Source organism: Desmodus rotundus, chromosome 11, assembly GCF_022682495.2.
Source record: "Desmodus rotundus isolate HL8 chromosome 11, HLdesRot8A.1, whole genome shotgun sequence".
Taxonomy (NCBI): domain Eukaryota; kingdom Metazoa; phylum Chordata; class Mammalia; order Chiroptera; family Phyllostomidae; genus Desmodus; species Desmodus rotundus.
The window spans coordinates 102,316,060-102,384,456 of NC_071397.1; the positions used below are offsets into that span (position 1 = coordinate 102,316,060).

Here is a 68,397-nt window from a genome sequence, read left to right on the forward strand (position 1 = left end):
TTGTGGGGGCCCCGCCGTCACCCACCCCAGGTCCTGCTTCTTCCAGCGATGGCGGCAGAACCCGTGCTGTCCCCCTCCCCAACACGCCCCTTCCAATGGGGGGGGCTGCCTCTTTGTTACCCCAGAGACCCCTCGGGGACCCGGCTGACATCTCTGACTTACAGTGCCGATGGCGTTAATGAACACACAGATTTGTCTGAAATGCATTCACTTGAAAACCACACTTGATTCAGCCTTCCCCCAAAGGAGTAAATCCCCTAGAGTCTGCCCTGTGGCCTGCCACGAGATCCCCATGCTAGACCCCCACGGTCTGCCAACCCCAAAGCTTCCTGCTCGCTGTAGGTCTTATCAGTGGCAGGGTGGGAGGTTGCAAGGAATGCTTTGTACTCCTTCGGCCCCTGTAACTTTGTCCCCTCGCTTCCTTATCTTGGGGTCCTCCCTTATCCCGCCCAAGCTGCGCTCTTCTCTCAGGGCTGAGCTCAAGTCCCACCTGCATTAATAGAATGTAGCTCCATACTTGACCCTGAGGGTCATTGCCCAGCCCTCCGTCAGCCCTGTAGTGTGAACCAACAATTTGCCTCTTTGTGATGGTGACTGTCGTTTTTCTTCAAGACGTTTATTTTGCCTGAGAAGTGCTCACCGTCCACAGTGGACGAGCAGGCCCAACTTAGTGGCCCACGTACAGCAGCGTGATGCCGCCGTCAGCATGTGCTTGCCCAGGGCACCTCCATGCTGCTCTTGGCACGTTACTGATCTGTTTCGCTGCCATGGGAGGTCACGTGACTTTAAATGAATGAACTTTAAATGAATGAATGTTACATGAGATTAGAAACATAGTTTCCCAGTAGCACCCGCCCCCCGCCCATTGTGCAGACTGACGGTTGGCCCACAGAGGCATCTCCACCCTCACGGCTCCACAGAGGCTTCATGGAGTCTTGTTCAGGCTCTTCCGTCACTTGCATTCACTAGGTTTTTGTTTTGAAATGTCATTTTTAAAAAATTTTTTATTCACGATAGCTTTTCTTCCATGGGTCAGCCCCCGCCCCAACCCACGGCTGTGGTGCAGGAGGCACTTAAACACACGCGTATGCAGCACCCCAGGCACACGGGGCGTGGGTATGGGAAGCAGAGGTGCGAGAAAAACAGTTCAAGAGAGAGGAGGAGGGAAGGGGGGCGATGGAAAGAAGAAAAGGAGAGAAAATAGAGACGTGGACACAGGAGAGGCCAGGGGACAGAAGGCAGGGCGTGAGAAGTGACCCTGAGGCTGGGAGACAGGGGGCAGCGGGGAGGACAGAGACAAGCAGGAGCGAGGTGTCCGGCTAGGGAGGGAATTGGTGAAGACGCGTGGTTTAAACGCTGTTTTTCCCCCTCAGCGCCGTGTCTGGAGAAGTGGCCCGTGCCATGGACGATGTGATTGGCGTTTTCTGGCTACTGGTGTTAGGAGGAGTGTTCTGTGGGCTGAACACAGTCCCCCAGAGACCCGCCCGGGAGGGAGCCCCTGAGCAGGAGCGCGTGCACTTGATTCCCACTCTCTCAGTTCCAGGGGCCGCCGCCTTTCTCCACTCCCATTGCCCTTTCCTCCTGTGGGACCACCGGGCTCCTGGGCTGTCGCCCTGCGCGGGGCGAGTCACTCCAGCCTGTGGGTTCCGCCCCGATGTGATCTGTCAGTGCGCTCGGGAAAGGGGTGGGGGGACAGATGGAACGCAGTGCAGCGAAGGGAAGCGCAGACTGCGGAGTGCGGTGTCTGAAACAGGCGTGTCCGCCATCAGTAGGTAAAGCGAGGCCTGTCGCCCACTGTCCGAGCTGGCCTGGGCCACGCCGGGCAGCCTGGACCGGGATTGGTTAGAGGGCTGCACACGAGGGGCTGCAAGAAACACGGACACAGGGCAGTGGTAGAGAACGGAGCTCACTGATTGGCTGCCGCTGAAGACGCAGAATGGAGCTCTCTGATTGGCTGCGGTGGGCTCTCTGTGATGGACTATCCTCAGAGTTCCCAAGTGCTGACCCAGAGGTTTTGCCAACCTGGGCCCCCAGGGCAGTGAGGCCGCCTCGGTCCCATGGCCTCCTCGTTTAATCAATTTAACACCAGGATGATCTCCAGTCTTGTTTTCTCTTTACAACTCGTATATTTCTTAGTTTTGTCCACCAAAAGGTCCCAGAAGAGGCAGTGAGGGGGCCCGCACCCAGACCGTGGCCTCTGAGCACCAGGCAGTGCGCCCCTTGCGTCTCCACAGGTGGACGTTTACGACGCACTGGCGCAGTTTCACTCCAGCTCACTCCGCCCCCACGGAGTGAACTAAGAACGCACCTGAAAGGCGACGCTTTCCGGTCGTACTGACCGTTTGAATTTAACCGGAAGCCCAGGCCACTGCGGCCACAGCGCCTGCGTTGATGTTCATGTGGTCGCGATGGCCCCGAGTCTCCCTCCCCTGCCCCTGTCCCCTGAGTGCGGCCACGCTCTGAAGCTTTCAAGTCGTTGCAGTGAGTGGGTGGGTGGCTTTGTTTTTCACAAGGAAGCCAAGGGGATTATTAGCGCTGTTTGAAAAATCCCTTTGACAAAGTCTCTGGAAATGAGCACTTTAAAAATTCCTTTTTTGAGTATTTTCCTTCTGTCATTTGATGTGTTTCACGCTGTCTGAAGCACCAGTGGGACTTGAGTCAAGCGAAGGGAAACCAACTAAATCATCGTGATTAGGAATTCGTTGAAAGGAGCCTCACAGCCACCTTGGTAACCTGAGCGTTTGCTGAGTAACTGCCTTTCCGCACTTCCCAGGGGCTGGGGGCCCACTGGCCAACCCTGGGTTTCTGCAGGAGGATAGCAGGAGCCGAGGCCTGGCCGGGCCCAGCTGAAGGTGCACCGTCCTCACTGTCCCTGCTCTCGGTCACTGTGGGCAGCTCTCCAGCCCTGCTCCAAATTCCACTGGTGCTGCATATTCAGAAGTTTGTTTAAAAAACAGTTTCCTCATCAAGATAGGATATGCATTTTTTTGACTGGGACATTTTGGATTATGTTTTCAAAAGTCAGCAGAATTCAAGTTGTTTCGTAATGTAACAGACCCGCTTGTGGAAGGGCCCGGGTCAGTGAGCCGGCCGGGCACGGGGGGGCCGGAGTCGGGGCGCTGCCTCTCTGGGTGCCCACAGCCCGTTCTCGTGTCCAGCTGCAGCGAGCGGGAGTTTGTGGTGGGTGCGCTGCCCGGCACAGCGGGCAAGCTGCAGCCTGAGTCACCGTTTCACCGTCTTCGGATTCAACCTGCCGGTGAAACCAGCCTCGGAGAGTTGGCTGCCGCCACGTGCGGGTGCCTCCGTGGTTATTTACTCGTGTTCTTCTCTGACTCACCTCTGCGTGTTTGATGCCAGCTCTCGGCCGCACCGGCCTGGCCGGGCTCCGGGTTCTCCCTGACTTTTCGTTCTTACGAAGCCGTCCGGTCTGATGGTGTCCGACCCGAGTTTCTGATGTGGCTCACAAAGCCAAGGTGGGCGATTCTTTTACAAGTCAAGTCCAGGTCAGAGCTATTTCTAGGGACGTGCTTGACGACGATGGAAAGGTTTGGCACACCTGAGGAAATTTTCAGTGATCAGTTTTGTAGGATCTCTAACACGTGGCTTGTTTTTTTTTAACTCAGGTTCACGGCCGAGCTGGGTCAAGGCCGCTGGCGTCCACGGGGAGCACTCAGCTCACCCCGAGGCAGGCTGCAGCTTGCTCACGAGGGGTCCCCGCCATATGGGGCAGGGGCAGCTGTCACACAGACCAGGAGCGAGTGACACGCTCGCTTTTCAGGTCCTAACGTCCAGCCATCTGCTCAGTTGTGGTTGGCGGACTGAGTTTTCTCACTCTCCGGGGTTTGGCTAAGCTCTCTTCACGGGTGCTGGCAGCTCCTCAGAAGCAGCAGTGAGGTCCCACGGCCACACTGATGGCGGCCGCAGCCGTGTGCGCAGGCGGCCTTGCTCCTCCGCCCTGGAGCTCATGCACTGCCTCCCCCGAGGCCTCGGTCACTCCAGAAACCTGAGCTCGAGGCCTGGCCTGCGGCAGGTTTTCAGAAACAGGAGGCGCCTCCCCCAAAACGAAGGTGGAGCGCTGCCTCCCACAGGAAACGAGGACCCTGCTGCGTGCACGTCAGAGCGCACCCCCACCCCCACCTGGTCAGGGTGTGGTGACTGGCCTTCCCCCGTGAGGTGGACTTTGGGCTCCATGGACGGACTGCTGACCTCCGTGAGGGAGGGTCCAGGGCTCAGGAGGAGAAAGGCTGGGCGGCACAGTGGACGAGGAGGCATTGCCTGCGGGGCGGGGAGAACGCTCAAGCTGTGTTTGCAAAGAGTAGCCATGGCTCCTGGAGTCATCTCAAGGCTGTGGTGGCTTTCTGAAGGGCCCTGGGGGTCTGTCGGATTCTGGCTCATTTTTGTGGCTTTTTATGCTCCTTATACTGTGTCCCTTGAGCTTTGGGGTGAGACGTTGCGAACCTTAGCATTTTTCGTTTGTCTTTATGGTTAAAACCCCGGCCTCAGGAGGCATCTGTGAAACACTCAGGGGTGTGCCCCTGCGCGTCTCCTCCTGGGGCACTGGGGTCATGTTCTGGCACAACATCGGAGGGACGTGAAGCCCTGCCACCGGGAGGGGCAAGCAAGGCCCTGAGGCTAGCAGTCAGACCACAGACCGGTCTGTGCGGATGGCGCTGTTGCATGTGGCACAGGAACTGTCTGAACTGCGACTCTCTCAGCTGCCACTGAGTCGGCCGTGTTCCCGGTCCCTGGGTGCCGACTGGCCGGCCCCAGCCCGGGGCTGCCCAGTAGCTCTCTTCCTCAGCAAACAATGGCCGGATGGATGTGGAGCAGCAGGCGGGAGACAGTGGGGGTGTGGGCAGGCGGGCCTTGTCCCCTGCTCACGCCGGCGGGGGAGACTGAGTGCTTCTTACTCAGGTGTTTATTTACAAAGCCTAGGAGTCTCACTCTTCAGGAAAGGGGGCTGCCCCACCCTGGGTTCAGAGCCGCAGGAGATGTCCAAATGTCCAGGCAGCTGACTGCATGCGCCTGGCTGGGTCGTGATTTTCAATGACCGATGGGTGAGTCGGTTGTTTGAGAACGGGAGGGGCACGGACACCAGCCTTTGGGGGGACGATGTTAAGGAATTCCCATGCACTTTAAAGTGGGACAATAGTGATGCAGTTGTATTTAAAAAGCCACCCTCAGAGGGGCCACCGAACGGGATGGTGACACGCACGTGAGCTGTGTCACCAGGCTGTGGCCACAGGGCAGGGCTGGGCCAGGCAGGCTCCTCACTCTTGTTCCTGCTTCGTGTTTTGATTGGTCGTGGTGCAAAGTTAAAACAACACAGGAGACCTGGTCCTTGCCTCACTCTTCTCCAGGGCCCCTCAGGGTACACAAAGCAGCCTCGTGAGGGGTGGGGATCCGGGAGGTCACAGGTCCTCCTGCTCCTCCAGGTGACACGGGTCAGCTTGTTGCGCCTACCCAGCAACCTGTATTTCAGGAACAGTCTAAAATCGAAGCACATTCGATTCCTGTACAACTAACCCCGAGTGTTTATTTTGTGCGCTCGGTCGTCCAGCCCCAATCCTCAGTCGCCTGAGGTTGGGGGCTGGAGGGACAGCTGTGCCCGGGGTGGGGCCCTGCTGCCTCGGCTTGATCCCCGAGTGTCTGCCCAGTCGGCCACCCTGGCCCTCTCGGAGCCGCCGCCCAGTCCCTCTGGGGTTCCGCTCCGCGGAGCTAGCCTGGGCCTGGGGAGGCGGCGCTGTGCAGAGCCTGAGCGGGAAATGACACGCTGCCCTTTGCGGCTACCGGGAGTGCAGGTCAGACGGTGTTGATGTTGGACCCGCTGCAGCAGAGCTGAGGGACTCAGGGCGTAATTACGTGGCGTCCTTTCTTTTCTCTTGCTTGCTGGCTTTCCTCTCTGCTTTGCAAGCACTTATAACTTGGCTTCAGCTTCTTAATGTTTTTATAGCAGAGGAAATGAATCCTCACTCTTATCCTCTGCTAACTCGAAAAGTAACAAAATTCACCTTTTATCGATGAAAACCACGACCCTGATGGTGTCGGAGGTTCACGTGGGACGGATGGACATACAGGAGGATGCTGTTTGCGCCCCCGTGTTGTGCTTGGGCGCGGAAGTCCACCTCTTTGTCTCCTCTGACGGCGCCTTGTTCTCCCCTTGCCTCCCAGAGTTTACGGCCCAGCAGAGTCCCAGCGAGCCCTGTTCAGAGATGTGTGCCCCCTGCTGCAGTCCCTCCTTGACGGGTGAGTCCCATGGGCTGAGGCCGCTCCTCACAGACCCATGGGAATGTGCGTCGGTCTCGCTCATGGAGAGTGAGAAGGGACACTGGGCTGTGAGCATTTCCCCCCGTGCAAACCCGGAGCCCAGTGCCATCGCGTGGACGGAGCTGCCCCACCTCGGGGGAGAGGGCTGAGCGGGCCGGGGGACGAGCCAGATGATGCCTCTGTTGCGTGTGCACTGCCTGAAGATGGGGGAGTGGCTGCTTTTCTTCTCTCTGGGGTTCTTTTTACATTCCAGAATTTTCTAAGCATCTGTTGAGGACATGAGCATTGCACAGAGGGACGTGTCCCTTCGGGAACGGGAGTGCCCTGCTGGTGTCCTGGTTGTGGGCACAGCTCAGCTCCCTCAGCGGCAGCGTGACCCAGGTCTGCACCCGGACACCCGGCTCTGGGTGCTTTGGACACTCGGTGTGGTGGGAGTGGACGGGCCTGTGTGCCCGCCACGGCTCCTGCCCAGCCCGGTCCAACAAGGTGACGGTGCAATCAGTGCGTGGAAGGCCATCTTGGCACAGTGGGCAGGGCGTGGGGGGTCGATGAGCAGGGCCCCCATCTGTACCGGCGCCAGCTCAGTGACCGCCACCACTGGGAGCTTCTGCCTCAGTCCTGCCTAGATTCCCAGACCTTGGTATCCTTCTGGAAAAGCCCATCATTGGAGATGCAACGGCAGGAGGGGCTCGTTTTTAAAGTGGGCATCGCCTTGGCACACAGATTCCAGCAGTAGAAAAGGCCCAGTGGTTAAAATGGTGTTGCCATCCCAATGCAGACCAGATGGCATCCCTGCCCCACACTCCTGGGGCCTGAGGGACCCTTTCAAGAGCTTGTTTATCCATCGCAGCCAGGGGTTCGCCCCCCACAGACACACAGGCAGCTCCTGGGGAGGGGCAGGGGGTGCAGAGTTTCTTCCCACTTGGCGTCCCCAGGTGCGGCCAAGTGGGCGGGGCTTAGCAGTGGCACTGTGGGACCGGCCAGCCCACACCTCCAGGGCCAAGAGTGTTTCAAATATTCTCTCAAACGTTTGGATCTTCCAGCCGACATTTTGGGCTAGCAACCCAACTGGGAGAAAGTGTGGGTTTGTCAACGGTCCCCGTCTTCTGTGAACTAAGCCATAGAAGAACCCCAAGCTGTAGGGCTGGGGGAGAGAACGGGCCACCCGTTACAGGGTGGCATCGCCCCTCCTGATTCACAAGAAGCAGAAACACCCGCATCCCTGGGGTTACCAGGCTAAGTGTGGGGTGTGACCGCCAGTGTGACTCTCGTCGGCCTGGCCTGGTGAGTGTCACGTCTGCAATGGGGAACTCGGTTTAGGACGTCCGGAGAAAACGTGCAGGCGTCCGCACCCCTGTTTGTGTGTGGACGTGCGCCTGAGCTTATGAAGCCTGGCCCGCACCAGGCAGCTGCGGTGCCGCCTGGGCGCTGGGGTGCGCGGGCCTTGGCGGGTGCGCACTAGCCCTGGTACCCAAGGGAGGTGTTGACGCCGAGGAGAAGCCGGTGTCGGGGAGACGTGTGTGCGTAACTGCAAACGTGGCCCTCCCACACCACGGTCCCGCACACCGCAGCCGGGACAGACGAGCCCAAAGGGGCAGCAGCACACAAGGGTGAGAGCGTGGCTCACGAGGACGCCGTCCCAGCAGGCCCCGCAGGGAAGTTAGGCCGAGCCTTTCACCCCGCCGAGCGAGTGCGTTTCTGGGACTCCAGTGACCCACCCCTGTGTCGGCTTCCAGGTGCATCGTCTGCGTCGTGGCTACGGACAGGCAGGCAGGCAGCGGGAAGACCCACACCATGCGGGGCCGCGTCTCGGGGTGACTCCGGAATTATCCCCAGAGCCTTGGAGGAACTCTTCCGGTGCCCGCGTGGCCGTGGGGGGGCAAGGAGACCCACTGTACGGGGCGTGGGGGTGGGGGCGTGAGGAGCCCACCTGCCCTGCGAGACTGGCCTCCCTGCCTGCTTGTCCTCTGTGGCCCAGCGGACTGTGACGCCAAGCGCCTTGCTTTCGTCCCCAGCCCTCTGCCCCTTGGAGCTGGAGGCTGTGGGCTGGCACAGGAGAGGGAAGCGGATGCCCTGGTTGGCATGCTCAGCGTTCACTTCCAGGGTATCACCATCCTTGGGGAGCTCCCAGCAGACCCCGATGCCGAGAATCATGGAACGCGAGCTCCTTGCCGACAGTTATTTTTACCGGAGATTTAACTTATTTTTCCTTCCGTCTTAGTCGTTTATCATGAGAGGACGTTAATCGCAGTTTTTGTTCTTAGCTCTGGGGTGGCCCTGGTGAGAAGCTTGACCTCGATCCACACTTGGGGGGGCACACCAGGCTGCTTCCCTCAGGTGCAGATAACCCTGCAGCCTCGGGGCTTCCAGCTGGTTCTGGGATCCTCTGTGGGGCACGCTGGGGGCCGGTGACAGGGGAGGAAGAAGGAGGGCGAGGCCGGTTGTGGTCACCCCGCCCTTGGCCTGGGCTCTGGGGTTCGCCCTAAGGGTGCAGTCTCTCTATTTTTAGGCTCTCCACAGTCAGCATGTAGCTGTTTCAGGGACAAACCAAAATGAGACGTGGCTGGTTTAGGAGCCAGGGGCTGAGTCAAGAGCTGGGGACCAGTCTTCCCGAAAGGGAGCCAGCTTTCAAATGCAGAGGCTGTGTGGCTGGCAGAGTGCCGCTGTCCTGCCACCTCTGCTCTGGCTTCCGTGCAGCGCCCGGGTCACGGGAGGGCGGCTGAGTCACGCCAGGTCATCCTGCTTCCCCAGCCTCTGGGTCAGGACCCGGAGGGCACTAGGGGGTGGGAGGGGATAGGGGGAGCTAGAGGAGCCGGCTTAGGGACAACTCAGGTGCAGTGACTCCGGTCTGAGACAGGCCCGGGGCCTGTGGGCCGGGAGAGCTTCCTGGGGGCGTGAGCAAGCCTGCCGGATGGGGGCCGACCGTTCACCACCTTGTGAAAAGGGGTGTCTGCAGCCCTCTGGGGGCTTGGCCTCAGGTGTCCCCCCCGCCCCCCAGGCTGACTTCGGAAGACCCCCCAGAGCGCCCAGAGCTGGGTGTTCCCGTGGTGGAAATTTACAACAATGACATTTTTGACCTTCTGGCCAAAGACAGTGGCGCAGCGACGTCTGGGGTCAGGCTCGAGGTGCTGACCACCGAGGAGGGGAGGAAGGAGGTGTCCCTGCTCACCCGCATGTGAGTCCTTCGCGAGCCCCTGTGCTCCCAGGCCCAGCCCTTCCCTTGGCGACATGCACGGCCGCGCCGTTTTCAACGTGCTTTGGAATTGTCTCTTCCAGTCACGGTGAAAACACGCAGCCAGTGGACCCGTCATTCAGAGTGGGCAGCACAGCAGGGCCCCCACCCACGGATGAGGCCGCGGAGAGGTCACCGTGTCTGGCCGTGTACACCGCACACCCGTGTTTCTGGCCCAAACTTCCAGGAAAAAAGTCTCTCGTTTCAGTTTTAATTCGATTATTTATTTATTTATATTTAGAAACAAAACCAGCGATCACATTCCAGGGAATTCTTTTGTCCATTTTGCATACGGACATCACTGTTGCTTTCTAGAGTTACACTTTTAACGCGGAAGCATAAATAAAAGAATTAAAAACGTGGCCTCAGCTGGTGTAGCTCAGTGGACTGAGCACCGGCCTGAGAACCAAAGTGTTGCTGGTTCGATTCCCACTCAGGGCACGTGCCTGGGTTGCGGGCTGGGCGCCCACTTGTGGGTGTGAGAGACACCGACTGGTGTACCTCTCACACGTCAGTGTTTTTCTTCCTCCCTTCCTTCCCCTCTCTCTAAAAATAAATAAAATCTTTAAAAAATAAAAACATTTATATAGATATGGAATTAGTACCACCCATGTATATGATATGTATCCTTATTTTTCCCTCAAAAATTTGGGTGAAAAAGTGCACATTATATACGGCAAGACACAGGTGAGTCACACACCTGAGGTCAGTGGGTGAGCCCTGCCGGGAGGCCTGCTTCCCACTGTGTCTGTCTGTCTGTCTGTCCGTGTTGTCCCGCGCTCCGCAGTGAGGCTCTGTGGGAGGGAGCAGGCTCCTTGTGCCGGGTAAACACGCTCCTGAAGCCCACGTCCCCATGTCCAGTTCGCTTGCCGTCGGCTCACCGGGACGAAGGTCCACGTGGTGGCCTCTCCCTCGTTGACGTCCGACAGCCCGGAGGGGACCAGGCCTGTGCCCGTGACACCAGGCCACCGGCGACAGCCCGGAGGGGACCAGGCCTGTGCCCGTGACACCAGGCCACCGGCCGCCGGCTGTGGGCCGCCAGCTGTGGGCCACCGGCTGTGCACAAAGTCTCCTGCAGAGCAGAAGCTCTGGTCTGCTGGCCTAGCTCACTCATTAAAGTGGGGACATAAATCAAACTTTTATTTTATAAACTTGATTTCACAGACAAAATCTTTTAAAATCTTGGCCATTGAGTGTGTGACAAACGAAAGCGCTGGCTGCTGAAAAGGGGAGGGACCTCTGGCCGGTCCCACGCAGCCGATTGGCTCGGGGAAGGCAGCTGGGCGCTGTGTTGATGGGAGGGAGAAGTTCGCTTGTTGGAAGTTTTCTTCTGTGTAAGATTCGCAGCTTTCTTGCAACAGGTGCAGTTTGTTTAGGTAAGAGCTCTGTTACCTGAAGCGTGTTGGAGGTTGACTAGGACATACATACGCCCAGGGTCCCCGCGCTCGCCTACCACCGTCCCGTCTGCAGGTCTGTCCGGAGCGCAGGGGAGCTGCTGGGGCTCCTGGGTGCCGGGCAGCAGCGCAGGGTGAGGTGCACATGGGTGCACGCAGATCCCTCGCGCTCCCACCTGATCGTCACCGTGACCCTGGTGACAGCCGCGTCCCAGGACAGCCCACGTGAGTGGCCATGAGCGCCTGGTTAGGTGCATGTTGCAGAAGTCACCTGAGAAGAGAACTTGGTGCCCGCAGGCTCTGCGCCCCTCCCCCACCCCGCCCCGAGGGTGGGAACAGCATCTGTGGGGGGTCTGGAGCCCACCCCAGTTGCCACTGGGCTGGGAGGACAAGAAGAAGGGGTGCTGGGGGATGGGAAGGGGGGAAGGCTTTGTTAAGTGAGACCCCACATAGGAAGAGGGGGCCCTAGGAGCAGGCTGCACTCACTGCGCTGGAACGGGCAGATGGGATTTCAGGTTGGAAAGGAACCAGCCAGTGCCCAGGACGGTGCCAGTCACCCAAGAAAGCCATGTGCATGCCGGCGGGGTCTGTACGCCCGCGCCAGGCAGTGTGCTCAGGCTCCCCTGCAGACCTGGGCCCCTGACAGATGGCAGGACACCCCCCCCAACCAGCCCACGGGCAGGGCAGGGCCGGCTTCCTGTGTGGTGAGGGTGAAGCCGGTCTGAGGGGTGACGCCCAATTTCTCACTGGGGTCCCAGGCCAGGGAAGGTCCGTGCTCCTGACCCGTCCCGTCAGATTGCCTCCAGGGTGCCCGGCGAGGGAGGGAGAGGTGAGGGGCGCCCCAGGGGCTGGGCAGTGCAGGGTGCAGGCGGGGTACGGGCTCCGCTGGATCAGGAGTCCCGGCAGTGTCCCTGGGTCAGCCTCCACCCTGAGAACGCTGGCCACGTGCGGGCAGCGGAGACCAGACTGGTTTTTATGTTCTTTTAACATTTACTCACGTGTGTTTGCGACATATTCCACGATGACCGTGCTCTGTCTAGGTTTTGAGAAAAGCTTTTAAGTCAGTCTGCTCAGAAACAGCACGCGGTGGAACTGGCATCTCCATCGAGAGCAGGGCTTTGCCAGCGTCCCAGGGAGGGTCACGGGGCAGAAACGGAGGGTTCATTTCCACTCAGATGCTCCGAGTGGGACTCGACTCCTGGGGTCCCCAAGGCTCCCCAAGAAACCGTGCTCAGTGTCCTGGGACTGAGGAAGCTCTAGATCACTTTCCTGGGACATGCTTCCTTCCTCCTTCTTCACTATCCCTCCCATCCAGGTGTAGGAGGAAGTCAGGCAACCGGCCTGTCTCTGGGTGGGAGATGTGCTCAGCACAGGTCAGGGAAGCTTCCGGAAGCCCTGTCCTCTCTGTCTTTGCAGCAGAGCCTCGGTCAAGCCCATCACAGCTCCAGCAGCCCACCTGCCCCTCATCCCCACTGCCTGCGACAGGGAGGGGGCAGAGAGTGCCCCCCAGAGCCCCGCCCCAGTCTCCGGGGGCTCTGCCTGGGAGCCCCGCCCAGCTCACAGGGCAGGAGCTTGCCAAGCTGCAGCTGGTGGACCTGGCGGGCAGTGAGTGCGCAGGTGAGTGAGTGTCCGTGTGGAGAGCGTGCAGCTTTCCCAGGGCGAGCTGGGGTGGGGTCCTGGCCGGGCAGACTGTGAGCAGCCACTGCTGGGGCCCGAGCATGGGGTCTCCTTGTGGGTGACATTCAATCCCTTTTACCATCGAGGTTGTCTAGGTCAGTCCAGAAACGTCCCCAGTAGGAGCAGCTCCTGTCAGTGGCCGTGTGGGCTAAGGGGACAGTGACAAGATAAGGGGTCTCCCCAGCCTACGTGCCACCCCGTAGGGGGATGCTACCAGTGCACTTCCCGGGACCTCTTGCCCCCCCAGAGGCTGGTCTCTGGCCCTCCCAGGTGTATCCGGGGTGAAGGGACAGGCCCCGAGGGAGGCATCCTACGTCAACTGGAGCCTGGTGGCCCTCGCTGACATCCTGGGGGCCCTGTCGGAGTGCAGAGGCCATGTCCCCTACCGAACAGCATGCTCACCCGCCTGCTGCAGGACACTCTCGGTAACTGGTGTCCCCCAGTATGCCCCCCGCCCCCCAGGGAGGCAGCCACTGTCCCCTGCTCCCGAGGGGACCGGGCTCCTGCTGGCCACTTCCTGTGGGAGCTCCTGGCGCTCAGGTCTGTGTTGCCTATTCCACACCCAGCGCCTTGGGTGGTCCAGCCTGCGCAGGCCTGAGTGATGGCATGTGGGTGGCGAGCTCCTTCAGGGGGACTGCACGGGGGAGGGGACAGCACCCAAACATGGGGGTGCTCTGTTCTGAGCTTCAGCTCGTCCTGGGGTGACTAAGGGAGCAGGTTCCCATTTCACATCTATGGCTTCTGCCCCCAGCAATGCCAGGCACTCTGACCCCCCGGGCCAGCACCCCCACAAGGAATGGGGGCCGTCATGGGAGCCTCCCCTCATGGCGAGCTGTGGGCACTGCCCTCTGGGCCCCTCAGCCCGGCGCCCTTCCCAGGCTCCCTCTGCCCCACGCTGCTCCCTCCCTGTGGGTCCTGGAGGCTGAGGAGGAGGCCAGTTCCCCTGGGGGGGCTGGGTGTCCCCCCTCTCCCACCCCGAGGCAGCAGGAGGGAGCACTCGCATGGGGACCTCAAGCCCACCAGAGGCCTCTCCCAGTGGTGTGTGTGTCCAGCTGCCACCCCCAGGGACAGTGGGGGAGGACGCTGTGGCCCCGGGTTCCTGGGCCCTGCAGCCCACCTGCAGCCCACCTGCAGCCACTCCCGCAGCACCTGCAGCCACTTCTCTTTTCCAAGGAGGCGACACAAAGCTGCTGGTGATCCTCTGTGTGTCCACCTGCCAGAAGCACACGGCAGAGACGCTGCAGAGCCTGGGCCTCGAGGCCCGGGCGCGAGGCAGGTGGAGGGGGGCCGTGAGGCCCCCAGGCCCCCCCCACCCCGTGAGGCCTTGGTGGCTGCACATGCGCATGGGCCTCTTCTGCCCTTAAAAGTGTTTCCTGCTGTGACTGTGTACGTGGCAGGCCCTGAAAATAGACTCATTCACTTTGGACGTGTTTTCCACGTTAATGGCCACACACACTGACAGGAGCCCAAGCACATGCCAGGCCATGCGGTCGAGGCCACGGGGAGCCCCCTGGGGTGGATAGGGCCCTCAGGAGTAGTCCCCCGGAAGTGTAGGTCCCTGGGCGGGTGAAGGAAAGGGTCCACGTGGAGCCGTGGTGCCAGCTGCCGGCGGCACAGACCAGGCCAGGGTGCTCGGGTTTGAGGTCAGGGTCCAGAACCACATGGGGCCCTCAGGGTGACTGTGTCCCCGACAAATTCCACGGCCCGTGACCTCCTCCGCACAACGGGGTCCCAACAGGACAGGGAGCTGGCGGACGCAGGGGTCCTCCAGGAACCACACAGCAACTCCCCTAACCCCACTTAACCGGGCCCCCACCTCCACCCCCCTGGCCTAGACCCCAGCAGGCCCGTAGGCTCTGGGCCCGCTGCGAGCAGGAGGCCAGGGAAGAGGGAGGCTGCTGGAGGCAGCGGGTCTCAGCCACTCGTGGTTGCAAACGGCTGCCGTTCTGCTAGTTCTACAAAACCCTGAAACTGCACATGGGCCGGGCGGGGCAGTGGGGGGGTGCGTAATCCTCCGGGGTCTCCGGTCAATCTGCTCTTGCCTGGTGGGATGAGGGGCCGTGGAGACCCAGGCCGCAGGGCTGGGGAGCGGTCTGCCCCCGGGTCCTGGATGAGGCTGCGGACCCAGCAAGCCAGCCTTTCTGGAGAAACGGTGTCCTGTCCCCAAGTGACGCAGGCCCACAGGACATGGGGGACGAGCTCTCAAAACGAGGTGACGTGTCCGAGGCACACTCTGCTCCCACAGGCCCTGACTGTGATGCTGGGAGTATCCTGGGGGGTGACAGGCCCTCCCACCAGGTTGTCCTGGCAGCCCTCCCTGATAGAACTCCCACCGGGTCCCCTTGTGAAGTCTCACGTCCCAGCAGGACAGCGGCCGCAGCAGTGCACCCAGGGCAGTCCCCAGGCCCCGGGAAGCCTGGTGGTGGGCCCAGGGGTGGGTGCTGAACTCGCCCTCCAGTGTTCCTCAATGCAGGGGTGTCAAGCTCATTTTCACCGGGGGCCACATCAACCTCAAGGTTGCCTTCAAAGGGCCAAATGTAACTTTAGGACTGTGTAAATGTAACTGCTCCTTAACTAAGGGCAAGGAGCTCCATGCTGCTGCCGGGTAGGCACAAGGTTGAGGGCCGGATTCGGGCCCTGTGTCTGCCACCTGTAATGTAGACCCATTAGCTTGACCTCTGACCTCCGTCCACAGCTGGCCAGCCAGGCTTGAGTGGGGGCAGGTGGTTATCTTGGCCTGCCCTTGCCTGAGCCATCGCCTGTTCTTGGGTCCAGAGGGACCCGGGTGCAGGTAGGAGGGACACATGGGGGCTCTGCCCAGAGCACCTGCCGCCAGGGCCACGGCCCTCATCATTGACGGCCACCCACACCCCTCACCACCTCGGACCTGGTGTCTCGGAAATGCCTGCCGTGCCTCCCAGGCCCCCCAGGCCCTGGTGTTATTGACCTGGTGTCAAAGGAAAAGTGTCTTTCTGACTCCCCCAAGCTGTGGCGCCCCCTCCCGGGGAGCTTGGCTGGCTGCACGGGAGGGGTTGGGGACCACAGCCAAGGCCCCTGTTGCCTAGCTGTCTTCCCACCCCCCTAAACACCAGAGAGCACCGGCGGAGCGGAGGCTTGCCGTGGTTTCCCACGTCCGCCCTCAAGGCCCCGGGAAGGACAGGAATAGGGGGCCCTGCAGCAGTTCCCCAGGGCCGGCCGGCGGTCCCTGCTCCGTGCCCCTGCGGAACACACGGTGCCATCCCAGCCTCCCGGGGCCCCTGGCGCTGGGCACCTTCACGTCAAGGGTGGGCTGGATCAGGAATGGTGGGGGCGGGGGCACGTGGGGGAGCAGCCTGCAAGTGAGGCTCCGACCTTGGGACAGAGCGGTGGGAAACCACACAGCCCTGAGCAGCCAGGACCCGCCCCCAACGCCCAGCCCGGCCTTTTCAGGGCAGAGCAGGCGCCAGGCCCATACCGAGCCGCCAGCGCCCTCTTGTGGCAGGTGGGACAGGCACAGCCGGAAGCTGCAGGGCCCTGGCTGTGCCAGTGACTGGCAGGTGAGCTCTCCAGTCCTCGCGAGAGGCCCCTGTGGGCGCAGGTGCCAGCCTCCTGCCCCGTCCTCTGTCCAGGCCGTGCTCGGACACGGGGGGTGGGGGGGGTTCCCGAGGGGTGGGCGCTAGGGGGCGCCCTGCCCTCCCCTGCCCCCCTGCACAGGCTGGTAGGTCTGTGCACTCGGGTCTTTTTTCCTTCAAGGTTTGAGTTAACCTCATTTTCCCTACAGTCAGTGACTTCTCTGCACTGAATTTTAAAGCAACAAAGTGAAATAAAATCCCCCACACGACAAGGTGTCAGAAATCCAGGTTGTTACACTTCAGAAAACGTTCATGCCTTTTATCGGTCTGTGAAAGAACCTTCACCTGGCCAGAGTGGGTCGCACGGAAGAGCACTCTGCACGCTGGGGGAGAGTCGGCAGTGACGTTCTCACTAATGTTGACATTACGCTTCCCTTCATAAAAGGCACATAGGATTCTGCACTTTCCCACCCAAAGCAGCGGTGTGCGTCATGCTTCTCTGTGTAAGAAGGTTGTGTAGCCTGCGGCAGGAAGAAGCTTTTCTCTTTCACTTTCACCGAACAGCTGGAGAGAACGTCCGCGTCTGTGCAAAGCTGTCTATACGCTGGGGGGTGTGTTCTGCGGTCTTCCTCACACACACCTGGCGTGGACACTCGAGTCGTTCCCCAGACATGACACGGGAACCCAGCTGCGCCGCCCCCCACCTCCGCGGGGGGGCACTGACCCACGGGCCCAGCAGGGTGCACGGAGCGGGCAGTAGCCAGGGGACGAGACACCACGGGGCAGGGCTGGGTGGGAACGGGCTCACGGGGACCCGTGGACCCTTGGGACTACCCGACGGCAAAGTGCAGGGAGGACAGCAGGTGTGAGTGTGGGGGCCCAAGTGCGGGGAGAGGCCCAAGGGGCCCACGGGTAAATCAAGCCATCCCACACCCCGGTGCCCAGGATGGGCCTCGGGCTGGGAGGAGTGCCCCCCATCAGCCCCGCCCATCACGGAGCAGCCCCTCCGGGAGCCTCTGGAAAGCAGGCCGGAGCCCAGGGACATCAGGAGGCAGGTGAGCCGAGGCCCTGGCCCCGCCTTCCGTGCAGGGACACAGACCGCCAGTCTGCTTAGGCCGGCTCCCTCGACCAGCAGGACCCAGCCCAGCAACTCTGTGCCGTCCAGGTGGCTGGGAGCTCCCAGGAAGGCCACCTGTAAGCAGGGCCCTGGAGGTGGGAGGGGGTAGACCTCAGCCCACAAGCCACCTGACTGAAGGGCAACAGCCCCTATCACGGCCAACGCTCTCGGTCCGTGGGCACCGCCACAGGGCTGCTGGCCGTGTAGGCGCAGTGAGGACCACACAGATGCTGAGCCTGCCACCGCGCTCCTGGTGCCACACAGTTGCTCTTGAGGCCTGAGTGAGGGCCAGCGGCCCCTTAGAGACATACTTCCCGGGAATCCCATCTACAGGAGCTGTGGGCTGGCCCTGGGCCCCCAGCTGGGAGGGCCAGGTGAGGCTGGGTCTGGCAGGTGAGCCCGTCTTTGGCCCCACCTCCCACCCAAACTGCTGGCAGGGACAGGGCACAACCAGTGGCAGGGGCCCTGGAGGGCGGCCAGCGCTGACCCAGGCCAGGAGCCCTGGGGCCAGGGCGGGCGGGCAGGTGCCCCTTCCCGTCTCCGCAGAGCCAGGTGTCTTCGGGGTTCTGACGTGTGTGTCAGCTTCTCATCGGGAGCTCTGTGGGGACCAGGTGTCCACACAGCAGAGTGGCGGAGGCACCTGTACCTATGGTCAACGTGGGGACAGCTGTCTATAGGGCCTGGGGTGATGGAGCTGGGCCACAGCTCACAGAGGGGCATCTCTCCACAGGCCCTGGACTCTGAGCAGCAGGAGCTGCGGAGGGTGGCCCAGGGAAGCCTGGGCCTCCCAGTGTCTGTGACCGTGAGGCCTCCCAGGAGGCCTGTGTGCTTGCTGCCCATTCACACAGACAGGGCGGACGGAGCTCAGGGGGTCTCTCCTCAACTGGCCATGGTCCCCAAGGAGAGTGGGACCTGCCCTTCACCTCGGGAGCTGACATGGGTGTCGGTGTCACACCTCCGACAAGTGAGGCTGAGAGAGGAGGTGGGTGCCTGGGGCAGAGAGGGCGGGGCCTGACGCCCCTTCTGCCAGGCACCAGCTCGTGTGGCTGCCTCCAGCACAGAAAGGGGGTTGGAGCCTGTCCTGGCCCAGCAGGCTGGTGAGGCCGCAGAGCCGCACTGCTTGGAGACACAAGCCCCACGTGGGGGAGCTACGGGGCCTGGATGGACCCCTCCGTGTGGAAGGGGTCCGTGTGTACAGAGCCTGCGGAAAGGACCGAGCCTGCCGGGATGGCCTACACCACAAACTCCTCCGGGGGCTGGTCCTCCCCAGGAAGGTCCAGGGAGGGGCGGTTTGTGGACCTATTTCTGCTGAGGGCTGAGGGTCTGGGGTCCAGCCCCACGCCGACGGGGCAGTGGCGCGGGGCTGGCACAGGGCGTGGGGCTGGCACAGGGCGTGGGGCGCAGCGGGGACGCAAGTCATCCAGGCTGCGGCTGTGCTGGTTGGAGTGGACGTGGCCCGAGGTCGCCTCGGGGACCTGCAGGGAGAGACCAAGGTGTGTCCTGCAGTCACTTGCTCTTGGGCTGGCTGTTTCAGTCACAAACCCCACCAGGCTGTCCCCGCTGACCCCTCCATGTCTGTCCCCCGCCATGCCTGATGCTGACCTCTCGGCAGCCCCCTGCACCCCTGGCCTCGGGCCCCCTTTGCTTGCTGTCCCCGCTGGGGATGCCCACGTGGCCACCCCCATTGTCCCCTCGCTGCCGGTCCTGCCCGCTCCCCAGCCGCCCTTCTGCCTTCCTGCAGGGACCCTGGAGCTGCCCCCACGTCCCGTCCTTGCCGGGCAGGGCTCCTGGCACACAGGCCGCAGGCCCAGCGCACTGCAGTGTGAGACCATCCCCACACCCCCCACTCCTCCTGGCCGTGTCCTGTCACGGAGGGACCCCACGGGAGGGGGCGTGTGTCTCTGTGGGGAGCCTGCCCCCCCCGCCCCGACCCTGTTGGAGGCGACCAAGGCTCTGGCTGTGTTGTGCTTTGTTTTAAACTCTTCTGACCTGGGTTATTACTAGAGGTATTTGATGGATTTTAGGAATAAGGTCTAGAAGCTTCTCAGAAGTCACACGTAAGGAAACACGTCCAGGGCCCCGGCGCTGAGCTGGCCTTGCTTGTGTCCAGGGTAGGGTCCTGCCAAGTGCCCCCAACTAGACTAGTCCCAGCCACAGGGCCCTTGATGGGGGACCGCCGCAGGGGGGCTGCCTGCCCAGCACAGCGATGTCTGACCAGAGACCCTGGGCCGGGAGCCTCCAGCACAGGGGCACCGACCCTCTCTCCCTCCAGGGGCATCGCTCCCAGGTTGGCCCCAGCCAGGCCTGGGCCCCAGCCCACCTGTCCTCCAGCTGGGCTCCCACCTCCTGGGGCAAGCTGCCCCCCAGCTGTGCACTGTGTGCACCCACAGCCCGGGGGCCCGGACAGCTCGGCGAGCGCCTGCCCCACAGTGAGCTTGCACCGGGAGGGGTGCCCACGCTGCAGGCAGGGGCTCACTCAGACGCCGAGGCCGCGGAGAACTGGCCCCCCACCCTCCTGGTGTCAGGAGAGCCTCACTATGCCCCCACTGCCCGCCTCTGGTGCTGGGGTCTCTGTCCAGGGACCCTCCCGTGGACCCCAACAGGGAGGGATGGGAGAATGAGGGGTACCTGGTGCAGGGCCTCGGCACTCTGGCCCCTCATCTTGACCAGTGTGACCTGCGCCACCGCCCAGGGCTCCTGGGGGCGAGAGGCTGCAAGGAAGGGCGGGGCGTGGGTGGGGAGGGGCAGCATCAATGACCTGGGTCGGCTGCCCACCCCAGTCTGCAACGCTCCCCCCTGGGGACCCTGAGACAGGACTGGAGGCTCCTGGGGTCGGCTGCAGGGAGGCCCTGCCCCCCACCCGTGGACCCTCCTATCTCTGAGCCCCAGGGCCAGGCTGCCTGGGCAGGAGTTGGGTCCCACGGTCGCCTGCCTCTCTTGGGGTGGCACCTGCTACCTCGTGGTGGAGGGAGCTAGGAGCTGGCGGCAGCACTCACCACTCCCTGAGTCCTGGGCGTCCCCCTGGGGCAGGTGTCCACGGCTCCCTGCTGCGTCCCCACTGCTCTGGCTGCAAGATGCCACATCCCCATGGAACGCCTCGGCCCCCGCGGGCGCGTCCACCGACATCTCCCTGGGCTCCACATCTGGACCGTGGGAGCTGCCGTGGCTGTCAGTGGACAGGAGTGAGAGGCGGGAGGGGTGCCAGCCGCTGCCCCCGCTGTCCCCGCTACCGGCAGGGCACAGGTCCAGCTCCAGCGTGTCGCCGATGTACGCCTCCCGGCAGCATTTTTTCTCTGTGCAGAGACGGGAGAAACAGGCGATGTAAAAGCGCTGGGGACAGAAGGTGCCACACGTGGCTAGCGGTGGCCCTGGGGTCCTGAGCTGGTGCCAAGGCCCTGGGAGATGCAGTGTGTGGGGGGAAGCGTCACCCAGAGGTCAGGGCTCCACTTGGCCAGGGTGACCTCGAGGGCCAGCGGGGCAGGGCCTGTCACTGCAGCCAGTAAGCCCATGAGGGCCCTCGTGATGATCCCCCAGGGCACTCACGTCATTCTCAGCTGGAGGGACTGCCAAGCAGCTGCCCACACAAGCAGGAGAGCTCGTATGCACCCGTGTGCACATGCTCACACACGCACCCCTGGGCCCTCTGGCGGGCACTAGGGGATTCTTCCCCAGAACCCTCCATCCCCACAGGCCCTGCTTTTAGAACTGGGCTCCAGGGGAGCTGGAGGAATGGGGTTACCCAGGCGGCGCCCACCTTGCGCCTGCTCCAGCTGCCGCAGCCGCGCCAGCGCGGGCTGTAGGGCCAGGTGCAGCTGGTGGCTGGCGCGGAGCAGCCGCAGCAGGTGGCGGGCACGGGAGGTGCAGGCTGTGTAGTACACCAGCTTCCGGGCCGCGGGCAGCCCGTCCGGCCGGATCTCGAACCTTCTCCCCTGGATGAGGCAGAGAAGATTCGATTTTACGGAGCGGTGACAGGAGAGCCACGCTCCACCCGTCAGCCACACACCCCAGGCAGCGGCCGTGGTTTCTCTTCGCCAGTCCAACCCCACATGCAGGCCACTGTCCCGGGGTGCAGCAAGTGGGGTGCACACCACGCAGTCCTGGAAGTGCAGACACTTCCCCTCGGCCGTGGGGGCGGGTGTGCGTGGAGCCTAGGCCGCAGTTTCTCTAGGCAGAGGAGGAGCTGGTGGCTGGCCTGGCCTGGCTGCCCCACTGCCCTGCCCTTCCGCCCCGAGGGCCAGGTCCGGCCCAGGGTGACTGTGGGGCTGGGACCACAGGGGCGGGCAGCTGGAGGCCGGCAGATGCCAGCGGGACACCCCGCCCTGTGGCAAGGAGCCTGGCCCGGGCTCCCCTGGCACCGGCCAGTGGGGGACCCAGTGCCCTGCAGGTGTCCTAAAGGACAAGTGCCTGCCGGGGCCCCGCCTGGGCCCCTCGGACACGCACCAGGAACGCCAGCTTCCCAATGCGGGCCCAGGGGAAGTCATAGAGCAGCTGGGGAGCGCAGCCCGCCTCCTGCAGGACAGCAGAGGGTGGGTCCACCAAGGCGGGCCTCCGGGACGGGGCCCCGCCCTCTGGGGGGGCTGCCTGGTAGATGCGCACCCCTCCGAGGGTCAGTCCCAGGACGACAGTCGGTCTGTCTTCCTTCTTGTCCTAAAAGGACACCCGTGTCAGAGGTCGGAGCCCTGGGCCTGGGGGAGGGGTCCCAGGGACAAGCAGGGCTCCCAGGCCCCTCCCACTGCCACTCTGACACTGGAGGCCGGTCCTCACATCTGCCTCCTGCCCTTTCTCTGACTCGCTCCCCACTGACTGGCCTCATCCTAACCCCCAACCCCACCCGGGCAGGACGACAGCAGGCTCTGCCCTTTGCACAGTCCCTCTGTCCCAGTGCGGGGGGAGGGTCCACCTTCGTCACCACCGGGAACCTCTGGGGCACGGCTCCAGCACAGGGTGTGACGGTGCCGGCTGGGGACCACAGCAGCACAACCACGACCGGGCACGGCCCCCCGACCTGCGCTCAGCATCTGGCCGCGGTCCGTCGTGGGGACTTGTCCCTCCTGCCCGGGGTCAGTGTCCTGGCCACCCCATGCCCACTCATCTGGGCCGCCCCCCCCCCCCCCCCCGGGGCCACCCTGAGACGGCCTGAGCTCCCATCTCCCCGCTGGCCCCAGGCGTGACCTTGAGCAGCCGGAAGAAGTGGACGGGCACGTCCTCCAGCCGGCAGGCCTCCCGGATGAAGCGCAGCAGGGCCTCCTTGGGGCTCAGGCCCCGCTGCTCGCGGTGCAGGGCGGGCACGTGCCTGAGCAGGAAAGCGCTGCCCCTCTTGGCGAGGATCTGGGAACCGAGCATGGGCTGGTCAGGCCCTCCTGCTGCCCCGCTGCTCCCCCGCCCCGCCCCACGGCCTTACCCACTGCGGGAAGTAGGCCTGTGGCTCGAAGTACTGCCCCACGTGGGCCTGGGCCCGGTGGTTGCCCAGGTCGGCCTGCAGCCCGTAGGCAGCCAGCAGGAAATAGGCCTCCTCCCGGTGGGCGCACTGCGACCTCAGCACCCGCTCCTTCAGGTGGCAGTAGTACAGGTGCCTGGCCACCTGGTCGCTGGAAGGCAGGGGTGGTCTTGATCCCCAGGGCCCTCCCCCAGCGCCTGGCCCTCCAGCTCTCCAGGTGTTCCAGTCCCAGCAGCCACGCCCCAGGCCACCTCCGGAGGTGGTGCAGGGGTTGCTGGCTGCTCCCGCCTGACACACCTGTCCCTGCTCAGGGTGCCCCCACCAGCCCCACAGCCCATGGCAGAGCCCACTGGGCAGGGACGAGGCCCTGCCACCCAGTTATAGAGGCGCGTTCCCGAACACGGACCCTTTCGCTGTGAGTTTTCTGACGTAAGGGGCGGAGACACTCGGCTCCGAAAAGAGCCAGTCGACCATGGTTGGCCTCTCAGCCCAGGGAGGCTGCACCCCACGGCCCCCACCTGCCATCCCCCTCTGTGACTTCTCCAGAACCTGCCACACAACCCCCCTCTCCCCTTTATCTCAGAAGGCCTGGCAGCCCCTGTGGCCCCTGGTGACCCAGGTCCTTTCAGGCCCTGGCCTGGATCACCCTGGGGGGGCTCTGTGTCGCCCTACAAGCTGTGGAGCCCCCTCAACCCAGTAGGAACCCCAGGTGCTCTGGGACCCTCTCCCACCCATCCGACACCTGTGGGTCCACCGCCCAGAGGGAGTGAGCCCCCAGGCTAAGCAGGACCCTGAGGCCACCCATTCCCGCCCCCGGGCCCCGGCCATCAGCCGGTACCGGATTAGCCTCCCGTCCTCCACGTAGTGCTGCACCCGGAGGAAGGTCACGAAGGGGGCCCCAGGTCGCCCGCCGCCCTGTGGGGAGGTGTGCAGAGGAAGGGCCATGCGGATGGTGACGGCTGGGCAGCACCAGCACCCCCGGCCACCACTGCCCAGCCGGCCCCATGCTCGCACAGGCCCTCGCGGCAGGGCAGCTCGGGGACATGGCTGGCTGCTTTACGAGGAAGGGCCGAGCGTGGTGTCATCCGCGGCACCGAGGGCCTAGGATGAGGCTGCGTGGGGCTGGCTGCCACGAGCCGGGACGGGGACCCCATGCTGCAGTGGGAAGGCCCCTCTGCGCAGGGCCGGGACTTACGTTCTGCAGCTCTTTGCCCCAGTCCTTCAAGAAGTACTTGCTGAGCTTCTGCTCCAAATCCATAAACACATACTCGTCATCTGAAGAGAGAAGAGGGTCAGTCTGCCAGCCCGCATCACCGCGGGGCACAACCCGAGCAGCAGAGGCCTGGCGGGCAAGGGGCAGGGGCGCCGTGGGCTGGTGGTCAGGAGCTATGGGCTGTCGGGTGTCGGCTGCGGGCTCTGCCAGGCGGCTGCCAGGGCACAGAGAGGTCAGAGACCGACTCGGACGCCTGCGGTTGCCATTGCCCGCAGGGACGCCCTCCCGGTGGTCTCGCCCTCCAGCAGCCCCTCTCCCAGGCGTGGGCAAGTCCTCCCACAACACAAACGCCTTCACACTCCAGCGCGATTCCCCCACGGTCGACTTCCGTCCCCACGGCCTCAGAGACCTGGTCCTGCTCAGGAGCCTCAACACCCTGGTACCGACTTTGTTAAAAGCACAGACGGAAGTGTACGACCGTTTCTGCTTGGGCCGAACTGCCAGTGAAACTGTGCGGACAGGCACTGGGCGGAGGGGCGGCCGGCCGGGGGCTGCACCGTGGGTGACGCCTGTGTCGGGACAGGCAGGCCCACTCCTGACACCGCACCTGGGGGGCGGAGTCTCACAAGTGGGGAGAAGTGTGCTTCTCTCTCGGCCCTGCCCCTGGACGTGGTGGACACCTCAGGGTCCTGGGATGGGAGGTGTGTGTGCACACACAGAGTCTCAGGCCGCCCGCAGGCATGAGGACAGGTGACCGCTAGGGCCAGCACATGGGGCTCAGGGACCAGGGCTGGTGCCAGTGGGTGGAACAGCCCGGACTCCAGGTCCAGAGCAGACAGCGAGCAGGCAGCGCATCCCCCAGACTGGGCCCCCCGAGGAGGCTGCGCCGAGCTGGGGATGGGGGTGCAGAGCTTGCTTACCTCTGACCACACTGAGGCCAAAGAAGTGGGCGTCTCTGATGCTGGTCTTGTCGCACACCTGCTGGAACAGCTCCCGCCCGGTGGCCTGCACCTGCCAAAGAGCAGGGGTGGCTCCAGGTGCAGCCGCTACTGTGGCCCCCAAAGTGGGGGCTGTGGGGGGTGGGGCCACCGAGCTGGGGCTGGTTGGGCAGGGGCCTGGCTCCGGCTACGCCCCAGGAGTCAGTGCTCAGCATCCATGGTGACTGCCTTCACTGCAGACCAGGTGGCCCCCAACTCAGCAGGCAGCCTGTGAGGGGCCGGACCTCAGGGCGGGCCTGCCCCTCCATCCCTGGGCCGAGGCAGGTGGCCTCTAAGACTCAGTAGGTGAGTGTGGTGCCCCCAGGGCATCCCCCTGGACTTGCGCAGTGAGTCTCTGAGCACCCTGTACACCAGTGTCTTCAACTCTGCCTCCAATGGGTTGCTGATCTCTATTTTGCTTGGTTCTTTTGGGGTCTTGTTCTCTTTCATTCGGGCCGTTTCTTTTCTCCACAATGTGGCCGCCTCCCCGTGTTTGTTTCTGCGTATTAGGTGGAGCTGCTTTGACCCCCGTCTCACCGCCCCTCCAGGGCCTGGAGGCACCTCCGAGGATGCAGGAACCCGGAAACCGGCCCCCAACCCCGTGCCGCATCGCCAGCCTGGCGAGAGGCTGCTGCTGGTATAAACGTGCCCCTGAGCAGACAGGAGACTCAGGGGGACCCACACAAATCTCACCAGGAGCAGCCGCACCTCATTTCAGGGCGCGGCCAGCCCCGTCCAAAGCTTTCCATGGACCCCCTTATCCCTGAACTGAAAATGCTGTCTCTTGGGGCCAGCCAGCTTTCTGGGGTCTCCTCTTCCTCTAAACTCAACGGAAACAAGCAGAGAAAGTGGGTCCATCCTCCTAGGACTGCGGCGGAGCAGCCCGTGAGGCCCGCGACCAACAAAAACTGAGCAGTGTCTCCGCTTGGAACTCCGCTCCCCTGCCCCCTCCCCTCGGAGTCCCCGGGAGGGCTGCTGAGCCAGGAACTGACGTCTCACGTCGGGGGTGTCCTTTGGGGACTTCCCTTTCTCGCTGGAGTAGGCCACTGTCCCCTCCCCCCGGCCCTGCACAGACCTCAGCGCTGCTGCAGAGTAGCACGCCCCCTGCGGGCGGCGCAGGGGACAGACCGACAGCCTCCCCAGCCCCCCGCGCGGCCCCATCCAGCTAGTGGGGAGCGGAGAACACAGGGAGGCCCCAGAACCAGGCTGAGCACGCGCCCACCTCTGGGCCTCAGTTTCCCCACGTGTACAGCTGGACGAACGAGAGCTCTCGGCTGAGCCAGAGGAAGGAGCCGCTTTGGGCAGCCGACGGTGCAGACAGGCCCGGCTACAGGGCGCGGCCAGCCCGTCGGCAGCTCCAATGGACCAGTGAGCCCCGTGATCACCCGGTCGGGTGAACGGAAAGCCACTGCGCCTTCCACTCAGACGACCAATAAAAGTGGAAAGGACCACGTTCCCGACAAAAGGAACCCCAGCTGGGACCCGCTGCTCCTTTGGGTGACGCGTGAGGCACACCCACGCAGCGGCCACGCCCTCGCCGTGCCTCGTGGCCCGGCGTGCCCCCGCACGGACAGCTGGCGCAGCGGGAGGGAGGAGTCTGCGCCCCGCAGGCTCAGCACCCGCTCTCGGGAGGCCTCCTCCCCACGCTTCCCCGGCGACACGGTCCCTCCTCCCCTGAGGACTCCCGTCCAAGCCGGAGCCTGGCAGGTTAGACGCGCTTCACCACGGGTGCGGGGAGAAAGGGTCCCCGGAAGCAGACTCCTGGGTTGGGGAGCTGACCCATCCCTGGGGGGCAGGGGCCTGGGGGGGCGTGCGAGGGTAGCTCGGGAGGAGGGGTCAGGTCCTCTGGGCGCCGCGCCCACACAGGGTGCTCAGACAGGCGGCGGCTTCTGAGTTGCTGATCGCAGACGTTTACTTCGGCAGCTGGGTGCCTGGGGGGTTGCAGGTGAGGTGTCTCCCGTGGGTGCTGAGTCCGCGAGCTGATGAGTTCAGTGATTCACATCCCTCCTGAAAGGACGGCCTGGGCCACGCGGCAGGCCCCTCTCCGCCCCCGTCCAGGGGCCCCGCTGCCCGCCTCCTGGCTCTGAGGGCAGGTGCTGTGTGTGGGGGGGGCGGCAGGGGGTTGGCTAGCGAAAGTCGCCTCCCAGAAGACTCAGGTGCAGTCGGGCTTTTGGACACCTGGAGGGAAAACTCGGCCACGCGAGGAGCCGAAAGTGGACAGTGGAGAATGAAAGGGAAGGACTGGGTGGGGGTGGGACGCATACAAACTTAACCCCGCCGAAGGCCGCGCACGCACATCTGCGCCCTCCCCAGCACACCTTTGGGGAGGGCAGGTCTGTGCCCCGTCTGTCCAGGCAGGAGGCTCTGGGGCCTGCAGTACCCAAGAATCTGACCCCCCGCCCTCGTCAGGTTGCTTCCCGGAGGCACACAACCACACTCAGGCCCAGCCCACCCCAGACCACAGGAAGAAGGTCCAGATGGGATGGGCCCCTTGGAGCAAATTAACCCAGGAAGATGCCCGGCTCTGTGGGGACCCGCTAGCGCTCAGCCCCAGGACACTGGCACTGTGGGGACTGGTGGGCCCGGCCACAGCTGCAGCCGCAGAGCAAGAGGGGAGCAAACGCCGTGCAAGGTGGCCAGCGGTGCCGACAAGGGACACGATGATCCTGTTGGAGAGGGAAAGGGAGCGAGGCCCCTGCTGCCCCCTGCCCACCCCTGCTCACCCGCACGGTCGCCCCGCTCTCCATGGTGCTCACCCCCACGACCAGCTGCAGCTGTTCCCGTGTGGGCAGCAGCACCAGGACATCCCTGCGCTCCGTGGTCATTGCGCTGTCCCCGGGCTGGGCTGTCGTCAGGATGGGGCCGCCTCCGTGGTCCCCTGCAGGAGAGGACCGGTGAAGGGCAGCCTGGGGAGAGGGGGGCCACGAAAGCCAGCACATTTCAGGCCCACACCTCCACCTGCCACTGCTGGGGCGCACGGCACCCCAGACTCACCCAGCTGCCGGCTACCTGAGGACAGGTGCCTTGGAGAGCTCCCGGCCGGGGAAGGATGGGGGGAGCGGCAGCTGGGTCCCAGCCCGCCCTGTGCTGGGACTTGGTCCACGGCTGGCACTGTCTGGGACCAAGCAGGGTGATTGGAATGCAAATAAACAGTGTCAGCTGGATGGCCTTCCTCCTGCCGTGGAGTCACTCCCTTGCAGGAGGGCTACCTCCCTCTTTCCGGGGACCAGGGGAAAGGGCCCCCCAGAAGCCCTGGACATGGTTGCCAGGACCAGGGGCACTGCTGAGGCTCCCTGAGAAGATGGAGGGGGCACGAGAACCCCCACCCCGCACTCGGCCTCCTGCGCACGGTCACCAAGCAAACACTTCACAGCGGGGGCCACACTGGTCCCCAGACACAGGCCCTCAGAGGCTGTCGAGTCCCCTCAGTAGCAGGAACTGAGGATGACCCTCTATGGCCCCAGGCACTGCCTGCCTGCCTGGCACTGAGAACCGGCTGCTGGAAGGCTGGGCATGGACCCTCCTGGGGACACATGGGGTGCCCCTGCTGTCTGGGCCTGTGGGTTAGAAGGGGCACAAACCTCCCCCCACCCTGTCTGCCCACACCGCCTGCCCCCACCCCACTCAGGTTTGGGACTCCTCCCAGGCTGCTCAGCAGACACGGGACCTTGGGACTGCAGCCCTGTCCCTGCCTCTCCAGGGAAAACACCAAGCTGCTTGTCTCGGGACGCACGTGTGCCCCTTTAGCCGGCATCGCAACGACTCCGGAAAAGGCCAAACAGCCCAGAAGACGGATGCCGGAGCTGGCAGTGCCCCAGCTCCCACGCTCCCAGCTGCGCAACTCACTGACTCGATGGACTGTGACCCGTGACCCGCTGACTGAAGGTCACCGACACTCCTGCCAAAAGGACGGCAGTGACCGCTCCTTTCTCACGGCGAGGATGGAGGGGGCGAGCTGCCTCTGCCACAGAAGCCAAGATGCGTGGTCATGGGGTCGGCTGCAGGGTGCTGAGGGGACACTGATGGGGACGGCCTCCCCAGGACTGGGAGCCCAGGACTGATGCCACCTCCCTGCCGGGCGGGTGATGATCCAAAGGCAGCATGCACCCGGCCTCAGTTTCCCCTCTTTCCGGTGGGGTGGCAGCCCTGCCTGCTTTGGGGGTGCGGACCGTGTGCTGGGTGACAGCTGGCACATGCCCCACTGGGGCTCCTGGCCCTCCGGCGAGAAAAGCAGAGTGGGGAAGGCCCTGTGCCCTTTCTGCTGAGCGCCACAAGGCGCTTCTCCGGGAGCCCTTCCTCCTCACCGAGGCCTCAGGGCCCCATGGTCAGGGTGAGCCCAAGGGCCAGCGGAGGGAGGTCACTCCTGGAAAGGCTGCAGAGGCTCCTGTCTCAGAGGGCCATCCCTGCCCACCCTGGCCCCCGTCGGTCGCTGTGCTGTGGCTTGTCAAGAAGATAAGAGCTGCCCCCTCTGGGAAAACAGGGCTGCAGCCAGCCCCCAGATGAACGCCACTTCCAAACCCGCTTGCCGAGCCTGCCTGGGGCACATCTGTGACTTCAGGCCTGGGGGGGCCAGGGAGGCAGGTCCCCAAACCCTGTCCTGACCTGCCTCCTCACATGTCAGGGCCCCAGATCCCTTCTTTGCCCACTTCTGTTCTGGGAAACCGGCCCTTGGTCATGAGACCAGCCTGCTGGGAATGTCTGGAAATAAAGCTACTGAAACGCAAGCCCACGAAGTCCGGGGCTCACAGGACAATGCGGGGACGCCATTCAGCGATGGAAGGAACAGAGCACGCACCCACCAGGCAGGGGCCAGCCACCGCATGCACTTTCTGTGAGTGAAACATCCAGAAAAGGCAGCACCCAGAGACAGTGTGTCAGCCGGTGGCGGCCCAGGCTGCAGGCGACAGCACACGCCCGGCGGGGGGTCCGTTTCGGGGCCACGGGAATGCTCCTCGAGCAGAGGGGCTGGAGGCACAACTGGTACGTCCACCACAACTCGCTAGCCGCTGACTCAGGACGGGTGTGTCGTGCACCACACAGCTCCTCCCTCCATGAAGCTGCTCCAGTGCAGACGTCCTACAGCAGAAAGACACACAGTCGTTCGACAGACAGATGGCGTGAAATGCTAGCCCTGGCCGGAGCCGTGGCCTTTTCCAGCAGACGTGTGTGAGCAGGAGTGCGTGTGTGTGAACGCATGTGCAAGCATGTGGCTGGTGTCACCTCAACAGTTGACTGGGCTGTGTCCTCTCCTGCACAGCTGGCAGGTGAGCCGGAGGCTTGGGGGCTGGGCCCTTGCCTGAAGGACACCGCTGCTCAGGGTGGGGTGACTCGGGGGCGCTTGAGCCTGGGGACCTGCTCTGGGAGGAGACACAGGGTGCAGCGCCTAAACCACCACCGCCGTCCTAGATGTCAGCTCTGGTGGCCAGGATGGCAGCAGACCCCAGACCCCGCCGTGTTGGACTGGCCTCTTGGTTGCTGGACCTCAGGAGGGAGTTGGGGGCAAAGGGAAGGGGGGAGCCAGTCAGTTACAGCAGGGCAGCTGCCCTGCCCCCCGGCCACTCTTGGCTCCTTCCCTCTCAGCTCGCTGCTCAGCGGATTCTTAGAATTCCTGCCCCGCAGCCTCCGCTGTGGCTGGCAGTCCTGCGTGAACACTGACCTCACCACCGCCCCTGTTAATTAGGGTTTCAAGGTGCCCGCCCAGAAGGAGGCGGTTAGCTGTCAGTCAGACAGACAGACAGATGGACGAGCCTTCCGAGACCCCGCCCCTCCCACACCTCAGCTGCAGGAGCGCCTACCTGCCCTCAGTTCCATTCAGTAAAAAGTTTAATGCTGCCACCTGTCCTCAAAACAGAGCGTGTGACTGTCTCCCTTCTCAGCACACACAGACCGCAGATGCCCCGGCGGGGCCTCACGCTGTCCCACCACCCTGACTCATGGGACCTGGAGCTTAGGACAAAGACACACTTTGGGAGGTAAAGTGGGTTTTGGCAAAGGAAGCTGCGGCCCCTGGCAGCTGGGTGGCCTGGGAATCGAGGGAGGCCGTGACTGCTGCCTGTGGGTTGGGTGGCAGCGTGTGCCACAGCCCCGCCAGCCCCTGTGAGCTCCAGCGGAGCTGCCTCCAGGAATGAGGCCGAGACGGGGTCTGCCAGCCTGGGGGACCCCTGTCCAGTGGGGTGCTGTCCCATCATCCCCAGGGCTTACGGTTACCACAGTGACGGCACAGAGCAGACTGGCTTTTAGTGCGTTTTATTCCTACTTGTAAATGCTCTGCACGCAGGCTCCCCCACCGCTGGGGCCCCTCGAGGGGAGGCCCCCCGCAGCCGCGGCCACGCGGAGCTGTTTCAGGTGAAAGTGCGGCTTGGGCTCCATCTGACAGGGGACGCTGCCACCACGGGAGGGGTGACCGTGCCGGCCCTCCAGGCCGGCTGGGACTCGGCAGGTGGCACCCCTTCCTCCCTCCGGGAGACGTTTCTGAGCCCAACGATGGGCTGCTGGGGGCTGTTCTCGTAAGTGGAAACAAAAACAGCCCTTCAGCGAGGATGGTCCACCCTGCCCTCTGCTTGGGACACGAACCCGCAAGCCCCTCGTCTCTCTTCCTCTCCCGCCCAAGTCCAACATGCCAGCACCTATCTGCCCACGTTCCCGCCTCCCCAGCCCAGGCCGTACCTGACTGCTGTCCAGCCTGGACTACTGGAGTGGGCTTCCAGAGGCTCCGCCTCCTCCCCCACCACCTCGCTGCCCAGGGGCCAATCACCTCGCACCTGCTGCACCCCTGGGCACTGGCCCTGTGGGCTGTCTGTCTGGCCTCCTGCCTTCCGGCCCCAGGACCTCTGCATGTGCTGCCCGGCATGGAAGCTCCTTCCAGCGCCTCTGCCAGGCTTGGCCCCCAGCTGCCTCCAGAAACCTGCCTGCCCTGACGCCCAGCCCCATCGGCCTCCCCAGCGCCCAGTGTAACTCGGCACATTTCCCTGTTTACTGCCTCTCTCCCCTGGGAGGAGGCTTCATGTTGTCTCACCGCTGCATCCCGGCCGTCTGCGGCAGGTCTGGGCCCACGGCACGTGCCCAGCCAAGTTAGAAATGTCCATTGAACGGCTGGAATACTGGCCAGTGTGGTTCTCAGCCACCCGCTGCGGGGGCTATTCTGTCCATTTTACAGATTCGAGACAGGCTCAGAGCTGACCCTGGAACCCAGGTCTCCCAGCTTCCACCCAAGGCTCTACCACGCCCACTGCCATTGGCTGGGACCGGGTCCTTGGGAAGCCCTTACCTGCCTGTCCTGAGCCAAGTGCCGAGGCCCCAGGAGGAGCCACGGCCCGGCTGGTGTCAGTGCGCCTGCATCCGTGCCCCTCTGCCTGGGCTCCGTAGGGAAAGGGGCTCTGCGAACCACAAGGCCTTGTCACGGCCGTGCGCCGCTGACTTCTCAGGACTCGGTGGAAAAGGGCAGGGACGTCCCTGGTTCTCTTCCTGGTCAGGTGACGAAAATGCTCTTGTTGGGGCCGCTGCCTTTCGGTGTGCCCCCTTGGAACAGCGAGGCTGGGGCCCGCTGACGGGGCCCCCGACCCCTCAGGCAGGTGGGAGTGCGCACCCCCAGACTCTGCTCGCTGCGCCTAGGAGCTCAGCTGGGGCCGCTTTCCCCTGGAACGTCCTCCCCTCTCTGCCTCCCGTCCACAGCTTCTCTGTCCTCGAGGGGCTCCTCGACCCCAACCCCCACGCGTCCCCTGCTTGCTCTGCCTGCGGGGACTTCTCAGCACCCTGTGGTCCTCATCTGGGGGGAGCAGAGGGCCCACATCTGGCCTCTTCGGCGGCCCCACCCCAGCAGTGTCCTCTGCACAGTGCGCGCACGTCACCTGAGGGCTCACGGCGGCACAGGACTTGGGGTAGGCCCAGCAGCTCTGAGTGGCCAGAATCTGAGCGTCCAACGACTTTCTGGTGGCTCTACCGCCACTGGCCAGGGACCACACCTCAGGGCCCAGTGCTGCAGCCGGACACATGGGCCCAGCGGGTGCCCACAGAAGGAAAGTGCTGAATTGGGGTCACACCCCACATACTCGGGGCAGAGCGAATCAGAAACCCCACGCCTCCCTCCCCCGCGCCCCACAGCCCAGCCCCCGGGACCCTCACCCTGGGCAGGCGGGCTGCAGGAGGGGATATGCCGGCAGTGGCAGGCCCAGCAGCTGCGCCCATGGCCACCACGCTGTCCTCAGCAGCCACGCCGACCTGCCTCTGCACCTTGCGAGCACTGGCTCTCCGCCGGGGCTGCCGCTGGCGCAGATCAGTGTGGCCAGCCGTTCGCTTTTGTCTTGAGCTCAAACGCCACTCTGTGGCTCCTCTCCAGCGACGTTTCCTTCCTCGTGACAGGCGACGGGGCCGAGTGACCTCTCCAGTCTCTTGCCAACAGACTACCGGCCGTGCCAACAGATGGACGCTCCTCCGCAGCCGGCTTCTTCATCCCATGCTTCTGTCCCCACAGCTCTGGCGAGCGCCTTGGCCGTAGTATGCTCTCGATAAAGACCCACCGAATGGATGGGTACCTGGCCCAGTTAGAGGCCACCTCTAGGGTGAACCCCCAGCAGCTCTCCAGGGAGGCAGACCTGGCCAAAGAAAAGATGGGCAAAGGCAGCCTTGACTTGCGCAGATCCCCCAACATCCAGCCAGGGAGAATGGTTCCTATGACCTCCAGCGGTCAGAGCTCACGGTCGTGGTCATCGCCTGCTCCCTCTTCAGAACTCAAGGTCACGGTCATCACACGTGTTCCTTCTCTTCAGAACTCAAGATCACCTTCATCACGTGTACTCCTTCTCTTCGGAACACAAGCTCATGGTCACATGTGTCTCCCTGCTTCAGAGCTCAAGGTCATGGTCATCACAGGTGGCCCCCCTTCTCCCAGCCGGCAGAGAAGCACTGACAGTGGCGATGAGCCAACACATTCGGCATTACGCTTGGCCATGGCCAACTCCGTCTAGTAACATCACTGTAAAGCACGTCAAGGATCCTGCCAAGGTTATACATTTGTTTAACTTTTACAAGGTGACTCAGATTTCCCGGACCAGCCCCAGAATACGTACTTGGTTAAGGTCATAGCAGTGCCCTGGAAATGTCAACCAGGGCGGACTTAGTCTCTGCGGAAACTCTAGTGGGTTCTTAGACATTTGCAGCAACAGCACCCTGGGGCTGAGAGGCCCCGGAAGCCTCTGGACTCTGGAGACTGTTAGCTGCGCATCTGTCCGCAGTCGAGCAAGTGTAACCTAGACCTTCAGAGGAGCTCTCGGAACCGCCAGCTGGACGGAGGGCTGCTCTCCAGGACAGCCCGGCCTCTGCTTCCGCACTCAGGGAGCCAGGTTCGGGGTGGCGGGCTCTGGGAGCACCCCCCTCCCCCCCATCAGAGGGCAGAACCCACACGAGCGCCTTTGCTTCTCTGTGCCCTGCAGTGTGGTGTGGGGCTGAGCCTGAACAGTGCCCCTCAGTGCTTGTTTTCCGTGTGCGACACTCCCACGAGAGGTCTGCGTTCTACAGGTGACCCGGGTCCCCACTGGCCACTCACACGCAGGTGGCCTTGGGCGAGTCAGTTAGCTTCTCCAGGTCCTGCATCCTCAGGGGCCTCGCGGGCTTCAGACCAGAGGGGTCCTGGGTGCGGCCACAGGGGCGTCCCTGGCCGGCAGCAGCTAAGGCCCCAGAGAACTGACGGGGGACCAGTCTGGCAGAAGGGGCCGGACTGGCTTTCTGGACTTAACACTGGAAATGTGCAGACCGGGGTAAACTGTGCAGAAGCGGGTACTGGGTCAGAGCAGCCCGAAGGATGCGGCACTCCGGCCCCCACTGGACAAGGCGTCCACACACCCAGCAGGACCCAGGCACATGGTGGTTCCTTCCCTACCGATGCCAGGAAGAGACATCTCATCTCCTGCCCAGCTGGCCCTTTGCCATCAGCTGAAAAGCCAGCTCCCTGCTGGGCACTGGGACTGCGGGGTCCGTCCTGAGTCTGTGAAATGAAAGCCTGGTCTGGGCTTTCTAGGAGTTAGGGGCACACAGCTGGGGAAGCTCCATGGGGAGGACACGCTGAGCCTTGGGGTCACACTGGCCCTGGCTGGGCCCACTTCCACTCCTGAGCACCTGCCCCACACCCCACAGGTCTCCCGGCTCTGAGACCCCAACCCCCCAGCTATCCTCCTCTTCTCAGCGTGTGCAAGCTGCACTTGGCAAGCCCTGGACACTGCCTCTCCACCCAGAGCCCCCCAAAATCAGCTGAGGACCCACGGGTGGCCACACATGAGCCGGGTCCTTCTGCAAACAAGGACGAGAGCCACGCAGGAGCCCTCTGCCTTCCCAGCACCTGCAAAGAGACGACGGACCCAAGTCGCTGTTCATGGCAAAGACTCAAGAACGACTTAAGATACATTTGAACTTTAGGCCAATGCTATTGGGTTCAACTTTTAAAAGCACACACACCACCACTGATAACATTTCACTAGTGCCAGTGACAACAAAGCAGGTCACGGGGGAGGAGGGCGTCAGGGTGGTGACCGGTTATCCTGTGTCCCCAGCCTGGCCCCACTCCCCAGGTGCAGATCTGGCACATGTCCCGGTCACGCGTGGACACCCGCTGCGGTGCCTGTCTTCGGGCTGGCACCCCCTTATGGGAAGAGACCCAAGGATGAGCAGCCAGCAAACTCAGGAAGCTGAGGTCCCCTTAGAAGGCGCAGCTGCATGAAGGGACCCGTGCTTCGTGGCAGGTGGTGGCGAGGATCCACCCAGGCCCGAGGAGCGGGGGGCGGGAGGCCCAGGGGGGCCGGGGGCACGTGGAGCACCTGTCATCAGGGACCGGTCTGTCTGGGACTGGAGGCCAGGCACGGCCTCTGGGAGGGCTGCAGGCAGACAGGCAGCGGGAAGAGGACGCCTGCCCGCGGTGGACAAGGGCGGGGCCCAGTGACAGCCTGGTCACAACTGCTTGCAGGTCCTGTGAGCCTTGCAGGGCTGCTACCCTAGTGCCCCTACTCCGGGGCCTGGCTGTGGACTGCTGTCACTCTCCGCCAGCTCAGGCTTTCGGCCAGGCTTCCAGCGCCAACAGAGGCAGGTGCAGCACCTGGTGGGGGGCTGAGCCAGGGTGCGGGGCGCGGGGGTGGTTCACAGGAGGGGCAGACATGTGACCCTCCTTGCTCCCCACGCCCCAACCCCCCTGGGTGCCCAGGGTCATGTCACAAGTTCAACGGGATGGGAGGAGAGCTAAGTGTGGCGACCACGACACTTTTGTGAGTGACAACTACACCAGGACAACATCCCACGCCTGGGGACCTGCCCTGAAGAGCAGGACCTTCACATGCCAATTGTTTGGAAACAGAAGGCGAACTTCCTGTCGAGTGCAGAGTGCCGGGAGGGCCGCGTCTGAAAGGGGAAAGGGCGATGCGTCACACAGGCACTGAGACACACCCCGGGTGGCAACCCGCCGCCCTGTGAGTGCGGGGACTCCAAACCGGCGCGGCACCTTGTGACTTGACAAACAGCTCTGCTGGCCGCCAGCAGAGCGTGGGGGCAGCATGGGACAAAATCCATGTTGCACCCCCCGCCCCGCCCCTCCAGGGTTTCTGCCCGGTTACTCAGGCGCACCCACTGGCAGGAAAACACCAGCAAGGCCTTTCGACGGACCTCTGGGTGCAGACCAAACACAGGCACACACGTGTGAGACAGGCAGCGATGCTTCCCGGCCTGACCCCTGACCACGGGAGCTCTCCTAGCCACAGGAGCGGAACCACCGAGCATCCCGTGCACGGCAGGTCCGCGCTCCTCAGAGCCGGCGGTGAGCTCCGCATTTCCCAGGAGAAAGGAGAAAGGAAACGCAGGCCCTCCCCAGGGCCATGTCGGGCGTAGAGCACGCCCGAAGAGACGCCCCAAAGAGAGTTAGGGTTAAAGTGGGGAGGGCCACCCGCCCTGCCTTGGCCTCTGGGGGCCTTGCATCTCTGGAGGGTCAACCCATGTTTCTCATCCCCTACGGGAGTAGAGCCGGCGCCAGGCCAGAAGCCAGGGGAACCGCCCTGGGCTGGTGACTTCCTCTGAGAAGCCGCTCTCCACTCTGGGGCCACACAGGAGCCTGGGCACTGTGCCTCCAGACCCAGGGCCCTGCCTCTGGGGTCCCTGTCCCAGGCTGCAGACCTCACACCCGCCCACCAGCTGGAGTCTGACAAAAATGCCCCAGAGGCCTGACTTGGCTTACCAAACTCAGCTCTGCTGGTGGCTGGGGCCTCTTGTGTCCTCGAGTCATCAGGAGCCTAGCCACTGGGAAGTCCCGGTGAAGTCTGGGAGGAATGGACTGGGAGAGGGGAGGGTGTGTGCGGCTTCCAGAGCCTGCTTTTGTCACTCCTGCTGCCCAGTGGGCGGGCGCACATCTGCCCCCTCAGGTGGGACGCCCCCAGGGCGAAGCTGCGCTGCCCACTGCCTGGCTGCCTCTTCTAGGACTGGCCTGGTCCGCTCTGCCGCTCCCCTGACTTTGGTCACTTTCTGTCTCCTGTCAACTTTCTGGCCGAGGTTTCACAGCGAGGGGCGTGTGTCCAGGCCTCCCAGCCCGCCCCTTGGCAGCGCCTGAAAGGCCGAGCTCCGCCAACAGTCCCCTTGGAAAGCCTTGGCAACACTCGCGCACACTCCCCACGGACCTGACCACAGACAGCACCCTCCCGCCCCCTCGCACCGTGGCTCCGAGCTTTGTGCGGCAGCCTTACCTCCCAAGAGGAAGAAAAGGGACCTTTGACGGGCCTCATAGCAAAGGAAATATCTTCAACTTTGTGCTTAAATGTTAAGATGTCATTTGCCACCTATGTCAACGTCCCCCACAAACGGCCCCCCACACAGCACCCCCATACTTCAGTGGGGGTTCCAGTCCTCCTGGGCGTTGCTGCCCCCGCAGGGGCAGCCCCTCCCCCATCCTGGGGTTTCCCCAGCGCAACCCAACAGCGCAGGACACCGGCAGCTGCCTAGGGCCTCGGAGCTCAGGGGGAGCCCTCCTCCAGCTCCCCGGTGGGTCTCAGGCCACTTCCAGAGCCTGTGCACCCGAATCAGGCTGCACGTGCGTTCAGGGCCAGAGGAGGGAGGGCCCGCACCGGCCGCTGGACCAAGGGGCCGCGGGGCGGAACAGGCAGAGCAGGGGAGGCGAGGCTGGGGGCGGGCGAGGGCCGGGAGGAGGGTCCTGAACCCTCTGGGGGGCACCGAAGGGCGCAAACCTGGACAGCCGCTAGGGGGCTGCGGCTCCACCCAGGGCCGCCCCCTCACCTCAGGTCCCTGTCCGGGTGCGGGACGCCGGGACCGACGCACTCACCTGCGGAGTCTCCGTTGGGGTTCGGCTTGGGCTCACGGTTCCGGGTCTGGGTCGGGGTCTGGGGGTGGGTCTGGATCCGGATCCGGATTGGGGTCTGGGTCGGGGTTCGGGTCAGGATCAGGGTCGGGGTCAGGGTTGGGGTCAGGGTCCGGATCGGGATCGGGATTGGGATCCTGGTCGGGCTCGGGGTCCAGGGTCAGTGCCGGGCTGGCTCCGCGTGGGGATCACGGAGCGGCCGCGGTCCCGCAGGAGCCCAGCGGGTCACGGCGGTTATTGGCGACCCCGGGGTGGGCGGGGGAGGCGCTCGGGCTCGGGATTGGCTGGTGCCGCCCCTCCAGGCCCGCCCCCTCCAGCCTGGCTCCGCCCCTGGGGCTCGCGGAGCCTGGAGGCTGGCGCGCTACCTTTGTCCCTGCGGGGCCCTGCGGGGCCCTGCGGTGAGCGGTCATTACACGGCGCAAGTTAGTTTGCATAACCAGAGAAGGTCGACTAACCTTTGCTTCGTGACCCTTTCCGTGCCCCAGCACCTGGGCACCAGGGGACGGATGGTCGCGGTCTGACGGGTGAGGTGCAGGTTCCCGTGTTACTGGAAGGCGCGCGAGCAGCGGACGTAGGTGCTGCCCTGAAGCTCTGCTGCTTTAACGGGCCGCCACCGCACTCGCAGTTCTGTGTCGCCATGTCCTGTGTGATGTTTATACAAGGCGAGGCAATGCGCGTGACATCTATGCGATAATACAGCAAATGGCCCTTAACCTTTCTCGTTGGGGGTTTCATGGCTCTCTCCCCTAGAGAAAGGTGTAAAACTCCCAGCCAGGGAAGAGGAGGAGGAGGAAGACAGAGGGGTCGTTTCCAAAACTGACTTGTTCACAGACAAAAAGGTAAATGCATTTTGGGGAACGACATTAGAATGCATGGCACACGGGAAGAGACCAGGGTTCGCTGCTTGTTTTGGCATGTCATTTTATAAACGAACAGCTGTTTGAATAATAAGAACTAACAAAGAGGAAGAAGACATTCAGCTTGCTGAAGTATGAGTGCTGTAGTTCCAAGAAACAAGGAAAACTGCGGAGGGATGCTCCCCCGCCCAGGCCTGGTCCTGTCTCACTTTCCCTTCCTCCCTTCCTAGACATCCCCTGGGTGACTTGCCTGCATAGCTCCCCCTGGCTCCTGCTGGCTCCCTGCCGACTCCCGGCCAGTATGGGCCTCTTCAGTGAGGGGTGCCCAGGGGCCCTCTGGGACCCTCACCTGCCACTGGTGGGGTGCAGAATGGAGCAGCTGGTCTGGAGGACAGGGTGGCGGGTCCTTACAAAACTAAACGTCCCCTAACCATACGATCCAGCAGTCACGGTCCTTGGTATTTGCTCAAAGATGCTGAAAACTCATATCCACACATAAAACCCTGCGCTGACGTTTATAGCAGTTTGGTTCACAGTCGCCAAGGCTTGGAAGCAGCCAGCCTGCCCCTCAGTCGGGTTGGACGAGCACGCTGCGCTCCGTCCAGACGGGGGACGTTATGGAGCAACTGAAAGAAACAGGCCATCGAGTCACAAAGAGAATGGAGGAGCCTGCCGTGCAGGTGACTACGTGGGGGAGCCAGGCTGCAAAGGCTGATGGGGTGCGATTTTAACGACGTTCTGTACCAGGCAATGTCCACGTGGGGGCGTCAGCATGTCAGGAGGTCCTGCGCCGTGTGTGGAGTGGGAGGAGCCATAGGTCGGGCTCTGGAGCATTTCTTGCGCTGTGAGCACTCACACGGGACTCGGGGTGCTCTGGAAACCACAGGACGCACAGCGGCAGCAGCCAGGAGGGCTTCCCGCGGGTAAGGGGTTGGTAATGGGCCGGTGGAGACACTTGGAACCTTGGGTAGGAATCACAAAGGACACTGCTGTGTCCTCCAAAAAGAGATGTTATTGAAGTCCTAATGCTTCCTAGCCGAGAACGTGACCTTGTTTGGCAATGGGGACTTTGCAGATGAAATGGGTTAAGATGGGGTCAGGCTGGGGTCGGACGGGCCCCCATCCATCAAGACTGGGGTCTTCCAAGAGGAGAAGAGACAGAGCCAGGCGGGGAGAGGACGGTCCTGTGACGATGAGGCGGACCTCGGGGTGATGGGCCTACAAGCGAAGGGTGCCACCACTGCTGGTCCCGCGGAGCTACGCGGAGGCGGGAAGGATCGTCTCCCAGAGCCTGCAGGGGGAGCACGGCCCTGCCCACCCCTGACCTTGAGTGGTCACTACAACTGTGAGGAAAGGGATTTATTTGGTTGTCGGAAGCGGCACAGTCTGTTGTCCTGTGTACAGTGGCCCTGGTGGCTACTGTACACACTGCCTGGCTGTCCCTAGGCTGTGTGGCCCCTGTCTGGCTGAGGGTGGACCAGACCTGGACAGACTGGCAGCCTTTCTACACGTGACCGGCATCAGGAGTCAACAGCTCGGAGCTGCCTCGGGACGTTTGCGAATGGACGCCAGGAGAGCGAATTCATCACACTGGATTTTGTTCTGGGAGGAGACTCCGCCAGATGCGTTCGGGGCGTAGCCTGACCTAGGCGGCAGCAGCCACTCAATCCTTCGGCCTCGCGCATGCGCCCTGCTCCTTCGTGGTTCTTTAAGACAGCTGGACGTGTGCATGGAAGGCATGGCTTTTCACCGGGGAAGACGCAGGGCGCAGCCGGGTTCGCTCAGTGTGTGCCTTCCCGAGCCGCTGTGACCGTGGACCGTCCACTGGGAGTGCGAGGGGCGGGCAGGGCCCCTCCCTCTCCCAGCTCCTGCCTGGCCAGCACCCCTTGGCGGCCCTTAGCTTGCAGACGCCCTCCTCAATCTCTGCCTCTGTCACAGGCCGTCTGCTTTGTGCTTGACTCTTCGCCACCACTGATAAGGACCCCAGTCACCTTGGGCCCCACTCCAGTGTGACCCCATCCTATCCACTCACATCTGCAGTGAAGGGCGCATTCTGAGGTCCTGGGGGTTCAGAGGTCAACATATCTTTGTCTGGGGAGGAACATAATTCCATCCCAAACATTACCCTAACGCACCCCCTCTTTAACTCCTTGTTTCTCGTGATCAGGGTTGGGGAGCAGGGCTCACCAGGGCAAGGGTCAAAGGTGAGGTAGGGCAGAGCAGAGGGGCACCAATTAAGAGCTCCCTCCCAGGCAATTAATTGGCTTTCGTCTCTAGTTTTCGGCTTCAAGTAGGAGTCGGCGGCAGGAGTGCCGGGAACAGGGTGGCCGGTTTCTCCTGGGCCAGTCGACTTCTTGGCAATATTTTCTAGGAATGGATCTGGCTTTGGACCCGCCGAGCCAGGAGACGAGCCGCCAGGGCTGCATCCGTGATGAGGGCGCCTCTGCCTTGCGCCGGCGCCAGGAGCCCAGGGCGCGCTTCCAGCGGAGGAGCAGAGCGACCTTATCGCCGCCATCGGATCCCGGTAACTGCCAGCGGTCAAGTGGAAAGACTTCAAAGTGAAATTCAAGCACCACCTCCTGGTGACGAAGCCACACTTTTCAGCATCGGGTGGGGGTGGGGAAAGGCTGGAGAGGCCGTTTTACTGTCTTCTCTCCAAGTGGGGGGAATAAGGTTACCTGGGACGACATCTGAAGTTTCACCAAACGCAGACAGCCGACCAGATGGGACCCACCTCTTCCCACCCGCCTGGGGTGGATGGAGAAGGGTGGGGAGGCGCATCCTGGGAAATCAGGAACTCCCAGGGGCAAAGCCCAACCTGGGAGAGTGTCACCTGTCACAGACGGTCTCCACCAAACGCATGTCACAGCCTTCTGCCGACCTGCAGAGTGGGCCCACCATGTGCCAGCGGTGTTGCTGTTGCCCAGGCTGGGGTTGCCTCAGTCCCCGTGCCCCACCGCGATGCCTTTGGAGGGCGGCAGGCACCTTGTGCAGACTTGCCCACACCTGCGGCCCCGGCCGTCATCCCTCTGGACAGGCCCTCTTAGCTTCAACTTTTCCCCTTCACTGTCGGCCTGTGGGCCGTCAGCTCTGAGTGAGGGTCACCTTTCCTCTCACCCCCAAGCTCCCCATTTCTGACCGGCGGTGGGTGCAGACGCGGCCATCAGTAACTTTGAGTTGTTGCTGTGTGACTGTGTCCCTGAACTGTGAGGTCTTCAGGATTTTTGTAAATGTCGAATTCACACAATGCTGTTTTTAAAAATTGATTTTTAGAGAGCGAGAGAAACACTGACTTGCTGATCCACTTATTTTGCACTCACCGGTTGCTTCCTGTACGTGCCCCTTCCGGGGATCCAACCCACAACCTGGTGAATGGGGACCACACTCAAACCCACCGAGCCACTGGCCCGGCGCTCAACTGTGAGGCTTTTAGAAACCATTCCTCACAGAGACCTTTTCTGTCTGCCTCCCAGGTCTCGGCTGCATCCTCGAGACCCTGTCCAACAGACTTTCAGTGAGGACGGATGTCACATGCGGTGAAAACGGGGTACAGCTGACATCACCACCAACAGGGAGGGGAAAGAGAATGCGATTGGGGGGGTTTCGGGCACTTTCCACTCACACCCCACATCTGGGGGAGGGTTCATTCATCCCGTCCACCACGACTGGCTGAGTCCCCAGCACAGCGGGGCCCCGGCGCCTGCAGGCCAGCAGGGACAGGCGGGGACTGCCTTGCCTGTGTTAGAGAGGGTTGCCGTGGGGGCAGGAACCCTGTGTGGCCTGTGGAGGAAAGCGGTGGGCAGACCCCTCTTGGATTTTGCCTGCTCTGTGTGCCAGTCCACACGTAAGTCCCTAGACTGCCTTCAGAGAACCTCAGCACCCCCCCCCCCCGCCCTCCCCCCACCCGGGGTGTCCTTCCTGCAGGGAATATTGGGGCTGACAAGCAACGGAATGCGTTCAAAGAGTTTTGTCTCAGTGAAAGGAGACGCATTTCCATAACAGAACGCCGTACCCAGTGACTTAGAGTTTCTGGTTATTGGGCGGAAGACTAAAATTTTGTATTCCTTCCGGGTCAAAGAGTTCGCATGCTCTACACAGGACGGCCTATGTGTTATAGTGGTCACTGAGAAATAGACCCCATGTTGATACCAACGAACACGCGGCTTGTTTAAGGGGGACTTGGTCTTCTTAAAATTCGCTCAGAGGCCCGGGCGTCTCACTGCCCTGAAAGGAGCGGTCCTACACTCTGAGTCAGAATTCTGAGAACGGACCGGCCAAGAATCTGGAGCAACCCTGCGAGCCACATCTAAGCGGACAGAGAAGAGGCCATGAAAAGCAGCAGGTGAGGTTTCAGGTTCGAAACCAGTGAAGCTGCAAGGATTGCAGGGGGCGCGGGGGGTGGGGAGGGGGGCGGCAGGGCCTGTCTGACTCGGTCCCGGAGACCTGTCCTCCCCCCCCCCCCCCCCCCCCCCCGCCCAAGCCCCCCTGGTCCGGCCCCCTGCACTTCGGAATCCAATCCAAGTCCAGGTCGCCTCCGGGACCCCTCCAGGGAACCAGCTAAACTGGTTCCACCACTTAAACTCAGGGACATTCTCGGGTCTACTGGTCCATTATGAAGGGCACTTCGCAGGAGCAGCTGGAGGACCAGAGGCAGAACTTCCTGCCCTCCCCCCACATGCCCTCCCTGCCTGTCTCAGCGCTCAGCAACCCAGAAGCTCTCCAACCTGTCCTTTCGGTTGTTTTCTTTAATCCTCACCTGAGGACACGCTTATTGACTTTAGAGAGGGGGAAGGGAGGGAGAGGCAGAGAAACATCAGTTATGGGTGCGATCGATGGAATCACTGACTATTGGTGATTGAACTTACCCTCCGGCCGGTCTCCCCTCCCAGAGGTCAGGGCGTGGGACCGAGGTTCAAGCCTTTGGTCACCTGCCGTCTCCCTTGGCAACGAGCCCCATGCTCAGGTGCTTTGCAGAGTCCCTGCTTGTCACTCAGCAGCTCTGTGCCAGAAAAAGGATGGAGACCAAACACATACATCTCTTGTGACAAATCACAGATTCGCAGTTGGATGCATAGAGGGTGGATCAGTAAAGTAGGAAATCAGATGGAGAGAGTACTCCGGAGTCCACAGGGAGGAATGAAGATGGAAAACATGTACGAGAAAAGTAAAGAGATATTGAGGGAAGAATTAATGCCAAGTTAGCAGTTTATCAGTGCCAGGCTCTAGGAGTCCTCCCAAGAGCCTTAAGAAAAGCCAGCAAACTATTTGGGAGCCACGGGGCGAAAGCCAGAGAGAAGGGATGAGCTGGGCCTTGTCTGGACACCTTGTTGGTGCCACGTGAGCAAGCTGGGCCCAGAGGGTGTGGCAAAGCTCTGGGAGACAGCGTGGCTCAGACAGCTCAGGAGTGGGGGCAGTGCCCTCTGAGGCCTGGACGAGGGAGGGGCAGCGGCCCTGGGGCACTCCTCGCCCTGGTCTCCCGCAGGGCAGCCTTCAAGGCTTTGGGAGTGTAACCCCTGCTTCCCACAGACCCCCTGACATCACCCACAAAGCACACTCAGTGCAGCAGTGCCCTGCCCTGACCCCGGGGCCAACTGTCAAGGGGACGGCGAGGATTCCCAGGTGTCAGCTGCTGATGCGCACAGGCCCTCGAACCCGAGCCAGGGGTGTGGGAGCACCAGGGCACCCCCATGGCGATGTCGAAGGTCAGCTCTTTGCAGCAGGTCAGGCAGGAGCGGGCCCAGAGCGAGGCTGCACACCCTGCTGTGTGGACTCTGGTTTTAGTCAAGGAGGACGACGTGCCCCTCGCTCCCTACTTCTGTTTTGCCCCGACAAATCCCGCACCTGATCCCAGCACCACATTCGGTGGCCTGGGTCCCCGCCTGCCGCCTGGCCCAGCTGTGGCCACCAGCCTTGGACCTCGCCTCCCGCGGGGCTGCGTCTGGCTGAGGTGCGGCGGGTGCTGCCAGGTCAGGCCCTGTGCTCAGGGTCCGCGTGGAGCATGGATGCCAGGCCACCCGCAGGCAGCACAGAGGTCTCGCCCTGAGTGGGGGTGGGGTGGCCAAGGGTGCCCGGACCCAGCCCACGGGCCTGCTTTCCACCACCAGGGACTGTGAGGAGTGGACACACGCTCAGCAGAGATGGAGAGTTCCGAGGGCGAAGCGGGAAACGCAAACACATTGGTTGCTGATGTTGAGTCTGAGACACTGGGCGTAAAACACCGGCTGCAATGACCAAACCCAACAAGACAAGGTAGATTTCGATCTAGGGCTACAGATGGATGTTCTTTAAAAACCAGCACTGTCTTACGGAGTTGTGGGACCGTCGCGCCAGGTCGTATTGCCCTGAACTGAGAGCAGCCGGGTTGTAGACATCCGGTCTATCACCCAGAATTGTGTTTTAATTTTGCAGATCACCGGCGACCAGGCTCGGGGAGGGCACGGCGCCCTCTGGTGGCAGCACGGGCAGCCACAGCAGGTGTTTCCCCAGCTTCTCTCCGGGGTTGCGTGACCTCCGGGCCGGAGCCCGCTCCTCTCGCCACCGCTGCGCACCACTACTGCGCAGCCTCACGGCTTCCAGGTCCGGCTCTGCCTCGTCTTCGCTCGGAAGCCCACCGAGAAGGGCCGGGTGTGTGCTGTTTGTCCTCCCCAACGACAGCGGCCCCCAGCCCGGCGGCTCCGACGGGAGAGGGCGGATGAACCCGCCGCTGCGCCAGTCTGCGGGCCGGTCCTCACCTCGGTGCCAGGTGTTCTGGGCTTTCCCGAGTGGCTTCCGCGGGACGTCTTTGTTTTGTTCGCCTATCCCCGGGCCGGTAAGTGTAAGTTCCAGCTGATGAGACAGCTCGGGTCCTCGGTTCAGACATTTTCCTCCCCTAGGATCTAATTTTGTTGGGGGGCCTCAGCAGTGCCCTTTCCTCTGTGGGCAGTTCACTTAGTAGCACGGAGCTGGCAGCTTCCACTTAAACACTGTCACCCCCTTCACCACCGCCACCATCACCTCGTCATCCTCGTCATCACTGTCACATCAACAGCCCTTACCAGACGGCTCTTGTGTGTGTGTTGGGTGGGGGGGCGGGCGCGGAGCAAGACTCCGGCAGTGGTGTCTTCCTCGGTTTCTTCGCCCTGAGGTGGCGAGACTGACAGCCCCTCCCCGGGGAGGGCCCTGTGCGGATAAAGCGGCCCCAGGCCTGTGGAGTTTGCGTGTGTCGCTGTTCGTGGGCCGCTGTGCTGTGCTTGGCAACCCCCTCAGGAGTAGCGTCACGTAGGCAGAGGCAAGGGTCTGGTCCCATTTCACTTTTATTCGGTACATGAGCTCACGTATTGGCAGATTTTGCTCACCTGAATCGAGACAGGTGAGGACCGCGGAACCGAACGAGGCTGGCCCAGGGGTCAGCAGGCCTGGGTCCTGAGCGGCCCTGCCTCCAGCCCCGGTGACAGAACAGCGGGGCAGCTCCGCTGGCCGCGGGGCCAGCAGGACCAGCAGGGCCAGCAGGGCCAGCTCTCAGGCAGCACTCTGCTTGTGACCCTGGCACCCCTGCCATCCCGCACGATGCTGAGGCTGACGCCCGGCCCCCCTCGGGGCAGCCGGAGCCACTGCCCACTCCCTGCCACCCAACCACTTCGTCCGTTGACCTTCCACCCTTTAAAAAAAAATAGGAGCTGCATTTTCCTAATCTGGATAGTCCTTCAAAATAATTTGCTGAAATTCGTTTTCAAGAAGGAAATGCTGTCATCAGCTGTGGCAGTTTGGTTACCGCAAAGTGCAGTCTGTACCGGAAAGGCGGGAAAATCGCTTAATTCCTACTCCTCCACTTCCATCTCTGATAACGCTCCTCTTTACTTATTTATTGCATCTTTCGCCCGTCCTCTGTATTCCTGGCTAGAGCGTGAGCTCCGCGTGGGCGGGAGCCATGGTCTGCGTGGCCCGTCGGTGCGCCCTGGGCCTGGAGCGCGCAGTGGGTGCGCAGGAAGCATTTGCTGCACGAGACACCGGATCCTCCTGAGACAGCTGGAAACGCACGGACTGGCGGCTTGCACAGCAGCTCCGCAGGCCTGAGAGTCTCCACGCTCTCCGTCCCTTGCCTGCAATCACAGAAGGCTGTCCTGTGATTTATAGGACACTGTTGTGAGGGACATGATGACCTAGTGACGCTGGAGAGACGTCGTTGGTAGGTGGATGCAGTTGACCTGGAGCTGGGGGAGCCAGCTGGACCTGCCCCGGGGTGGCTCGGCCTCCGCGGGCAGGTAGCCCACCCAGTACGCTGAGCCGGGCTCGGTGGCTCGATTTCCCTCGTTCCAATACGGGTTCCCAATGGTTCTCAAGGTTTTATTTTGGGGGGGGGAAACAAAAAATGTCCATTGGATGGCAGACGCCTGTCTAATTTACCATCTAAACAAGATTCCAAGCCTTGAAGTGGGAAGAGTGGAGCTTTCCCACAGCGCGGCCTCCCAGGGGGCCACTGGTTACCTTTCATTTGCTGATTGGATCGCTAGGCTCCTAGCAGTCCCCGTAAACCCTCCTAAACCCTTCAATTAATCAGGCTGCTTGGATTAAGTGCAGCGGCCAACCAGCGGGCTTGGAAACTCTCAGAGTGCGATTGCTTTGTAGGTTAAGTGAAAGTATCAGAGGAGGTTAACCTAATCTCCTTCCCACCCAAGATGTAAATAAACAGTGTTCAACACCCTCTGAGAACTGTGGGGAGACTTTTAGGAAACTTTTGGGGGCAGCTTGCTGGGAATTTTGTAAACTGCGGGCTTTGGAACCTACCTCTGAGTGTATTTAAAATACCTCAGTCTCACCAGGAGTTAGAAAAGGCCTCCATTTAACGAGGAGTCATGGAGAGTACAAATATTGGGTTGGCCGAAAAGTTTGTTCGGGTCATTTTTCTTTAAGGCGGCTCTAGTAGCGCTTAGTTGTCTTTAACTTCTTTCAAAAACGATTTTGTGACACTGTATTGTGACAGCTGTCATATCAGCGTGCATTTAAAAAACGTATCAAAATCGGGCAAATTTTGTGTAGCCATTTTCCTATTGGAGATGGAAGAAGATAGCAACATTTTCAGTGTATTATGATTTATTATTTCAAGAAAGGTGAAAACACAAGTGAAACACAGATGAAGATTTGCACCGTGTACGGAGAAGGTGCTGTGACCGATCGAACGTGTCAGAAGTGGTTTGTGAGGTTTCCTGCTGGAGATTTCTCCCTGGACGATGCTCCGCGGTCAGGTGGACCAGCTGAAGTTGATAGCGATCAAATCGAGACATGAACTGAGAACAGTCAACGTTCTACCACGCAGGAGACAGCCGACATACTCAAAATATCCAAATCAATAGAGTTATTGGTGAAAATGGAAACCGCGTCTTTTATTTTATGGAAACGACCGTACAGACTTCTTGGCCAGCCCCACATCTTCGACTGTGCTCTTAGATTCTCTGTAGGGGACGTGCTTATGTGACTTATGTGGCATTTCCACCGTGTGACAAGGTTTACTCGGCATCAGCTTCCACATCGATATTTTCGTTTTGCAACGGGAGCCCCAGGTCCTGGGACGGGGACCTGCTGAATCGCGGGGTTGTGCAGCGTCCGAGCACCCTGGGCCGGGGCCCTCATCTGCCCCGCCCTGCCCTGCATGGCTGTGACGTGCGGAGAGCTTTGACCACGGCGCTGTAGGTGTCCCCAAACCAAGGGTGATTATTATTTCTGTCTGTAGTGAAAGGTTCTGCAGGCAAAGCCTGGGTTTTTGGTTTGGGTTTTGGTTTTTGCCCCTGTGTCCAGCAGGTGGCAGTCTAAGCCTACAAATAACTGGGCTGCTGGGGCTTTCCAGCTGCATTGTGTTTGGGGTGGGGGCTGTGTGCGGGGCGTGGCCGAGCCCCGGGAGCTGGGGGACCATTTCCGGGGTGCTCTGTGCGGGGCTTTCCCACACCAGAAGGAAAGCGGTGTTCAGAGTTAGTTGGAAGAGGACGTCCTTAACCACAGAGGATCTGTCGCTTCTTCGGTTTTTCAAAATTTAGATGCTTGTGGTTATGGGTGACTTTGTTCTTTGCTTCTTGTGTTTTTCAGTTTCCTGTATATGCACTTGTTAGCTTTTAAAAAATAAATGTTACTTAAAAAAACTAAAAAAAAATTTAGATGTCTCCTGGCAACCTGCTGCAGAGAGCGAACGCTATAGGTCTGGAAGTGCCTCAGCTACCTCAGGCCTTGCAGCAAAATCAAGTGTGGCCGCGCACAGGTTAGCTCTGAACAATGAAGCCTTTCAGTGCTGCAAGGGGAAAGGGAAAGCCTGCCAGCAGCTGGGGGGAGAGGAGCCCCAGCCTCCGGAGACCGGCAGCAATCGCTACGTGAGGACGAACCCGGCCTGGCCGAGAAGCGGGGACCAAGCCCGACAGAAACAGCCCCACCAGGAGGAGACGTTTCGGGACAGGTGACAACACACCCCCTGATTCTGATGCACAGACTTGTCAGGAAGGACAAAACGTCGCTAAACACGCAGGAGACAGGGAGGCCGCTTCCCCAGAGGAGGGTTCCGGTGGCCATTGGCAGAGACGGCGCCCGGCCCGATGTGACGCGGGCCTGCTAGTCGGGGCAGGTCACGCCAGCCGCTACGCATTGGTGGACACAGGCTGAGGCCCGGGCTGCGCTGGGGAGGGCGTGTGCAGACCCCTCACCGGCCTCGGCGGGCGCAACGGCCCCCTTTCTGCAGGTCACAGGCATGTTCTGCTGAAATGGCACAAGCTCTGCCGTGGGCCTGGCAGCTCAGCCTCCTCGTGCCAGGATATTTCTTGCAAAACTTGTTTGAAAAAACAACGAACGGTCAGAAACGCAAAGGTTCAAATTAAATAAAATGTAATCTATTGAGTTAAAGTAAAATTGTACAAATAAAATATAGAATAGCAAAATTCCGTGTGTCACTAAAAAAAGGAAACGCCGTATTTGTATAGATGCCAGATTGCTTTATTTAAGTGGAAAAGCTGCCCAACAGCCACGTGTGTGCGTACTCACTAGGAACATGTAGACACGAATGTTACGTTCGACACCTGCAGAAGGAAGACCCATGCCTGGAAGACCGTGTACTATATACCGGCTGTTCCCTGCAGCGAAACAGGGCACAGTCACCTCTCTCCAGCCCCCTGAGCGCCCCCGGCGGCAGGGAGCCTCCTTCTCTCTCCCGCCGTCCACACGGTCGGTTCGGTTCGGACGGCAGAGAGCTGCCTGGTGCTGTCCTCGCCGCAGGTTGCGAGCAGTGCGCATTCGCCTCCGTTCTCGAGAGTGGACGCTGAGGAGGGACCCATTCCGGGCCTGGCGGGCACGGGCGCTGGTGTCCAGCTGGGCCTGTGTCTGCTCCTCTGTCTCCTTGTGAGCATTCCCATGGACACTGGCCTGGCTTCTAGCTCGCTTCTCAGCTGTCACGTGGGGGCGGTGACACAGTGTCTGGGCTGATCGAAAATCACGACAAATGGGGGCTGTGTCTCAGGGCTCGATTCTCAGGCCTGAGGCTGGGGGAGCACGTGGTGGGCAGGCATCTCAGCGGCTGTTTTTTCCTGGGAAGGTTGGACATGGAGGCAGTGAGACTCTCCTCTCCCTGGCCTGTGTCTTTGGAGGGAGCTCCAGGGCAAAGCAGAGTGGGGGAGCAGTGACTTGGACCCTCATTTGGGGTCCAGGCCATGGGCAGAACAGTGGGCGACCTCATTTCTCTGCAAGGGCCTGGGCCCCCGTGTGGTCTGGGTGGGACAGACCTCGAAATGGGCGAAGTCCTAAATGCACAGAGTACCTGCCCTGCCTGGCGAGGGCCCACTGGGGGCGGTTGTCCCAGCGCAAAGTCCACCTCTCCCTGCCCCTCCCGGGAAGCCAGGAGCAGGGCTCACCTGGGCAGCTCCTGGGGAAGCGGGCTGCAGCAGCCTCAGCCTCTGTAGCTGAAACTACAGTGCCCAGCGGGCCACAGGGTTTGCAGGCTTGGACGGCTGGAGGAGCCAGCTGCGGGACCAGCCCCCAGCCCGCTGGGCATGGGCACTTTGCCCTCCAGAAAAGTGAGCCAGCATTCACGCGTGACAGGTCTTCTCCCCAGAGAGATGCAAAGCCGGTTAGTTCCCGCCTGTCTTTCTCTTCTGATGCAGCAGCCGGTTGTGACAAAGGAGCCTAATCCTCTCCTGTCACCATTACAGCACGAGCAGCTCTGGATGAGGAACGTGGGTATGACCAGCCTTGTCCTCCCATGAAAGGGGCCTGGCCACGGAGGCTAAGCTCCAGGCTGCATGAGACAGCAGTCAGCTCCCTCCTGGTTCTCAGACGCGGACCCTCAGTGAACCCCCCGGGACAGCCCAGCGTCTGCCCCGGTTCTCAGACTGGAGCCCCGGGAGCACCCCGAGAGGGCTGCTTTGAGCCATGCTGGTCGTGGGGAGTGACGCTTTGCGCCTGGACAGCATCTTTCAGCTTTAAGTGTCCACATCGAAAGGGAAGCTTCGTCTGCATGAGCAGCAATTCAAAACCCACCTGTGCAACAGACCACACCCACCCTACACACACACGCTCACCGGGCCCCCTCTCCTCTCTGACACCCCCCCCAACTCCCCACCTCAGTGCCATGAGAGGACCCAGCAGAAGGCCGACGGGCCGGGGAGACCGGAGCCCCGCAGACCCGGAGGGGCCGCAGGGGGAAGGGCTCTCGAGTGTGGAACGACTGGCACGCAAACGTAACTGGGAAGCTGGTAGAAGCACACGTTCTGAGAGCTGAGGCAGCCAGGAAGTGCATTCCTTGGGGGGAAGCCGCGTGGGATCGGCATTCTGAGGGTCCGGCGTTGGTTCTCAGCCCTCAGGGAGAGCGACTGTAGGCCCCTGTGGACAGTCGGCCGCGTGGCCTTGCCCACTGATGCTGTGAAAGGCTCCGTGTCCACGGGAGCTCTCGGTGGGGTTAGCGCGGACGTGGTGGCCTTCTGGGATGCTTGCTTCTCCACATAAACTGCAGGATCCGCATCGGCTGCGATTTTACTGAATCTGTTGACCCATCGGGAAGGGCCGACCTCTGGACGATACCGAGCATGTCCACCCACGGGTGTGAACCTGTTGCTGTGGGGGGTTAACTGTTGCCGATAAGGAAGAGAGCAAAGGGAATCGGACACTGAGCTCAGTGAACTGGGGAGCAGCAGGCTGCTGGCTTAGCCCTGTTGACCCTCTGACCCCTGGTACCGGACTGCTGGGGGCACCGCAGGGGGAGGAGCTTGACCACAGCGGCCTGTCAGTCCAACTAGGGGTGGGCCGGTCCGAAGCCCACGGAAGCGTGGGACGCTGATTGGTTACTTAGGAAAAGCTCAGGGTTATCATGCCAGGGGCACCAAGAAGCCCTCTCTCTGTCTCTGCCTCTGCTTCTCCCCCCCGTCTCGCTCTGTCTCACTCCGTGACCCCACTGTGCGCTCTTGCGTTCTCTCTGCAGAGCCGTGTGGCCTGAGCAGCTGCCTGGCCGGCAGCCACACAGATGCCGCCGCCAGAGCAGCCGGGAGCACAAGCCGGTCCTCATGCCGAGCTGACCTGGTCCTGGCCCCGCACAGGACCTCTGCACACTGGCTGTTTCCGGCCCTGACTTCCGTGTGGGGGGGGCGGGGGGGGCAGATGGAGAGAGGACACGGGGCAGCCCTCCAGCCCACTGTCCCTGTGCGGGGTCCTTGCACTGGTTCCCTCGCGATCCCGAGGGAGGGCTGGCTTTCCTCCTCCGACAGACCGTCTGTCCACGTACTTAGGTGTCTGTCTCCTCGCCTGGACCTTGCACCCGTTTTCTTGACAGTTTTTAAGCACTGCAGTCTTTTTTTAATGCCAAAGTCAGTGGCATTGTGTCTTTGTTTCCCAGTGCTACTTGTTCATGGCTGGAAGCATCGGCTTTCCACTAATTATTTTCCCACTTTCCACCTTGTCACACGGGCTAACGAGGCCTCAACGTGACAAGACTTAATGAAAAGGTGGATTTCAGAAGACGGGAGTGACTAAGGATTCCGAGTGGGCCTCCGGGACCGCGTCACTGCATTTTCTCACCCTTACTTCGTGCGGGAGGCTCCCTCTGTCACCGTGTGACTGAATTCCTCCTGCCACTCCCAGGGACAGGGCCCAACTGTGACCTCATCCTGGGCCCAGCCCTGAGCTCACTTCTGCCCCGCCCTGGGCTGAGCGTGCCTGCCTCCCTGGGTAGTGCCTGGAAGGAAAACCTGAAAGGCTGGTCCTTAGCACCCCTGTGCTGTGAAGGGGGCGGGGGTCACACTCTCGGGGGTGTCTGCTTGGTTAGGGAACCGTGCCGCCTGTTCCGGATCTTTCATGTGAATGAAACGCGGCCCTTCGTGACTTGTAACACGTCTGTGAGCGCGTGTGGTGCCAGCGAGGACCGAACGGGGTGACGTGTGTGGATGTCACGCCAGGCCCCCTGTTGGCGTTTGATCACTTTGCCCGGAATGTGTTTTGTCTCTGGTGCTGGCTGCTTCTGACAGATACGCCCGCGATCTCTCTCCGCAACGAGGATGAGTTAAGCCAATGTCAGCACTGGAAGTCTACTGAGCACAGTCTGCTGGGCGCTGCCCCCCCCAGCCTTAGCCTTCCTGTCCTGGCTTCCCGGCGGCGCCAAGAAAGAATCAGAAGAGAAGCCGCACGGAGCATCGGCGAAGCCCGGGGCTCCCCGGCCAGGTGGAACGTGGTGGGTGCTCACTCAGGCGGGGTGACCGTGAGCGAGTGGTTTGGCCGCTGAGCGCAGGCTGGGCGTGTGCTGTTCCAGTCCCTACGTGGGCGGCTGCTGCAGCACAAGTGCGGGGACCCGGGGGCGCAGGGCCTGGGGGACAGGATGCAGCTCGAGAGCCGGGGAGCTCCCACTGTGCGCAGCGTTTTCGCCCGGTTTAGGACTCCGCCTCTGCAGCCCTGCAGAGGGGTGGAGCCACCCCGTCCCAGGCAGCGGGACTGAGATGGGACACAGGATGGGAAGAAGGCAGGCCAGAAAACGCTCTTGAAATTGTGATGCGGACCCCTGGATTTTCTACTTAACAGAGATAAGCTAAATTTGCCACTCCATCCATCGTGAGGGTGGCGTGACTCCGAGGAGGCTGCCCCTGGCTGTGTGCAGACGCCTGACCCCCGTCCGACCCCCAGCGGTCACCCCGAAGCTCCCTGCCTCTGGGAAAGCTGGCTGTCCACCCTCCGTAGGTGACTCCCCTCCCCCTCCTGGAGCCCAATTTCAGGGAAAACGGACTGTGAACTGCTGCCAGTCGTCAGTGACCTAGTCACGGGGTCAGGTCGCAGGCGGGGGGCAGCCCACGCCCCGGTCAGGCCCACACGGTTTATGGAGGACACCTGCAAACCCTTTTAAAATATGGGCAGGACCAAGCACGTAACTTGGGGGCCCCATGTGGAATGAAAATTTGGGGCATCCTGTCCACAAGTTGCTAAGAACTTCAAGATGGTGAGAGAGTGCGTCACCCCGGCACAGGTGCGAGCGCAGGTGTGGCCTGGCCTGGCCTGTTTCGCACCCACAGACCCCACAAGGGCAGGTAGCAGTGTGGAGGGCCCCTGTACCCCAGCCCACCGGCCTCACTGTCCACAACTTCTCTCCCCGCTGGGGCCTTCCTTCAGGAGCCCCGTGGGCACCCCGACCTCCGAGCGCTCCTGCGGGCATAGGAAACCCCACTTCCTTGTGACCTCTGGGCGCCTGTCTGCCCAGGAGCCACCAGCCGGCTTTGGCTTCCTACACTTAGAGGAACTAAAGGCAGATAACGTTGAAGCCACACTTCCCCAGCCTCACGAACGACATGAAGGGCTCAGCGGCCTCGTGGGGCTCAGTGCACAGCAGAGAGAGGCGCCCCCTTATTGCAGAGCGCCCGCCCTGCGGGACCTCCCTACGTCCCTCGGTGTGGTCACGCCTCCTAGCTGCCCGGTCCCGGGCCACCCCACACCCCCAACGCATCTTCTGTGACTAGCATCCTCGCCCTCTGGTGAGTGGAGCCTCCAGGGCCGATACCTGCAAGGTAAGGGGATGTGTCTCTTCCCCCAGGTTAGCACCACTGTGGACGACGCCCACACGACCGATGTTACAGAATGTTGTTCCTTCGTTCTTGCCCGCACCTCTGCTCCCAACTCCAGCGAGGAGACAGAGAACAATCGCCGCTGCCCAGGGGTGGCCTCCTACACCACCGGACGGAGCCCGGGGCAGAGTTCTGCGTGGCTGCTTCTGAACGAGGGCGGCTCCTGCGGGGCCCTGGTGTTAACTCCATGCCCGAAGGACAATGTCCGAAGGAAATCCTGGAAAATTCCTGACTATACGAACGGTGATACCCGTCCCACAAACCACCCGGTGATACCGAGCTCTTCCACATGTGCATTTAACATACTCGCGTTTGGATTCTGCATGCTCCGGGCTGGGAGAAAACAGTGTAAGTGGCCAAGGGATTCAGCTTCCCCTGCATCAGCCAGCACGCGGCCTGGGAGGAGCCGTCCACGGCCTGAGGTGCAGAGTTGTCTCGTGCACGGGCGTCTGCAGAGAAGCGTGATTCCTGGTTTCAAGCTGCCCGAGTAGTGACGTTGATACTGTGCAAATTATTTATCGAAGGGAAATTCACAGAACCCCAAATCAGCAGTTTTAAAGCGGAGAGTTCAACGGCACTCGGCACATTCGCAATGCCGGGCGGCTGCCAGTCTGTCCAGCCCCCAACGTGCCCACCCTCTCAGAGGAGGCCCCGGGCCCATCGGCAGTCACCCCCTCCCCTCCCCCGGTCCCTGGCAACCGTGTCTGTGCGTCCTGTCTCTCCCGGTTTGTCTGTGACGGACAGTCCTGTGAATGAACGCATGCAGCGTGGGGCCTCTGCCGTCCTGGAGTGGAAGACGCAGTCACTATCGTTGGGGTGTCAGTGAACCCCAGGCGACCTGCAGATTCATACAGTCTCCGTCAGGGTTGCAGAAACCCCCTGTGCCGACATGGAAAAGCTGGTTCTCCCGCTGTATGGAAACGCCAGGGCCCCGAGTAACCGAACGGTCCCACTCCCCGGGTTGGAAACCCACGACAAAGCCACAGCGCTCAGCACAGGGTGGTCCCGGCACGAGAAAGACAGGTAGACGGCCGGTTGAGAGCCCAGAAACGAGCCTGTAGATCTATGGCCAATAGGCTTGTGATCAGGGTGCCAAGACCGTCCAAGGAGAAAAGGGTAGTCTCTTCAACAAAGGAAGCTTTCTTTCCAACGTTGCGTTTTATTGCTATAAATTTCCCTCTGTCCACTGCTTTAACTGCATTCTACACGGTTTAAGATGTTGTGTTTTCATTTATTTATGTATTTCAAACTGTTCCTGTGTGCTTTCTTCTTGGCCCACTAGTTGTTTAAGAATGCATAGTTTAAATGTTCAGATATTTGTGAATTTTCCAGTTTTTCTCTGCTGTTGGTTCCTAGCTTCACCCCACTATGGTCAGAGATGGTCCTTTGTATGATTTTAACCTTCAAAGTTTATGAGACTTGTTTGGTGGCCCGACACGTGGGCTGCCGGGAGGGTGTTCCACCTCTGCTCGGGAGGAGTGCAGTCCGCGGTCGGGCGGCGTGTTCTGTGGTCGGGCGGCCCATTCCTCGGATGTCTGTTAGGTCTGGCTGATGACACTTTACTGACACCCTCGCCCGGTCCATGACTCTTCCCAGTCCCCTTCTGTGCTCTGTCCTTGAACCCCTCGGCTCTTCCAGCACACTGAAGACGGTTGGTGCAAAGCCCTCGTCCAGTAAGCTCGAGTCTGGGCTTTCTCAGGACTGGTTTCTACTGCGGCCATCGCCTGTCTGCATGTCCGGTCTCTGGTCCCCTGCAGCAGGCACCGACGTGGCTGGCACCTGGCGTGCGTGCTGAGGCCTGGCTCTCACTTCCCGGCACCCCGTGAACGTCCTGTGGCCCCGCTGGGACTTGGCCCCCGGGAGACGCTGGCCCAGTCCTGGTTCCAGGGCCATTTGGGCAGGAATTTCCAGTTCCTGGGTGGGGCCAGGTGGGCCATCCCTTGCCGGTGGGGGGCTGTCAGAGGGGACCCCACAGCACAGCGCTGGGGGAAGGGTGGGTTCTGTGACGTTTCCGAGTCCATCTTGCCACGGAGCCTCTGCTTTCCAGCTGTCGGTGAGGATGGGCAGGTGGGCTTCTGCCAATGGGCCTCCATGCGGGGCCTGCTCACCCTGCACGGTGGGGGCGTTTGCTCCTGGGGCGACTGTGTGGGGGCCTCTGCCAGCGGCTCTGTGAGAAGCAGGGCCCCACAGACCCACCGCGACCACACGCGGGGCGATCCGAAGGCCAGCCTGGAACTCCTCCGATTCCATGCTCACTGGACAAGGAGACCCCGGATGTTTTCTCCTCGGGAACCGTGGCCTCATAGTGGCGGTTCAGGGACCCGGCTGAGGGCAGCCGAGCTGCCCTGAGGCTGGCACGCACTATTGCCGGGGCCTCCCTTCCTGCCAGCCCCTGCCCGGCAGGCCAGCCCCTCTCCCTTCTGGTCACTATTTTCCGAAACTCATCCCTGGTTTTCTTCGCACCCCCGGCAGCCTGGAGCCGCCTCGGTCCCTGGGAGTGAGCTGCAGGTGAGGTTGGCACAGGGACAACCAAGAAAGTGGTGATTAGGGAAACGTAAACAGTAATAGAAATGCAGCCACATCAAAACGGAGCCACCGTCCCTGTGCCTTTGATCCTCAGCCCCCGGAAGTGAAAATGGCAGGGTGACCTCTGCGCGGGGCAGGCGACCGCGCGTCCCCAACGACCGTTCGCAAAGATGAGGAGAGCAGATACGAGGATTACTGGACTGAAATGGAAGTCTGTTTAGAGCTGGCGTCTCTGTGCCCTGCCTTCTGCACGGGTAGAGACGCCTTCCTGCTCGGACGGAACTGTCCCGCTCCCTGTCTCATAAACGCCCTGCCTTTGTCTCTCGGTGGGAACACTCTGTGGGCTTCTGCCTGAATCAGTGCTTCCCCAGCGGCTACTCTGATGGATGAATCTCAAATAAACGCTTGTTGCCTCTCACTTTGAAAGCCTTTCACTGTTAGCTCAACAGAAACAATACCCTGGGTGAATAACTCCCTCTCCGGGGGTCACCATGTGGAGTTCCCGCAGGTCAAGTTCCCCGGGGCCGCCACGGGGAGTGGGGGAGGCCGTCCTGCCTTGGTGCCCACCATCTGCCCCTCACCTGCCGGCCCCCCAGCGCCAGCCCTGGAAAACGCAAATCACAGGGAACACAGAAGAGCCACTGAAAACCTGAGCTCGAGAGGAAGGAATACGCAGACTAAGAACAAAGCAGGAAAGACCAGGCCCCCATCCAGCCTGCTCCACCTCCTCCAGCCGCGCCCAGCTCCCCGGGAGGCTGCTGGTCCTCCCTCTCTGCCCTCGCCTCACCCTCCATCCCAGCTAACAAAGTGCAAACTGGCGAAAACCAGTGGCCCTCATGAAAGATGACAAATTGTAAAAGATTTCCCCAAATCCTGCACTCTCTTCCCCACCCCACAGCTTTACTGAAAGAAGAGTTTGGGTAGATATTTCCCCTAAATCCGAGCCCCCTCAGAGCCTCCTCGGTGGCCCCTGAGAGTTTAACCACTTTATCCCCGGCCCCATGGCAAGGCGAGGCCCTGTCCCCTGGCTGAGGGCAGCGCCTGGCTCTGTGGGCCTTGGTCGCTCCCAGCGGAGAGGCTGCCCGCGGCTGCTCTCTGAGACCTGCTCTGCCACTCACGTGGACACGTTTTTGCAAATGGCTTTTCTCCTTTTCTCCTTCTACCACCGAGGCACACAGGGCCTCCCCCACTGCTTTGTGTTTCTGCCTCCCGAGGTCACATTCCTGGGCTGGATTAGCCAGTGACAGGGGCTAAGTCAAAGCCAAGTTTGCAGACCTCTGTGGGGGAAGTGGGGAGAGGGCTGGGGGGAGGGCGGGGGCTCCTCTCTGCCTACTGAGAGGAGCAGCCTGTGTTTTGGATGCTGGAGAGGCGGGTGCTGCCACTTTGTCCCCTACCCCACGAGCAGTCAGACACACGCCGATGACTGTCACCAGCCCACCTTGGCTGGGAGCCTGCTTCCCGCTCAGAGGCCGGTGCCATGTGCCGGCCCCACTGTGCCCAGGGCCCAGCCACCTGGAGTCGACCTGGGCTGTGCTGGGTGGTGCCTTCTGATGGACGGGTGCAGGGACCCCAACCCTAAACCCTGCAAAAACTGGGTGAAAAATGGGCCTCCTTCCTTCATTCGTTTATTCCCCTGTCTGTGGAAGTACGAGGCATGCGTCTAGCATGCGCATAGACAGGGAAATAAATGTCACAGGCAGAGTTCTTTGAGCGTCTTTTGTGTTGAAAATGTAAAGTTTGAAAATGCTGCTTGGGCCCTTCCACCACAGCAGCCACGGAGGAGCAGCAGCCACGGCTCTCCGCCGCCCCACAGCCGTGGGCCTCAAAAAGGGCCACAGAGTGACGACAGGCGTGAGCAAGCCGAGGCACAGCCACCGCCCTGGGCGCCTCACCAAGCACCCCGAGTTCGTGCAGGACCTGATCCGAGCGGCGTGTGGCTTTGCCCCCGATGAGTGGCGTGCCGTGGAGCCGCCCACGGTATCTAAGGACAAGAGGGCCCTGAAGTTCATCCAGGAAAGGGTGGGGACACAGAGGAAGAGAGAGGAGCTGAGCAATGTCCTTGCAGCAGCCAGTGAGGACGCAGCGCCATCCCCTGTGTGTAATAAAGCCTGTTCAGGAAAAAAGAAAAAAAAGCTACTTGGGAAAGAAATGGACCAGCCGGTAATTGGAGACAGAAATTTACATGCAGGGCAGAGGTCGGCAGTCTTTGAATAACTGTTGATAAACGGGGCTCCTCAGGTTGGTGTTCGTTACAAACAAACCTTAGGCAGCCGAGGGTGTGGGGTGCAAATAATCGCTCCTTTCTTTTACAAACACAAACAAACCTGCTTAGAAGTCCGTCAGCCCAGAGCTAAGTGGGTCCTTGAGCCGCTGGGACCTGACCTGGTGTCTGCTGACCCTTGAGGGGTGGGGGGTGGCTGGGCCACTGGACTGGCCACCTGGAATCTGTCTCTGGACCCCAGCCGCCAGCTTCATTGTGCCCCAGCCTTGTTGACACTGTCTCAGGATCAGATGCGAGGCCCCGGGGCCCACTCCTCCCTTCACCTGCAAGGACGCCCAACCAGCTGCTTGGTGAGAGGCAGCCGGGCCCAGGGCTGCGGCGAGTTCTGGAGGGACGGTTGTTGGGTTGGAGGAGGATTTACAGCCATATTTCTCCTTCCGCTAACTTTGTGTAAAGCAAAGAATGCACAGACCTTGCTTCGTAGAAGGAAGCTGGCTCATTACCGCTCAGGGCCTAGACCTGCCAGTCTCGGTATTTGCTGCAAATGTTCGTGCGTAATTTTGTTACAATTCACGTGCTCAGGGAACACTGGTGGGGCAGCATGTGCGGGAGGAGCTCTGTGGCCGAGGACGCGGTCTGCCGTGAGGAGTGCACTCCCTCCAGGTGGGACGGAGGCCGTGGGGGGTCGCAGGCTCTGTCCTGGTCAGGTTCTGCCAGGGAGTCCATCTCCTGTCATGGTGGGCAGAGGTCCCCGTGCCCCCGACACTCTCTGTGCTCCTAGTTCCGGGTGCCTGTGTGCCCCAGCCTGCCCTCGCCCCCACGGCGGGTCTGCCCTGACTCGGGTGGGGTCCGCTGTGCTTGGCGGGGGGCGGGGTGGGGACATGGCCTTCAGGACTCGGTGGTGAGTTAAATGACATGCCCTGCAAAGGAGTGTCTGCAGTAACGTGCGTTTGCGTGTGTGTGCGAACAGAATCGTCTAAAAACAGCAAGTCCTACGTTCTCCAAGGTGCGGGCGGGGGCGTGGGCTCCTGTCTGGGTCTCGGGATGGGGGCTGTGGTGGTGGAGGTGAGAAGGGCCAGGCACTTCTGGGAGGGGGAGGCCCTTCCCTCACCCCGTCTCCCGAGAGACATGCACCCGGAGCCCCTAGGAGCTGGGCGCGGGCGTCTTCCGGGGGAGGCGGGCGGAAACCCTGGCACCCGCCGTCGGCTGAGGGACGAGGTCCCCTTTCCCACCAGGACAGCCCTGCTGACTTGGCAGGACTGCCGCGTCAGCCTCACTCTGTGAGGCTCTGGAACTTTCTCCGCCCGAGCGCAGGGCTGGTGGACCAGGCACATGCCGGGACAGAGGAAGGATGGCCTGGGGCCGGGTGTCCTGTGGGAGGCCGAGGGCCACGCTGGACCCAGCTGCCCCTGATTCCTTGTCATGGGTTCGGCTTTGTCCAACAGACACTCCTGAGCTGGGGGCAGGCAGGCAGTACACAGCGAGTGACCGGAACCTGCCCGCACGGCCACACCCCGGGACAGGGGATGGGGACAGAGGGGCCCATTGTCTGTGGTGTGAGGGTCCCGTCGACTCCCCACGGCGGCCAGCAGGGGCCCCTTAGAGGCAAAGACGTGTGAGTAGACACAGGAGCTCCACAGGTTTCGTGGCCAGAACACGGGGACACACACACAGACCTCGGGGGTTTTGAACTTAGAAGAAGGGACAGTAGAACAGTTCGCCTGCTCCTTGCAGGGGAGTGACAAGGTGTAGGGTGGGCCCTGGAGCACGGATGGCCCAGATGCAGGGGGAGCAGACCGCCCCCTCTATGTGAGTCCAGGGGGCGCTGAGTGAGGCAGCTCTACTCCCTGCCCTAATAGCCCTTCTGCCCTGACAGCCCCCGACCTCCGACCTCCGACCTCCGACCGAGACCAACCCAGACTACTCACTACTGCCCGGACGCCGGGCGGCCCTTCGGGAATTCCTGGCCTGAGCTGCCACTAACGTCACCCCCAAAACTGGGGGTGCCTGCTCTTAGAAAAGGTGTTTTGTTGGAAAAAATGTCTGTCCCTTTCAGGTGTCCAGGACACCTGATTGCTCCAAAGCGCCACAAACGACGTTAATTGCCGCCCATAAACCCTTCTGAAAGTGCGTTCCCAGAATGGGCCTGTCTTTTGAGAAGTATCCGAGAAGAAAAACTTCACCTCCCCTCAGTCCCCAAAAGTGTGTCCTCGCTTTACTGCTAGCGATCTGAGAGCTCCCCTTCCAAGCCGTCAGCTGAGGAGGCGGAGTTCCGTGGGGTTCAGAAGCCCTGGATCTGCTTCTGGCAAGAACGAGCATTTTAAACCAGCTTCACTTCCGGGGCCTCGTTCGTAGTCAGGCAGGTGCTCCAGGGTCTGAGCAGCCGCTACAGAGAAGTGTCCTAGGGCTCCGTCCAGGGTGGGGATGCTGCGGATGCCCCCACCCGGCCCCTCCTTCACTGCTCCTCTCCTCCTCCCTCTTTGCAAACGACTTTCTGAACCTTCTACCCTGGCTATGTATGCATTCCTTTGAAATGATAAAGCAGTGAAGCAAAAACACGTCTACTCTGAATTGGAAGAAAAGAGAATCCAAATACATAAAACAGTCTGGCCTTTAAATAAAGAGTGGTCCCCCTCCCTTTTTTTTAAACCACGTATTTTCTTTTTCTTTTTTTAAAAAAGATTTTATTTATTTAGAAAGAAGGGAAGGGAGAGAGAAAGGGAAACATCAATGTGTGGTTGCCTCTCGTGTGCCCCCTACTGGGGACCTGGCCTGCAGTCCAGGGATGTGACCTGACTGGGAATCGAACCGGTGACCCTTTGGTTTGCAGGCTGGCACTCAGTCCACTGAGCCACACCAGCCAGGCTTTAGCACGACGTACTTTCTTTCATGGTTTCCAGGGATCACAGTTATAGCCGTTCAGTGTTTCGATCTCACACGCACATTGAATACAAACCTAGATCACACTCCAGGTCTCCTTGGCCCCCTTTGGAACTCCGCGTGACCCGAGCTCTCAGGCTCTCTTCTTGGTTTTGGTTGACAAAACGGCGAGTGAGCGCGTGGGAATAGCCTAGGGGTGTTCGCCCTGGGCCGTCCTCACAACAGCCGGGAGGGGCTCCTGGCTTCTCCTCGCTGTGACCTAAGGTGGCACCACCCAGACCTCACAGTGCACATGAACCGTGGGGCATCTTGTTAGAGGCCTGGGGAGGGGCTGAGACCCTGCATTTCCGGGGCCAGCACCTGGGTGATGCTGGCTGGTGGGCCGCGCTCGGCTCTAACAGGAGCCTGCAGGGTGGAGATGCCGCCCTAACGTGGATGTGGCTGGGAATGGGGGCTCATGTCCCATCAACGCCGTCATCACCGATGCCGACCGCAGGGCTGCCCAGGCGGCGGCTGTGTGTGGGGTTGTGGCTGGGACAGCTTCCACTGCAGGTTTTGGAAGAGCTGACCTGGGCACTCCCGGCGGGGAGCCCTGGACAGTCCTAGCTTGTCGGGGTCTCCACTCTTCAAAGCTTCTCTTGCACACGGCACAGCGTGGCGCTACCACGGGCTTCTGGTAGCCTGTGGTACCTGGTGCCGTGGCTGCCACCTTCACCGAAACCACCGCACACAGGTCCCGCCCCACGGTTCCCACCCCCCGTGTGGGCCTGGCACCTGTCTCCGCAGAACCACCCCCTCTCCTTCACCTCTAGCGGCTCAGAGAGAGCAGAGCAGACTCCGGCACCTGCAGGTCAGGCCTCCCAGAGCGGCCCTACCCTCCTTGGCAGTCTGTCCTGTCAGCAAGGTGGCCATGCCTGGGTGGGGCCGAGGACACACAGGGACACAGCGGGAGCTGGCCCCGTGCTTTGGGGGTCCTGGAGGCTGGTCGGCTCTGTGCCTGGGGTCCCTGCTTGCTGCAGGTCGAGCGGGTATCGCCAAAAAGCTGCGGGTTTCTACTTGCAAGCGCCTTTGCCCATCGTGGTGGCTCCTTGTCTGCGGCGCGTCTGAGTCCTTTTCCTGCCTCTTGCCATCACTCACCTCCGTCACCTCGTCCTCTGTGAGCTCGTGCAAACGTGGCCCATCTCATCGTCCAAGGGTGGCAGTCCCGAGAGCTCAGTGAGACCAGGTGACAGTCCTTCATTAGCAACCGCCTTTCATGGCTCCTCCCCACTGCAGCAAGCAGCCCAGGAGCCTCCTGTTCCCAGAGGCACCCACACACATTAGTTTGCTCTGCTCGGGAAGGGCCTACTACCCGCAGAGCGTGAACCTCCGAGGTGTGACAGGGAGAGCTGCTGACTCGAGTCACTGTCTGCCCGGGCAGGTGGGGCGCTCGGGAGACCGCGGGCGCTGCGGGTCAGGCCTCGTCACGGTGGGGCGGGGGGGGGGGGGGAGCGCGCTCTCGAGCAGGAGTGGCCGCGTGCCGCTGTGATGGTAAGGAGGTGATACTCCACGACGCAGGTGATGGTTGTGGGGTACACTTCGCCCCCGGGAGCACCCTGACCCCCTGAAGGTGGGAGAGGGGCAGGGTGCCAGGAGGTGTCCCTGCTTGGTCTCTACATCCAGGATGTTCCGGAGGAGGCGGTGGACGGGTCACCTCACAGAGGTGACAGTGCCTGGCCGGTCCCCTCCATGGCCCCTCGAGTGATATGACAGGCCAGGCTCGTGCCGCCAGGTGAGGGAGCCCCGTGGGGAGACGGAGCCGAGGAATGAAGGGGCGCGTGACCTTTGAAGAAAGTGACTGGCTCTCAACACGCAGAGTTGTTTAAACATGACATTAATTTATTGTGCTGTGAAGTGGCTAGGGTAAATTTAAATAAATGACCCCATAATTGTGAGTCTTTTCTTGAGCTCAAAAACATCTCCACTTAAATGAAAATCAAACTCCCACTTCAAAACTTCTCCTTTCCTATGCTCTTCACAGAATCTACTCTCAGAAGAGCCCATTTCGGCCCCACGTCTGTCCCTGACCCTGGATTTAAGACGCAGTGTCGGCTGCTGTTCCGCGGCCTCTCAGAAAGTCTGGGGAGAGCAGCATCTGCTGAGCAAACCCAAGATGAGCAAGAGTAATGGGCCCCCGCACGGAGGCCTGTGGCTGCCTCAGGGTCTTGACTTTCAAAATATTTACTTACAACAAACATTTGCAGGCCCATCAAAAGGCCTCCCCGACTCCTCTTGACCCTGCACGACCTCCCTCCCAGCACTGGCTCTCTCCCTCGGGAGGTGGGGGGCGGTTCAGACTCCAGAGACCTGGAATGTGCTTCCAGAGTCTCTGAGGGTTCACAGAAGTTCTCAAAATTAACCCAGCCCATACCCGCTGTGCATGCCCCCCACCACAGCTGGGGTCCAGGGCAGGAGCCACCCAGCCCTGGAGTCTGCACCACGGGGAGGGGTGTGGGGGGTGCAGCGAACCGTCTTCTCTGAGACTCACCGACATGTCACAGCCCCGGATGGTGGGCCCCCTTTTGTAAATAGAAGCTTATGTGCTGCTGAGAGGCTGCTTGTGATATACCCAGCACACGGCCTGGGCATTTCACCTACTGTTTGGGGGGGCTGGGTCCAGAGGGACGGGCCGGGGGGGTGGCGCTTGTCCCCTGAGAGTCCTCTCCCCGGGCAGACACATTGTTGAGGGGTAATAGAACGAGTGGCGCCCCACCAGCCTCACACCCCAAAGGCCCACCCACCTTCTCCAGGTAATGGGGACCACACAGAAGACACGACAAAACTTGAACCTGGCCGCACGGGCTTACCGCCTACGGCCCCCAGAGGCAGCCAGCCTGCAGGGCCGTGGGCCTGTGACCCCCAGGGACCGGCGCATTTGTGGGGAAGGATCCCAGGTCACCGTCCCCTGACCGTGCGCCCGGGGCGGGTCTCCCACCTCATCCTCACATGTCACAGGGCTTTCCTCAGGAGAAACGCAGGGGCCCCTCTGCTTCCCCGTGAAGCGTGAAGTGCTGCCTTCTCCTTCCCCGGGTCTCTTTCTCTGGCTGAACTGGCCAGGCCTTCGGGTCAGACCAGATGGTGTGAAAACAGCTAAGGGCTCCGAGGGGCAGAGAGGCAGGAACCCATGGGGACCCTCCATTGCCCTCACGTAGGGACTGCAGCTGAGCTCCATCAGCAAAGCTCAGCACAGCCCCTCCCCCAACTGGGCCAGGAGCCCTGTGGCCCCGGAGAAACAGCCGCCCACAGCCGAGCCCAGGCACAGAGCACCTGACCACCAGCAGCGTCTGGGCCTGGATGCCAGCAGGGGGCAGGCACAGGCCCAGCCAGAGTGGAGGGCCCGCCCCGTGACTGGTGCTGGCCTGTGGGCCGTATGCCTTTTGTTGGCCTAACAGTGACGGCGGTCAGTCTCTGCAGGGACCCGCGCAGGCTCTGGAAGGCGGACTCTCCGACGTCACCGGCTGCCCATCGGAGTGAAAGGCTGGGCCCACAAGCATGGAACTGTTCAGAGTCAAGTGCATCAGTTATCCTGTTCCTGCCGCGTAGGGAAAACTTCGGACCATGATGTCGGCGTCCATTCCTCGTTTGCATACCTGGCTGTTCTGTACACTGTTCCCCAGGCAGCCCCGAAAAGTGCAGGTGCCTCGTTAGTAAAAGAAGCCAAGCCTGGCACGGACCCAGGGGGAGGGGATGAGAGGGCTTTCCTGTGGGCAAGGTGCCCGGGGGCTGCTGGAGGCCACACTCTGGTCTGACGAGGGGACAGTGGCAGGAGCTGTGCAGTGGGGTCTGTAACTTTCAGTTGCCCCACCAAGGTCCTGTCCTGGACCCCGAAGCGGTTCTTGGCCCTCTCTGGAGCTGGCAAACCTCCTTCCCTGCAGGTTTAGCCAGTTCCCCTGTGCAGCTATTGCTTTGCCGCCTGGAAAGGTTTCCACAGGCTCAGCTGAAAGCCATAGAAACCAGGGTATTCATGTCTCTCCACCCTCTGGAGCAGGAGCTGATAAGAGGTCGCACCACAAAGCTCTGTGGGGCTCCCCGCCAGACACAGCCCCTCCTGGTCACAGGACGCGCAGGCTGGTGGGGGCGCGGCTGCGCCCACTCCACACTCACGCGGGACATGCTTGTCGGCAAAGAGAAGCGGAGCATGAGCGGCTCCGGCTGCACCAATTCTAACCTATCTCAGACTGTCCCCGAGGGTTAAGTGCCAGCGTGCATGCCGCGTGGGCTGTGGGACGAGAGCCTCGGTGTCATCTGTCCTCGAGAGCTGCGACTCCGCAGGAAGCGCTCAGTCCGCCTGCAGGTTGGCCCTTCTGTCACATTAGCAAGTCTGCGCTGGGGCTTCAGGGGAAGGGGACATTCCCTGTCTCTCCTGTTTCTGCAGCCTCCCCTTTCTCCTTCGGGGCCTGGCCCGGGGCGGACAAGCCACGCGCCCTCTTGCTTTCTGCCCACACCACCTAAGCAGTGTCCAGCCAACCGACCCTGGCCAGGGCCTGCCCTGCAGAGCTGCTCTCGGGGAATCCCAGGGCTGCGGGGGGTCCCCGGTTTCTGCACAGGGGTCCCCACGGCTGCTCCTGCCTGTGCTTTGTCTGCGTATCCCCTCCAGCCAGGAAGGAGTAAGGGTTGTCTTCCCTGGTCCCCCCTGGGTCACTTCCCCTCACTGCTCACCTGCCCAGGCCTCAGCCCTGGCTGGGTTGGGGGTCAGGATGCTGAGGAGGTCACGACCCCAGGAACAGAGGACAGCTATGCCTGGAGCCTGGCCTTGCTGCTGGCTCCGCCCCTTTCTAGGAGTCCCTGGCAGGGTCCTCACTCTCTGGTATTTTGTTTTCAACTCAACTGTCTCTGAGAATTGGGAGGGAGAAGAGATGGGTGTCAGGCATGGGGCATGGTCTCCCCCACGTGCTGGGCCCCCCGGGGGTGGGGGGCACTCCAGGCACAGCCGGCACTGTGGGTGGGGGTGTTCCCCTTCATGGCACAGACATGTTGCTGGAGTCTGGCCCTCTGGGAGCGATCCCGGTGCCTGCCTGCCTGCCGTGTCTCTGCGCACCACCCTGCCCTGTGCCGCTGGGCTCGGGCTGCTGAGTGACACGCAGGGCAGAGCGCCCTGAGGTTGTCTCCTCCAAGGCTCTGACGGAGGCTCTCCTCAGAGCGCACACGCCCTCCCCAGTGTCCAGGGCGAGTAAGACGGCACTGTCCCTGTCCCTGTCCCTTCCTGGAGTGCACAGGGCGGTGTGGGACCCGCAGCAGGAAACGCACGGAGAGCCCCTGCTTGCAGGGTGGCCTCCGGGGGCGGGGGCTCTGGGGGCGGGGCCTCCACTGTGCACCGCCCTGCCTCCCATCAGGTTTAATCGTTAACGTATATGACAGGCAAACCAACCCAGTTTAACGGGCCGTTTAACTTCAGAAATTCCGATCTCTGCGAGGTCTGGAGGGGCGGGGCCTGCACACGGGGGCTGAGTGGGATGTCATGGGGCCCCATGCTGAAGCCCCTTGGTGTATGTGTCCCCTGTGTGGTGGCGGATTCTCCATCGTCCCGCTGCCCGTCACTACTCAAGGCCACATGCACCTCAGCACCCCCCCCCCCCCCGCTGCCCGCCGCTGGTGAAACCCCACTGGAAGCGCAAAGCGGCGCCTGCAGCTGAGGG

The 68,397-nt window shown here is 61.8% G+C and overlaps 2 protein-coding genes across 6 annotated transcripts; one reads left to right on the forward strand and one right to left on the reverse strand.

Moving 5' to 3' along the window:
• The first annotated feature begins 2,408 nt into the window (after positions 1–2,408).
• KIF25 (kinesin family member 25) lies at positions 2,409–14,406 on the forward strand. Its single transcript, XM_053913579.1, is given in 11 exon segments — positions 2,409–2,489; positions 3,142–3,290; positions 6,172–6,246; positions 8,004–8,081; positions 8,283–8,426; positions 9,266–9,442; positions 10,970–11,130; positions 12,310–12,510; positions 12,841–12,954; positions 12,957–12,995; positions 13,744–14,406. Coding segments are annotated over 11 exon segments (1,410 nt in total). The 3' UTR covers positions 13,935–14,406.
• Positions 14,407–16,395: 1,989 nt separating this feature from the next.
• Positions 16,396–38,703, reverse strand: FRMD1 (FERM domain containing 1). 5 transcript variants are annotated; one of them, XM_053914166.2, is made up of 13 exons: positions 38,166–38,703; positions 29,612–29,941; positions 27,589–27,743; positions 24,809–24,899; positions 23,871–23,950; positions 23,514–23,590; positions 22,640–22,826; positions 22,411–22,566; positions 21,679–21,885; positions 20,993–21,167; positions 20,235–20,531; positions 19,867–19,949; positions 16,396–18,713 (listed from the first exon to the last, which is right to left on the reverse strand). In XM_053914166.2, exons 2-13 carry the CDS (start codon positions 29,685–29,687, stop codon positions 18,471–18,473), a joined length of 1,827 nt encoding a protein of 608 aa, XP_053770141.1. In that variant the 5' UTR covers positions 29,688–29,941; positions 38,166–38,703; the 3' UTR covers positions 16,396–18,470. The 5 variants fall into 5 exon arrangements, with proteins under 5 accessions (XP_053770141.1, XP_053770143.1, XP_053770142.1 ...); XM_053914168.2 differs by having other exon boundaries at positions 22,411–22,584; positions 28,712–29,941; positions 38,166–38,702; XM_053914167.2 differs by having other exon boundaries at positions 27,622–27,743; positions 38,166–38,700.
• Between the last annotated feature and the right edge of the window lie 29,694 nt (positions 38,704–68,397).

Coding starts and splice junctions, on each gene's coding strand:
- FRMD1 (XM_053914166.2), bottom strand. CDS start 29,687: ATGCGGTGGCTGGCCCCTGCCTGGTGGGTGCGTGCTCTGTTCCTTCCA. Junction 22,827..23,513: donor GAGGACGGGAGGCTAATCCG/GTACCGGCTGAT, acceptor CCTGCCTTCCAG/CGACCAGGTGGCCAGGCACC. Junction 18,714..19,866: donor GTGCCGAGGCCCTGCACCAG/GTACCCCTCATT, acceptor CTCTCCCTGCAG/GTCCCCGAGGCGACCTCGGG.